Source organism: Ictalurus furcatus, chromosome 9 (genome assembly GCF_023375685.1).
Source record: "Ictalurus furcatus strain D&B chromosome 9, Billie_1.0, whole genome shotgun sequence".
Lineage (NCBI taxonomy): Eukaryota > Metazoa > Chordata > Actinopteri > Siluriformes > Ictaluridae > Ictalurus > Ictalurus furcatus.
The window spans coordinates 9,640,007-9,707,395 of record NC_071263.1 but is presented as its reverse complement, the minus strand read 5'-3'; the positions used below and the strand labels follow the sequence as shown (position 1 = coordinate 9,707,395).

General features: G+C 37.3%; 2 protein-coding genes across 2 annotated transcripts; one reads left to right on the top strand and one right to left on the bottom strand.

Annotated features, from left to right (window-relative positions):
- Positions 1-9,096: 9,096 nt before the first annotated feature.
- On the bottom strand, positions 9,097-10,620 carry LOC128612775 (putative transmembrane protein INAFM2). Its single transcript, XM_053633176.1, has one exon. It carries the CDS (start codon positions 10,443-10,445, stop codon positions 9,870-9,872), a length of 576 nt encoding a protein of 191 aa, XP_053489151.1. The 5' UTR covers positions 10,446-10,620; the 3' UTR covers positions 9,097-9,869.
- A 2,327-nt stretch (positions 10,621-12,947) lies between these two features.
- plcb2 (phospholipase C, beta 2) lies at positions 12,948-47,790 on the top strand. The gene is made up of 32 exons (XM_053632841.1): positions 12,948-15,352; positions 16,051-16,128; positions 16,997-17,065; positions 18,598-18,738; positions 20,469-20,548; positions 20,865-20,918; positions 21,009-21,084; positions 21,698-21,798; positions 21,996-22,156; positions 22,313-22,459; positions 23,083-23,240; positions 23,483-23,565; positions 23,654-23,738; positions 23,898-24,033; positions 24,117-24,295; positions 25,225-25,321; positions 25,483-25,567; positions 27,228-27,352; positions 30,173-30,324; positions 31,208-31,372; positions 32,989-33,088; positions 33,270-33,374; positions 33,492-33,547; positions 33,803-33,860; positions 34,019-34,441; positions 34,953-35,136; positions 35,870-35,999; positions 41,185-41,249; positions 41,799-41,855; positions 43,259-43,310; positions 44,874-44,966; positions 47,037-47,790. Exons 1-32 carry the CDS (start codon positions 15,269-15,271, stop codon positions 47,205-47,207), a joined length of 3,750 nt encoding a protein of 1,249 aa, XP_053488816.1. The 5' UTR covers positions 12,948-15,268; the 3' UTR covers positions 47,208-47,790.
- The last annotated feature ends 19,599 nt before the right edge of the window (positions 47,791-67,389 follow it).

The following is a 67,389-nucleotide window of genomic DNA, read 5'->3' as shown; positions in this document are numbered from 1 at the left end:
GCACAGAAAATAAGCATACAGTACATACTCACAGGGAATCAGCCACATGATCCAAATGGTGTACAACGTATACACCGGATACATCAATCACATGCTACTGGTTTTTTTGGGGGTTTTTTTGGTATTTTTGTATGCACATATTTTGGGACGTGATAATTTGGGAAAAGACAGTTCAAGCAATGTTTACTGCTTTTAAAGTATGTTTATAAGCACTTTATTTTGTATAGCTACTCTCTATGTTCAGAAATGTTACTGTTAAATCTGATAAACACTGTACGTTAAAATAGTTTAAGACCCTTTAAGACTGAACACTTCTGTCACATAACAAAAAAATTTCAAGTCCAGAATTTATTTTCTTGCTTGTGCAGAATCTTGTTCAGTTGTGAAGAATGACAAAATGCATTTTATATTTGCACATATTATAAAATAGGCCTGAAGCGATATGCTTAGAATAAATCTAATAATGCAATACTTGTTTTGTCTTACGTTTGTAATGCTGGTTAGGTATGAAGAAGGAAAACGCAACCTGATTCAAAAGTCAAGTTGAAAATATACGTACCTCTTTATAGTATTAAATATTGCCTAATAACATAAAAATGTTAATATTTTCATACTGTAGGGAAAATGATTACCATTTTTGAATGTCAATGACAATATATTGTTCCAGGCCTTTTCTCAACATTTCATTATGACTGAATATACAGTGGTGCTTGAAAGTTTGTGAACACTTTAGAAATTTCTATATTTCTGCATATATATGAACTAAAACATCATCACAAAGGCCTTAAAGTAGATAACGAGAACCCAATTAAACGAATGAGACAAAAATATTACACTTAGTCATTTATTTATTGAGGAAAATGATCCAATATTACATATCTGTGAGTTGCAAAGGTATGTGAACATTTGCTTTCAGTATCTGGTGTGAGCCCGTTGTGTAGCAGTAACTGCAACTAAAAGTTTCCGGTAACTATTGATCAGTCCTACACATCAGCTTGGAGGAATTTTAGCCCATTCCTCACTACAGAACAGCTTCAACTCTCGGATGTTGGTGGGTTTCCTCAAAAATTCCTCAAAATACAAACCTCAAAATTTGTATACTTAAGGTCGTCGTCTCGCTGCATGACCCACTTTCTCTTGCGATACAGTTCATGGACAGATGTCCTGATATTTTCCCTTAGAATTGGCTGGTATAATTCAGAATTCATTGTTACATCAATGATAGCCCTGGCCAAGATGCAGCAAAACAGGCCCAAACCATAATACGATCACCACCATGTTTCACAGATGGAATAAGGCTCTTATGCTGGAATGCAGTGTTTTCCTTTTCCAAACATAGCACTTCTCATTTAAACCAAAAATTCTATTTTGGTCTCATCCATACACTAAATAGTGTTCCATTAGCCTTCTGGCTTGTCCACGTGAGCTTTAACAAACTGCAGATGGGCAGCAGTGTTCTTTTTGGAGAGCAGTGTCTTTCTCCTTGCAACCCTGCCATGCACACCATTGTTGTTCAGTGTTCTCCTGATGGTGGACTCATGAACATTAACATGAGCCAATGTGAGAGAGGCGTTTAGATGCTTAGAAGTCACCCTGGGTTCCTTTGTGACTTCGTGGACTATTACACATCTTGGTCTTGGGGTGATCTTTATTGGTTGACCACTCCTATGAAGGGTAACAATGATCTTGAATTTCCTCCATTTGTACACAGTATGTCTGACTGTGGATTGGTGGAGTCCAAACCCTTTAGAGATGGTTTTGTAACCTTTTCCATCCTGATGAGCATCAACAACTCTTTTTTATGAGGTCCTCAGAAATCTCCTTTGTTCGTGCCATGACACACTTCCACAGACATGTGTTGTGAAGATCAGACTTTGATAGATGCCTGTTCTTTAAATAAAACAGGGCACTCACTCCCACTTGATTGTCTTCCCATTGATTGAAAACACCTGACACTAATTTCACCTTCAAATTAATCTGCTAATCCTAGAGGTTCACATACTTTTGCCACTCATAGATATGTGTGAAAATATGATGTTGTTTTAGGTCATTTTATCACAAACTTTTAATCACAATATTTTTGTTCAGTTTAATGTTGCAATTTTCTGCTTTATTCAAGCATGAATTAAGTGACTAATTTAATATTTTATTTTGTATATCATGCTGTAATTGATATATTGCCACTGTCACTTTGTGTCCAGCAGAATTTGAAATGAGTTTTGTGTACCGTACCGTATTAAACAGATTTTGGCTCACATTTCTGTACATGATTGTATTTATTAGCTCGCATATTATATTTTCATGTCTTTGTTTTTGTCAGTGTTGTTGTGTAACATACTCTGAGTAGTTCAACACTACTCAGAGTATGTTGGTAAGTGGGAAATAAAGAATCAGATTTCAGTGTGTGGTTCATGCAGTCGGAACTGTCCTAAAAACAATCTTGAATAAAGTAGTTGGACTTAACTTACTTAGATTTTCTTGTAGAATCATCACTCAGATCGAGTTGGATTAGAAAAAAAACTGTTCAATTAGACTATAGTGGTTTAAGAGGTCTTAAAACTACTGGTGGTTCTGTGCTGGTGACTGAAAGATTGTGAGTTCAAGTCAGTGGACTGTCAGAGTCACTGTTTAGCATTTAAGCAAGATCCTTAACTATCAAGTACTCAACTTTACACTTGGATTGGATTTTGCTTCAGATGTAAGTACACTATATGACCAAACGTTTGTGTGCACCTGAACATCACATGCATATGTGCTTGTTGAACATCCCCCCTTTGTTGTTATAATAACCTCCACTCTTCTGGGAAGGCTATCCACTAGATTTTTGAATGTGGCTGTTCCATCCATCCAGCCATCCATCCATTTTCTATCGCTTATCCTTACAGGGTAGCGGCGAACCTGGAGCCTATCCCGGGGGCATGGGGCACAAGGCGGGGGACACCCTGGGCATGGTGCCAATACATCGCAGGGCACAATCACACACACATTCACACACCCATTCATACACTACGGACACTTTTTGGACATGCCAATCAGCCTACAGTGCATGTCTTTGGACTGGTGGAGGAAACCAGAGTACCTGGAGGAAACCCCAGAAGCACGGGGGGGATCATGCAAACTCCGCACACATAGGACTGCGGCGGGAAGCAAACCTTCAACCCTGGAGGTGTGAGGCGAACGTGCTAACTACTAAGCCACCGTGCCTCCCCATGACTGTTCCAGTGAAGGGAAATTGTCATGCTACAGCATACAAAGACATCCTTTACAATTAATTGTGTGCTTCCAACTTTGTGGCAACAGTTTAAGGAAGGCCCACTTATGGATTTATGGTTGTGATGTTCAGGTGTCCACAGACATTTGGCCATACAGTGTAGTTTTGTAGAAAGGGCTTATGTAAGCTCAATAAATGTAAATAAGATCAAGAGTGAAGAGACCTCACCTTTACCTCTCCTGAATGGGAATCTACAGATTAAGAAGTGAAACATGAAATAAAAATGGAAACAATTATGATGTCTTTTTAATATTTGTTACATTTTATATATTATTTTATCCGATGTGAAGCATAATAGTTAAGCACCATTTATTACACAAGGAGTGTTTGCTATGAATTGGGAATATTTCCTATTCTCTTTCTCTCCTTTCCAACTTTATTTCCTTTGATACTGCAGTAAATAATGAAGTTTAATAATCTGCCTGTTCTTTGATAGCAGATGTTATGCTTCATTTGTAAGTTTGTTCAGTTCATAGTGTTCGCTTTTAAACAGGAAAGCAACAGTGCGATCAAATGGCAGCTAATATTCATGAAGAAAATGAATAAATTGCACATGAGCTCTCTTTTTCACTTCTCTCCTATTGCATCACAATATGTTATTTTTTCAAACTTGTATATCTAGAAGTATTTAATAATAAATAGAGTATTTTTTTTGCTATTTACTTCATTGCCCTTCTTATTTTTGCTGTACAGGAAATAATCCAATACATCAGATATACAATATTTTTGCACCATTTTCCCACCATCTTTGCCATATAATATGCCATAAAATACATGATTAATGATAAATAATTGGGCATAGCTACTACAATCAGCTCTAAAATTATTGGCACCCTTTATAAATATGGATTGAAGAAAACTATATTAACTACTATATATTTCTGGTTAATTAGATTAAGCTCACATGGAACTATGAGAGAAATCTTGAACTGAAATTGAAGTAAATTTGAAGTAAAGTTATTGTAAGCACAATTACTGGCATTCTTATGACCAAAATGTAACTGGGAACCTTTTTTTAGGACACATGGATCATGGATACCTTTAAGTACCAGGAGATTTTTAATAATAATTTAAAAAAAAAAAAAAAAAACTAGCTGCCTCTAATAAGAAGCTATAACTGGGTAATGTTTTGATCTTCCAGCAGGATAATAAAAGTTCTGTGATCACAGATGTTCACAGAATCAAGCTTTTAACATGGCCACCGCAGTTCCCTGACATAAACCCTATTATAAACCTGGGTGGTGAGCTTAAGAGTCCAAAGGAGAGGTCATAGGATCCTGGAGGATGTGGAGAAATTCTATACTGAGGAGTGTCTCAGATTCCTCGCTTTGTATTCTCCAATCTGATTAATCATAGAGAGGACTGTGCTGTTACGTTGGTTTTGGTGGTTGCACTAAGTATTAAATGCAGGGGTGCCAATAATAGTGACACATTTAGTGTTGATAAGGAATTTCACAGAATGAGTTAATTTCAATGGTTAGGTTTACAGTATCTTATCATTTCAGAGTGAGATTAAGGCTAATTATCTACATTAGTAAGCAGCATTTTCTTTTCTTTTTTTTGTCCATCATTACTCAGTAGGTGTCAGTGATTCTGGAGCTTGACTGTATGTCACAGGAACGTACCAGTGAAAAGATCACGGTGTAACAGCTGAATATTCCTGAAGAAAAAAATGAAACAAATACTTGTTTTGAAAACTGCTAGCTGGTGCTGGATGTGTTCACGAGCCTGCATTTGGGAATAGACTCTTATTAATGTTGAATGATTCATCCCCAAGGCCTGTTGCTCTGGAAATGGCTCCCCGTGCTTCCCAAAAGGCGCTTTCCCTTCTGTTACTCTTTTAATTACATTTTCCAGCAGGCCCTCTCTGGGACAGTCTCATCCTCCGGGATTCAGTGTTCCACACAAGGCCTGTGCTCACGTGGCTGCATATGCTGATTTCAAAGGGGATGAAAAATTGTTCCTGTCTCTGTAAGGATGCAAGGGCACAAGGGTTGTTTTGCTAGACTGTATCATATTGGGTTATTTCCATAACGTCAGTGTGTGTGTGTGTGTGTGCAGCATTTAGGGGTTAGTGATATCATCAGTTTGATATCTCAGCATTCTTCAGAAGGAAATAAAAATAGGACTATGGTAACAAAGCTTCTATATATGGACCAGGACTCTTTTCATTAACACTGCAAGAGAATACTGAATTTTTACCAGTACTTAAATGTACAAGAGGTGAAATGTCTGTTTCATCTCATACCAAACTTCCTGCTGTATTCCAAAGCCACTTTATTAAGCTGGCTTTGCTAAAGTTTTTTGGGGTTTTTTATTTGTCAGTGTCTCATTTTTTAAGTCTGTTTCGGTGTTTGTTTCATATGGATGCCTTTATACTGGCACATACCGTACCGTATATCGTGTGTGTGCATGTGTGTAAGGAATAGCACAATTTGGGACGTGCTGTTAATGGGAAATATTCACCGATGTGGCAGGGTGATGCAACCGTTATCACCATGAAGTGATAATAGTTCCAATAACCGCATGTGCTGATGAGTATCAATGCTCTTATACTACAGAAATTTGCCAATGGTTGCAATTTTTATTCATTAAAGAATGACACGTCAGACCTCTTTATAGTTACACTTAATGTTTTACATATACTCTAATGAGTCAAGTTATTTCCTGTTATCGCTTACTTACATTTACATCATCAGCCTCTATGCTTTTCTCTCTTTTAAAAACTGTTCACGTAGAAAGCACAAAGACTTTCCCCATGACTCAACAATAAATTACAGCTTTACCTCTGACTGTTACAAAGCACTAACCCTGGAGACTCATTCCAAAAATACTAAATAGTGTGTTCTTACTAATGATTATGTAAGCATCCGCTACATACATTATCATAAACCTTACCGTTATAGAAATTTAATCAACACCTTCTGACCAATCAGAATCTGAATCAATAATTCAACAGTGCTGTAGTATAAATGTATGTATTTGATTGTAGCAAATAAAGATCGCATATAAATGATCACAAATCTTTTACCATTATTCAAATCCACCAAATGAGCAAACCTTAGAATGGACCATCAGTCTGTACAGCAGCGGTTGATGGAGGGACAGCTTCTGGAATAAAAGCTGCGCCTCGATTGACACTTCACTGTGATCAATACTAAGCTGCTACAATGTCCTGTTCCCTAGTCTTAGATGAAGTAAACATGAGCTTCCCTGCTTGGCAGCGTACTGAAAATTTAGCACTGCGTTACAGTATGTTTCTCCTGCTTTCTTTGCTACACGCAGTACGCATTTTTGCCAACACATTGTCTTTTCACTCTTTTTTTCTACAGTAGTCTTTAACAGTCATCTCGTAGCTGTTTTGATAAAGCTATATGGTTATGATTCCTATGCATGAATGAGAAGAGAACTGCAAGAGGTTCACATGGAGTCATGGAGAGTCAGATATATCTACCATTTTTCAAGGTGCTGATCCAGGCTCAGGTTGTTGCCCCTTTCATACAGTAGAACTGCTGTCATTGTAACCTTTCGATCAGTGGCTCGATCATTTTATGCTTTACATTGTACGTTATGCCTTGAAACCTCACTTTTCAGGCATATAAAAAGAAGAGAACAGGTTACGGTATTGTCTCAACTATCGAAAGACATCTTACAGCTTCATTCCTCCAGTAGTGCCAAAAATCACTTCATAAATCTGATTATGTGAGTAATGAAGCTAAAGAAATGCACCGGGTCATTTCTTCAACGGTGCTCCCTGCACTTTAAATGTGCCATGGAGGCGCAGCTTGCTGTTTGTTGTAAAATGGCTGCTAAGTCTCTTGACGCACATTGCATTATATCAGCTGCACCTGGGTCCCACTCTCATATCATAAACTCAAGCACGCACATAAACACATCAATCTCAGGGCTACTCTGGTACTCGAGAGGATGTCTCAAGCTGTCGTTTGTGGTGTTACTCGAGATCAGAAAGTGTAGGAACACAAAGTTACAGTATGTGTATGCATGTATGCGTGTGTATTCCTGTCTAGGATTGGACCATCAGCACTGGTCCCAATGTCTCATTCAGATCAGTAATGGACCTCGGGCGCCTCCCTAAAGCCTACCTATTACGTAACTCCCATAAACCACATTTGCAATTTCCCTTTCAAAAGACGCTTTTACTTTATGAGCTGTGGTTTGTACAGTTGCTAATGCTTCTAACATTTATAGATGTAATTCTTCTTTGAACCCCATTTACTACACAGGCCTAGCTGAGACTTCGGTGGATCGTTAGGCTTGATGGGAATATAGGGGTAATGAGAGTGCAGGATGCTTCAGAGTCGTTTCTTCATTAGTGATGACAATGTCCGCTGGGAATTCTCTACATCCAGCTGTATTTTCTGTCAAAAATGAAATCATCAGCGCCAGTACACTGGAAACAACCAGGGTTTAGTCTCATGAAGACATTTGATTGCATTGAATCAGTGTATCATAACAGCAGTTTCAGTCCTTCACCATTGTTTTAATCCTCAATGCACAACACATTCAAGCTAAAGAGAGCATGCCACAAGGAAATTAGACAGTGGATTTGATAGATTTGCTGCCCCTCAGTGCTTACTATTGATTTGCTTCTATGCTACGACTTAATCACTTTTTTTTCTTTGCTAAAAGGCAGGCTGAATCAAAGAAGCCTACTGGGACACCTTATTTACAAGAACAGCTGTCAGTGTAGCTACTATATACAATGCAGACTTGCATTAAGCTGTGTGTGTGTGTGTGTGTGTAAATGTTGATCACATCCTAGATGGCTAGAAATGACTCAGAAGATGAACGAGCTCTCAATGTCTCCTGATAGAGGCTCATAAACACCATGGTCTATTACTGTACTCTCTCTCTCTCTCTCTCTCTCTCTCTCTCTCTCTCTCTCTCTCTCTCTCTCTATCTGTGTCTTACACACACAGACTATAAATCGTGTAATGTATAAATCATATCTGTTGATCAAACACTTACTATTGCGCCTGCCATTATTTACAGTGAATGCTTTAAAACAAATGTTCTGTATTTCTCTTGTAGTATTGATTTGTGATTTAAGGGAAATCATTTATGTTCAAACTTTGTTACCTTTAGTGTAGGCGTCCAACAACGTTGATTTTATAACATTGCGAGTTACATAACAGAAGTGGTTTCGCCTTTGCTCGTCTGCCTACTGCCCTGTTTCCCTCCATCAAGTGTTTCAATAATCCAGAGCTTCTGTTACATTCCATACAAGCATACTGAACAGTATGTCAAACTCTATGGGAACTATATAGTAATCGATGGTGGAGTTCTATTCTGGTGTACTATTTAATAAGGTAGCATGTAGCGTAGCTGAAGATGAAGTTAAACACTTTTGGTTACACAAAACACCCAACCAGAGGACAGAATATAAACACTTTAGAGATTATAATAAAACTCTAGGATAAATTTACAGCCAAGGGTTCTTCAGTTTTGTTGTGTTTTGAAAGTAGGTTCCATGAAGCCTGTAACAGATTGTTGTTTTAAATGAAGGGCTTGAAGTAAAACCTTTTTAGGAAAAAAAACCCTTAAATGTCCAAAGAGCTTCTGAATGGAGGAATATGAATAAGATGCTTATCATTATTATGCACCATCAATAGCTAGTCATTTCTACAAAAATATGGAAGCCATGCATGCTTTTGCAAGGACATTTATTTGCCTTTGGGGTGGTGTGCGTGTGTGTGTGTGTGTGTGTGTGTGTATATATATATATATATATATATATATATATATATATATATATATATATACACACACATACATGATTTTTGTAAAAAGTAGCATATGCTGAAAGCTCAATCAACGCCTGAGCATGTGCATTATGTACATTTTCCAAATAGACTACATGTGACCTATATACATTTATATATATGTACTGTATATATATGTACCAAATACACAATACATTTACATTAATATTTGCACATACCTGAGCGGAACTCGACACAGGTTCCTCTGAATTAGGAATCCTGGTTAATTGGGAGGCTATATGGACATTGTTCCAATGAAATGCAATGTAAAATATTTTCCTCTTACAATTTTTAATAGCTGGTCCAAAAAAACAAACAAACAAACAAACAAAAAAATCAGTGTTTTAAAGAAACTGAGATGCTGTGTTAATTAGTTTCGTGCTGCAGTTATAAATAAATACGTCTGGCAGGCTATACAGTTTAGAAACTATGCAAGCACATAAAGGTGACTTGGGAAGCTGGGTGGTTATGCCAATGGGTCTTGAATTAGACAGGTGCCATGTGCCGTCAAATGAAAGATTACACTTTGGACAGTTTATGTTACATGGAGAAAAAAAAAAGTTTTAAGAATATAACCAAGTCTTTGCTGTGCATTAGTATAATCAAGCTGGCGTCCATGCACCAAGCGTAGAATACTTCCCATCTTTCCGTGAATCCTTTTGAGCTTCGGCCGCGCGCGCGCACCGCTATGCACCAAACTGAGTTTAGGCTACGTCCTAAACCGCACATTACCGCACTGAATAGTATGCCGAAATTGTAACGCTTTTGCACACCATTTATGCGGAAGCATGCGGTTTGTACGTGTACGTGTGAGCTTAAACCAGTCCTTCTTCTCTTGTCTTTTCAGGATCATTGGGCTCATTTCGAGAGCGCGCGGACGCGGATTTCTCCGGTACCGCCTCGCGCTTTTTCCTTTTTGCGTCAGTCGGACCGGTAACGCTGCCCGAGTTTTGATCATATCTGTACTGTCCAAACGCGTTTTGTTTCATCTGATCACTGGCAGGCGTGTATTCAATGGCGGTTGAGTAGGAGTGCGCTGTTATCGCAGTCTCTGTGGCCGCGCTGTCGTTTCCGGCGCCGGTCGCGTTAAACCCCAAGTCTAATTGCGTACCATTTGCGCTCGTGCTGTTGTCGCTGGTCGAGACGTTCTTGTTTCCCGTGGACCCATCAGGCACTCCGGGTCCAGTCCCAGTGCTCGTCGGCTTCCATATTAGGCTGTAGTAAATAGCCAGGATGATCGCGGCTAGGGACACGGAGAGCACGTAGGCGAACACGGTGGCCAGCCGTACCCACTTTTTGTTGGTCTTCGCGGCCATCTTGGCTTTCTTGTCCCCCGTGTAGGTGGCCGGCTTGCCCCTCTCCGTGTTGGGCATGAAGTCCCTCTCCCGCATGTTGGCCCGGTTTTTGCCTCGGTGCTCCACCACTCCGTCCGTCTTGAAGGCTTTTTGAAGGGTCTGGGAAAAGAAAAAAAGGGGGACGTTTTAGATCCAAAACGTAAGAAAGGTGCACCGGACGCTTTGGGGCCTGCTCGATGCTTTGTCGCTCAGAGCAATTTATTTCCGTCCATTTTCGCTCCTCGAGCCTTCTCAGAATCCATGATGGCTCATCATCTCCTCATATGCTCCAGCGGGTTTCTTTTGTCGTTGTAGCATCCAGCCTAGTTTCCCGCAGGCGAAATCAAGTCTCCAAAATCAAGAGATCAAGCGCGCGGATGCATCATTTAACAGAAGTGCGGATTTAAGCCTGATCATTTATGGCACACGCACCACTGCTCGTCCTGTTCAACATCTGTAGAGCATTGCTCAGCTAAAAATACAGCCGAGGGGGCGGGCGAGGGCTCTTAAAGAGACGGCTATGACAAAGCGAATGGATATTAACTGCATGGGGGAGATGATGCTCAGGTGCTCAAGAGCATGTGAGCTCGAGCTTGTCTGATGTCATTAGATTCCCACGGAACCAGAACGAGCATCAGATTATTGCATGCAGGACATCACTTATTGCGCATTGCATAATTCATCTCGTGAATATGATCAAATAGTGAAATATTTCTGCACACTATAGTGTACAAACTACAGTCCTGCATATGGCTGTAATTGATTGAAGTCTGTTAATTTGCTGTGCTGTAGCCTTAGCATGCCCCCTGGAGCAGTCTGTTTACTGTAGATAAACAATAGGTGTTACTGTATGTCCACAAGGTGTCAGATTGTAGGCGAGGTGAGACGCTAGTGAGCAAGAGCAAAGGCGTGAAGGTGAGGAGAGGCTTGGACGCATAAATTCAGCACCTTGGATAGCAATATAAATCCGCAGCTATTTATGCAGTTACTTTATATGTTCTGAAGAATATTAGTCAGTAACTACTGTAAAACTTATAGGTACAGTCCCCTCCAAAGTATTGGAACGGCAAGGCCAATACGTTTGTTTTTGAGTACACTGAAGACATTTGGGTTTGAGATCAAAAGATGAATATGAGTTAATAGATCAACATTTCAGCTTTCATTTGCTGATATTTACATCTAGGTGTGTTAAACAACTTATAACATGGCACCTTTTGTTTCAGACTGTCCAATTTTTAGCCAAGCAAAAGTATTAATAATTCCTTAGATTTATTTATTTATGTAGCAGTTTTCTAGACACTCAAAGTGCTTTACATTGCATGGGGGGGGGGGGGGGGGTGTCTCTCCTCAACTGGTGTGTAGCGTCCACCTGGATGATGCGATGGCAGCCATAGTGCGCCAGAACGCCCACCACACACCAGCTATTGGTGGAGAGGAGAGAGTGATGTAGCCAATTCAGAGATGGAGATTATTAGGGGGCCATGATAGATAAGGGCCAATGGGGGAATTTCACCTGGACACCAGGGTTATACCCCTACTCTTTTATGAAAAGTAATGGAACAGATAGTCTTAGAGTAAATAACATTTAATATTAGGTTGCATATCCCTTGGTTGCAATATCTGCATCAAGCCAGTGACCGACTGACATCACCAAACTGTTGTATTATTTGTGTTGGTTTTCCAGGTATGTAGTGCAGTTTCTTTCAGCTGTTGTCATTTCATTGTCATTGGTGATGTCACTGACTGTTGTTTTTGTTTTTTTCTTCACAGCTCTCAATGTTTCATGACATCAACTGCTGTTGTTTTCCTTGGCCGACCCATTCAGTGTCCACCAGTGGTTTCTTTCTTTTTCAGGACATTTCAAATTGTTGTATTGGCTATGCTCACTGTTTATGCAATGCCTCTGATTGATTTTCCCTCTTTTCTCAGTTTCAAAAGGACTTGCTTTTCTCCCATAGACAGCTCTGGACAGCCTAGAGGTGGTGGGGGAGAGGAGGATGTTAGCTAAGCTGGCGTCTATCATGGGCAATTCCTCTCACCCCCTGTGTGAGACATTGGGGTCCCTGAGCAGCTCCTTCAGCAACAGACTGCTGCACCTTCAGTGCAAGAAGGAGTGCTACCGCAGGTACTACTGCAGTCAGACTATTTAATGCAAAAAACAACATAATGTAGCACTGCTAGCTGTTTTTGCATCACCAGCCAACACATTCACAATAATTCTGCATCATGAACATTTATTAATTGATTACTATTTGGTGCTCACCTTCTTATGTTAACTGTGCAATAATTTATCACTTATCTGTACATAAACAAGGTGTTACTCATCTGTATATATTCATATTTGTATTCATCTGTACATACATTGACATATTAATAGTGTACATATTACCATTATTATTATTTTTTACTACCATTATTCATATTTTTCTATTACTATTGTGTGTGTATATATATATATATATATATATATATATATATATATATATATACATTTTTTTCCCAATTCTATTCTTATTTAATGTGTATTCTTTCTTACCTTTTTTTTTTTTTTTTTTTTTTGTGTAATTGAGCTTCTGTAACAAGGGAATTTCCCCAGGGTGGGATCAATAACATTTTTTATTTTATCATATCTTATCCCTTTGATCTTCATTTTGGCTTATCCTTTTTAACAAAAAATGAGAAACTGAAGTCTAAAACCAAGAAACACCTGTCAGTCACATGTTACAATATATTTGCTCACCTACAAATGGTGTGGTCTGATACAAAATGTGTTATGCTCTATGTCATATAACACATCTACAAATAAATACCAGGAAATAAAAGCTGGAATTCTACACCATCTTCTCATATTCATCTTTTTGATCTCAAACCCAAATATCTTCAGTCTACAGCAAAAAGAAATATATTGGCTTTGCTGTTCCAGTACTTTTCAAGGGGACTCTATGCAAATTGGATTGCAGTTATTTAAGTTTCCTTATGTATATATTTCTGGTGATTCTGTTTTTACTCCATGGTTTTATCACAGTACCATCTTTATTTATTTATTTTTTTATTTTTGTCCCACCCACTAGCTAGCCCCTCTCACATAAAAGAACAGAACATAACAAAACTCTCTCTGTGACTCCCTGCCACGTATGTTTTTGTTGTTGTTGTTGTTGTTGTTGTTTTTGTTGTTTTGTTTTGTTTTTTTTTTTTTTTTTTTTTTTTTTGCCTTTGACCATTTCCTGTTTCTCTGGGATATAAATATGGAAAAAACAAACAAACAAAACAAAAACAACTGCACATGTAATGGATTTAAACGTACAAAACTATCTTTTTTTTTTTTTTTTAGATATAATGGAATGGAATTCAATTTATTTTCTCTTTTGTTGTACAAGCACAACAAAACATTCTTTTGTGACCAAATATGATGTTTAGCTTTATCTTAGCTCAGCTTAAGCCACACTAATAATCCTAGAGGGCATTTTGCAAAAGCAGCAGTATTGATTAGCTCCCACAGCCACAATAACAACAGAATGCTTTAACCCAAGACCTTGGTCTGTTGTGTTTGAGTGGAAAATTGGAATAATTCTGAATAACATTGGCTTTTTGCCCATTCTCTGCATGGAAATACTTGTGAAGTTGACTATGCTAAAACCTCATGTAAGGTAAAGAAAGTCTCTTAGAAATTAACCTCCTTGAAAACATACATATTATATACTGCAAATATAAAAAAATACAAAAAGTGAACAAATGCATGTTTAATGTTAAATACAAAGTTTGTAATATCACACTTGCGCTTTCCAGAAGTATATATATCATATTAAATATTACTTATCATACTTAACCTTCAGACCAGAGTTTAACCATCTTTTTTTAAATATATATAGTTCAGTAAATATAAAAATGTTATATAAACAGTGTGAAATTAAGCATCACTGAGCACTGTAAAAAGATTGGAAAGAATAATAGACTATAATTTAAATAGAAAGTTTGCTAACTTTCTATTTAAAGTGATTTAAAATAATAGTTTCGAGTTAGGAATGGCATAGCTTAGTGTGTCTGACTGTTTTGGAGAGGTCGTCTCCATGCTAACACCTGCCTCCATGATTTACATGTTATTGTTGGGCTTTCAGACATTTGACTATTACCCAAACTACTCTGTAGAAAGATGATTGAACCTTTTTCCCCCCTCCTTTTTCTTCCTAATTCATAATTATTCACCAACAACCTTACTTTTTAACTTATATTGTTGCATTTTATGCCTACAAAAGACTTGGATTTAATCGGAAGCAAAAAAAAGTAGAGAAACATTATCAAGTCCTATAGGATTCTCTCAACGCCATGCATAGAGACTCTCTACTAGCAGAATTATAATTATAATCGCAGTATTATGTACACAGATTTTAAAGTATGAATCTTTTAACTGCTGTTGAACATATTTACAAAATAGGGCTGTGTGTTACAGTCAGGGTTTTTAAAATCTCTACAATCAGAAGTGTGTTTAAGACCAAAATGAAATGCGCTCAATAAAAACTCCACAACCAGAAAAAAATGAAAGGTTCAGTTGAAAAGACAAGAAATGAATGTTTTTAAACAACACCATCCATCACAGTACAATACAACACATCTTTTATACAGTGCATATGATTATGATATACTGTTCAGGCCTGTATGTTATCCATATTAGACTCTAAAACCATTTATTATTCAATCATAGTGAAACTCGTACGATTCATCTGGTGTGTTTTGGTAGTCACGTTCTCCACCCTCGAAATGCTCATTTGCAAGTCATATTAAAGGAAAGGTGGTTTTAGGAGTGTTGCTTCAGACCTACAGCTGTCAGTGTGCATGTCAGTCCTGATGCTCCATCACCAAAGAGCGAGTAGGACTAGGACACCATGATCAGGAAGCGTCATATTCTCAAAGAGCCTGAGGTCAAAGACTATTTGGTCAAAGGAGAGAGATTCACAAAATGGAAAGAAGTGAGTATTCAAAGTATTTTAGTATTATTATTTTTTAAACCACATGTCATGTAATACTTGTAAGTTTAATATACAGTTCACACTTTTATAAAAAATAATGCTGCCATTCTGTATGAGAAACTGTTAGAAAGGTATCTTAGAGTTTATCCGGTCATGTTTTAGTTGTATGCGGCTGTTTTTAAGATGCAGTATGTGAGACAGTGTCTGGTTTTGCCTTTACAAATAGAGGAGATACCAGATGTTTAAATCCTAGCACTATTACATGAGTAAAATTACCTGCAAGTGTCCTATTGTGCTTGTTTACTTAGAGAAAACTACATTCTTAACTACAAAAATAAACAAAAAAGTAAATAAGCAATTCTCAGCTTTATGTTTTGTTAATGAATTAATTGATTGATCTGCTGATCGATGTATTTACTGATTAAGTGATGTATAAGTGCACATTGATCACTGAGCCCATTTTGGTTCTATCGTTTCTTTGACACAGTAAATGTTTTTTTTAATGTCGGAAGGATTCTGGTATGGAAATGTCAACTGAGCACTGATTTGTACAATGCACACTAACGATGTGGAGTCTTCATCTGTATTTCTATTTAAAGTCACGTAGAACTATAAATTCACTTCTAAAACTCATGGTTGTATTTGTCCTTAACTCTATACAGTGCGCATTGTTTTGACACATTGCGTTCGAATTTCAGGACTCGTCACGCACTGTGCCGGTCACTATGAAGGTGGATCCAAAAGGATTCTTCCTTTACTGGCTAAACTCGAGCAAGGTAAGCTGTGAATCCATAACAAGCTCCAGTCCTGAATCCCCTGAGTCCAGCAGAGCTTGTAGATTTCCTTCCTTAAACCTACACGATTCAACTCACTTTCTATTTACCATAGTGTGTTAGAGCAGGTCAATTACTATCTATAATGTTATGTCCTTGTCACTCTGACAATGTTTAAATACCTGCAGTAGACATCTGCTGTTTTTCAGCTCCTTGTTTCTGTATTTAAGTTCATGTTTTTGATATTTAGATTAAATAAGGTAAAATTTGATAGTGACATGAATAAGAGATGAACGCAACTACTGTCACAGTCTTTTTTCTTTCTTTCTTACTCATTCTCTCTATGCTACTGATGCGAATAAGGTTTGGAAATCAGCTTGCAGTGCTGTGCTTGTTCTCGCTGCCTCTGCAGATTGTAAAAGCGCTGACTGGATCATTTCCACAAGTCGCAATTACATTAAGCTACATTTTTATCACTGACATGCATGTTATCTGGAACCATACCTAGAATACAGATATTCAAATAAACACTGGAGTCTGGGGTCAAAGCATTGTGACAATACTGAAACACAGCAGGAGTGCTGTTTCTAATGCGCTGCATGTCATGTTTAGCTAATTCAGAAACATCATTATATTATTACATGTATTACACGAATACATTAGTGGAATGTTCATATTTGTTCAGGTCTTTTCAAAATCTTTTCCAAGTCAGATTCTTTGCATGGTACCATGGATATTACTTGTGCTATGTTCTTTAATGTTAATGCTACATTCTTGTCTTTACCATTGTTGAAATGTTTTATTTGAATTAAGACTTATCTGTGGCAATAATACTGCATTCTTAGTCTGTGTGTGGTTTCTTTTATCATAGGAAGTAGAAATTGTGGATGTGGCGACCATACGGGACACACGGACAGGCAAATATGCAAAACTGCCCAAAGTAAATGCCGTTTTATTTCATTGCATAAAAAAAGTTCTATCATATGCTTGCTGTGTTCTGTGATTACAAAACCCAAGAGCTTGTGATTGAGCAATTTGTATAAATTTGCACAGACGCACACAGAGGGAGAGACGAAAATGAGAGAGAGAGAGAGAGAGAGACATAGTGAGACAGAGACTATTTGACTTTGACGTTTCAATATTTTGACTACATTTTTGGCTGATTTCCTGAGTCATGTGAATTGCTGTATGAAAAAAAAGGGTTTATGTGAAGCAGACAAGATAGAGATAGCACAGAGGAGCTCCTATATGAAAGCAGTTTATATTTTGTTCAATCTGAATTGAATGCTCTTTACTGTGATATGATTTAGTGAAAGGGATGTGAAAGAGCAACATGTGTGTTGTATAAGAGAACACACACACACACACACACACACACACAAAATCAGAGACACATACGCAAACAGCTGGGCTTGTCGTGTTGAAGATTTGCATTAAGCCAGATTTGCTTGGCTCGGCTTGGCTTGTATTCACAAATGTCCTTTGTATGAAAAGCAGATGCAAGGGTGTTTAGAGTTTAAAAGTTCTCAGCCATTGCACTAGTGATTTCAGGTCCTAGAGTTAAAAAATAAACAGGAGTATATGGTAGAGAATTATGCACATTCTGGTTGTGTTGGCCAATCAGATAAGTGTCCAATGAAATATATAGACCAGGGAGGAAGCACACTTTTGAAAACTCATAATGATCAGTTGGCCAGCTCTGTTTACACTCTTAAAAATAAAGGTTCTAATTAGAACCAGAAAGAGGTTTTCAGCCCGATGCCATAGGAGAACTATTTTAAGTTAAACAAAGAACCTTTTACTTTTGAAGTTCTTTAGAGAATCATCTATTTACTGGTGCGTTAAAGAACCCAGAAATGGTTCTTCACAGCAGTGCCACAATGAACATTAATTTTCTAAAAAAAAAACCTTACTTAGTTTACTCTTAAGGTTCTTAAGAGTGATGCCAGGAGAACCTTTTCCAGTCCCACAAGAACCTTATAGAATTCACTTTAAACTGTTAAGGGATGATACCTTCAAGAACCAATACCCTACTCTGAAGAACGCATAATGAACCATAAATAACCTTTATTTTTAATATCCAAAGAACCATAGAGCTCAACTCAAGAAGCCTAAACAATGAAAACTGAAAGTTCTTGACAAAAAGAAGGCTCTTTGCAGAACCTATGGTGCTGTAAAGAACCATTAAAAAACCTATATTTTTAAGAGTGTACTGCAATTTTGAAATGAGCTTTTTTTTTAATTGGCCATGGGCAGGTCCTTTAATTATTAATGGTCTTAATCTCTTAACTTTAAAACTGTAATAGTGGTGTAATGCGTTTATATTCAAGAAAAATAGCTCACCTCAAGCCTTGGTCTGGACCGTTTTAAGAATGAATCAAACACTCTGTAAATACACAAATGAACAAGGCTTGCATTTTAATGTTCTTACTTTATTTATAAAGCTTTGACATAACTTTTCTCTATCATCAGCATCAAAAGGTTCGAAACACTTTCAACATGGACTTCCCTGACAGTAATTACTTAAGCAAGACCTTGACCATCGTAACTGGTCCTGACATGGTCAATCTCACCTACTACAACTTCTTTGCAGGCAAAGAGAAAATAGTGCAGGTAAGAATTTCCCTCATTACTGACTTCACCATCGTAAACTTCTAGACCATTCTAATCTAAATTCACATAAATGTGCAAATAAATGAATTCAAAACGGTTCATTGTGAGATTGTTTAGTCAATTTTTATAGACTCGGACTTATAAATAAAACATATATACTGTTTTCAAAACAACAATAACAAAATCCAGGTAGTTTATCTAGCATGGATATTAAATAACAACTAAAATAAGCAATAATCATAATAAAAATGATGATAATAATACAAGGCCATAAAATGCTAAATCGATTAAATTATAATCATTTTATTATTTTGGCATGCTAAACATTCTACCGTAGTATGCATCTTTTTCTGAAATATAAAATCATACTCTAATATAACCATACTGTTCAAACTATTGCCGTTTTATTAGCGTGTACCAGAGCCTTACTGACTTTCTTAATTCATATTCATCTCCACTTGACAGTCATAAGCTGTGCCTGAAGGCTGCCACAAATTTATGAGCTCTAATGCACTACACAAACCAGCTGTGGTTTCTGCGGCTAGGCTAGGCAAATGCACTTTATGAGTTTTATGACTCTAATATCCTGCTCGTTGGTGTAGATCCTGTCTGCAGTTCTGTCAATATGTGACCGTGTATCGTTGAAGGCACAGTTCAGTCTAAGGTACTTAAATGGCCAACAGTGGATGCAAGCTGGCTGTGCAGGTTAATGAAGCGATAAACTCCTGCTACTCATGTAAAGCTCAGGTATCTTGTGCCCTCTGCTGGAAGAGACACTGAATGGACAGAAAGGATAGTGCCATAAAATAGCTAATGATCAGATCCAAATTAAACAACATTTTTGTATCTCAGCCTGGGAAAACCTTTTCACATGGTGACATCTGTACATTTTCTATTATACAGTATCTATTTCTTATACTGTACATATAAAGTAGAAATTGTTGTTCCCCTTTTTGATTTTTTTTTCTTTTAGAAAATGTTTTTTTTTTGTGCACTTCCCATTACAAATTAAAGTATTTTAAAATCAGTAATAGTGAAAAGAGAAACTCTATTTCTCTTATACTGCAAGGAACAAACCCAGCGATGGTCTAAAAGCGACTGCTATAAATGTTTATATATGTTTCATTTGCAGTTAATATAACATACAGTAAATACAATATAAAAATGAGTAATATGAAACAATGTATCATTATGCCCACCTTTATTAATAGCTTTCATTAATTTCATTAATTAATAACAACAACAACAAGAACAACAACAACAACAACAACAACAATAATAATAATAATAATAATAATAATAATAATAATTATTATTATTATTAGAATTATCGTTGTTCTTCTTCTTCTTATTATTATATTATTATTATTATAAATATTTCTACATTGTATTGAGTACAAACAGTATATAAATGTTTTTCTTAAAGTTGAGGTGTTAAAGACTGAAAACTCGCCCGTTTTTTGATAATTTTTGGCCAGAATTCAGCAACACTGACCTTTTTCCCACTGACTGTTTGTTTGTTTGGTTGTTTGTTTGTTTGTTTGATCAACTTTTCCTCTCTTTTGGGAACACTACTCCTGGATGTCTGTGTCTTGATTTTAAAACTAAAAGTCATCATTATAATGATTATTTTCTCTTATCAGAGTCAGAGTGGCCTTGCAAAAGTGAGGCAATTTATCTGTGGCCACACCACGAATATGTAACAGTAACTCTTTTTTCCCCTCCATCAGAACTGGGCCGATGACATCTTGGCCATTGCCTACAACCCCCAAAGGGCCAACGCCTGCAGACAAGTCTACCTGCAAAAACTGTAAGAAACCAAGTCTCAGTAGAAACATATGGCTTATTTGTTAAATTTTTGCTGCTGCATTTTAGATAAGTGGGACACATGCTCCATATGTGCAGTTCCAGGATCACTGGCTATAAGTTCAGCATTTAATCTATGATAAACACAAATTTTTCAAAATAAATAAATATCTGGATTATTTGTCAGGGACAGTCATCTTGACTGATGGCATCTACACACATGAAAGCAGCAAAGAAGAATTATTTTGGAGTTCAATAACAGGTGTGTTTACTGTTCATGTTTTTCATTTCTTCTACATCTCTATTCTATTCTGTTATAGGTATGTTCGCCTCACACTGCAAACCAACAAGGATGGCAAGATTCCTGTTAAATAGTAAGCTTTTATTTTTTTTTAATGATAAATGATAATGGTTGGTTGTGTTATGACTGTTGTGTGTATCTAAACCTTACCGTTATGCCATAGTATCTATAAGATGTTTCCAGCTGACAAGAAAAGGGTTGATAGTGCACTATCAGCAGCAAAGCTTCCTAAAGGAAAGGTGAGAGAGCTTATCAATTTAATTGTGTATGTTTTTTTTTTATTTTGTTTTTTTTTTTAAATTATTTCATAGACTAGGTTATGCCATTACATGTAATAATGACATTATTTATTTTGTGACCTTTATTATGTCATGCACGGTTTAGAATTTTATAAAAGTTTTTGTTGTTTAGTTTTTTATTTTGTGACTGACATTAGCTCATAAAAATGGGATTTTTATGAATACAGTACATCTGCACTTGTAAAAGTAAGGAATGACTGGGATTATTGTTTAAAACAGTTGTATTCATCTTATACTACTGTGATTTACCAACAACTGCAATTTTTAATGTATTAAAATGTGTTAAACAACACTTCATGACAGTTAACCATTTATAGTTACAGTTCATGTGAATAATCGGTTACTATAGAAACGACACTGTGTTGAAATGAGTGCATTAATGTAAACCTATCATTTGAATTCGAGCCGGCTCTGTTGTCAGAGCTGCTTTCATCGAAAATGAATCAACACCTTCAAATTCGAAAGTTCAACAGCTCTGTGGTGTAATATTTCATATTTCACATGTACGTTTGTGTATTATAGACCTTGCACATTTTTTTGTGTGTTTTCTTAGTTTGACTCCATAAAGCCTGAGGTGTTCACTGAAGCTGCATTCAAGACCTTCCTGCTGAACCTTTGTCCTAGGCCAGAGATCTATGAAATCTTCAGCACATAGTAAGTCTCTCTCTGCTACAAATTTTACTCACGGCAGTACTCATTATGTTATTCTTTTCTAAGAAAAAAAGCATTTCTAAAGCATACCCTGTGAAATCTGCATTAACGATATAATGAGAAATCTCCTGAATGAAAATGAATCGATTCACTTTCGCACAGCTCTTGAATAGACTGCTAATCATTATCATTATGCTCAGTTCTAGCAAGCCCTACATGACCAAGGAGATCTTTAGCAAGTTCCTGTATGAGAAGCAGAGAGACTCGAGGCTTAATGAAGAGCTTTACCCCCCACTGAGACCTGATCAGGTGAAGGCCCTCATCGACAAGTACGAGCCCTCCTCTACTAATGCTAACCGCGGTGAGTCAACTAACACAATCAGAGTCCATAGTAAGACTGAATGAAGATATATGGAGCGTTTATATACAGTATATATACTGTATTTGAATCTGCGTCAGATATATGTTTATTTCTTCTAAAAAGCTTAAAGAGTGGATATATATTGGCCTTTTTCAGGTCAGATAACTCCAGAGGGTCTACTCTTCTTCCTAATGGGGCCTGAGACAACACCTGTGATATTAGACAAAATGGCCCTGTGTCATGAAATGAACCATCCCATCCCTCACTACTACATCAAATCCTCCCACAACACCTATCTCACTGGTAACACAACTTAAATGACTCATATATCCAATGACTCATATGCATCTAGCAGACTACCATGAATTTATCTTGGAATTGGAAAACAACTATAGTACGTTGTTTTCGCTTGCTTATTTATTTGTTTGTTTATTTATTATTATTACTTTTAAGGCATCCAATCAAATTCACAGCTTGCTTTATTAATCATGGCAAGCATGACAGAGCTAGTTTTATTTTGCTGCTAATGCCTTAACATCCATTTCATCAGGGTAATCAAACATTACTCTTGAATACTTGAATATGCTTAAGTGTACATACTTCCGCTCAAGTAGACTTGACTCTGTACTTCTATTTTTAATTGAGTAATATTTTGACACAATACCCATACTTTTATTTAAGTACAGCTTCTCTGTACATTTTTTCCCACCCTTGGTAACCATTCACTAAATAGACTGCATTTATTATTTTCGACAGGTTTTATCCTTTCCCTTTGTAGGCTTCAGTACAATGTATTAAATGTTGAACTCCTGAAATTTGTAAACTTTAGAAATATTTGTTTGGCTTTTGTGATATTCCTTTATATTATTCCATTTTATATTACAATCGCTCTCTCTCTGTCTCTGTGTGTGTGTGTGTGTCCAAAGCCGGTCAGTTCTCAGGTACCTCCTCTCCAGAGATGTACCGCCAGTGTCTGCTTGCTGGATGCCGTTGTTTGGAGCTGGACTGCTGGAAGGGCAAACCTCCAGATGAAGACCCAATCATTACTCACGGCTTCACCATGACAACTGAGATCCTTTTTAGGGTCAGGTTTCCTCTAATCAGAGCTGGTGCAATCATCGAAATATATAAATTATGAAATGTTTCCATCTCTATACTTAACTGATTAAGACAGTAGGTTTATAAAAGTAAAGCCACGGAGAATGAATAAATGTCTTAGCTATAGGTTTAACACAAATGCAAGCTTGGCCTAACAACCAAACATAGTTTTCAGCATATCATTTAATTAACACAACGAATAACCATTTAATCCTTTTTTGGTGGTAGGATGTGATCGAGGCTATTGCAGAAAGTGCTTTCAAAACATCGAAATATCCAATCATTCTCTCCTTTGAGAACCATGTGGATACGTAAGCCACTGTTTATATCCCACGTCTTCATTCTCTAGATTTCACATTTTGCTAGAACATTTCTCTGAATTCGTGTTTGTTTATTTAGAGTCAAACAGCAGGAGAAGATGGCTAACTACTGTAGGACCATATTTGGAGAGGCTCTACTCACTGAACCCCTGGAGAAGTATCCGGTATGTGACTTCCACCATGTTTAGGTCAAAGTTTTAAAACTATGTATTGTTTTATGATGGATTTATGATACATAACATAAACACTACTAGATACCACTATATATGCCATGTATTTGAGTTTATTACACACAAATGGTTTGTATTGGGTGTTGCATACAGCTGAAGCCAGGCCAGCAGATCCCCAGTCCTTCTGAGCTGATGGGAAAAATTCTGATCAAAAACAAGAAGGGCGCCACAGCTCCGGCTAAACCTCCACCAAAGAAAGCACAAGAGGAGACTCCTGCTGAGAACGCAGGTGAGAATAATCACAGACTGTTTCATATAAGCAATCATGTTGACTTAACCCTTAACAGTCAAGTGTGTTGTGTCTTAAAAAAGGAGAGCAGCCTGAGAAACCTGAGAACCCTGAGAACCCTGAGAACCCTCAGAACCCTGAGAACCCTGAGAACCAGAACACTGAACAAGACGAACACCATGATGACCACCACGATGACCATCACGATGAACACCATGAGGAAGAGGAACAAGATGAGGAAAAGATGAAGAACTCGGATGAAGTAATGAAATTATACGATTATGATTAACACTTACTTTCAGATTATAAGATTATGTATGATTTGTAGGGTAAAAATGCATTCTGAATATCCAATCATTTTCAAAGTTTCAGTTACACTTTATGTAAGTGTAACATTCATAACACTACATGAGAACATCAATTGACATCATTTTTATTTATTTCTTTATTTATTTTTTACAATTTTAGTGTCATGTTAACATAATACCTGAGTCAGTTGCCAGATTTTTGTTGGCATAAGGTTGGCGTTATGACACTTACTAGGGTGACCTGAAACATCATCACATCACTTTGCAGCTTGGTGTATTTGGTGTATCTTGGTCACATAATAGAACATCAAAACCAAATTCACTCAAATTTAAGGTCAGGATAAATATATATAACTGTCATGGTATTGTAATGTAATGAGGTGGAGGCAAGCGCAGGCTTTTATTAAAAATTTTTTTTTTTAAAAAGAAGAAACAAATCTAGCCAAGTCAAAACAAGATACACCAAACAGGTGAACGAGAATGATCAAGAGGGCATGTAGCAGGGTCATGTGATGTGTTGTACTCTGTGAGGGCTGATGGGAGTCCAAGGCTGATGTGACTGTTATTGCCATAAGTGTTCATAAAAAATATTATAAATATTCAAATGAAACTCACACAAGGCCAGAGTATACATAGTTTTTATTTCAACCTGAAAATAAGAAATGTAATTTAAAAAAGAGTCAGAGAACATATACATAACTCTGTCCCTATAAGGTGATAGCATAATATGTCATAAGTACATGACAACCTACATGTAAAATTATGACCCCTTATTGAGATTGCACTGCAATTTATTTGCAACATTCTGCCTGTGTTCAGTTATTAATTGAAATGAAAGGGATTTGACTATGTTTACTCTTTGGATCCTTTTTGCATTTGTTAGGGTACAGCTGGACAGGAAGTAACAGCTTTTGAGGCGATGTCTTCAATAGTCAACTATATTCAGCCACACAAGTTCATCTCCTTTGAAAATTCTAAGAGTGAGTCATGTCTAGCCTTTTTTTTTTAAATTTATAAATTCAAAATCAGTTACACTATAATAATGCTATAACTACTGTGTTTGGTTAAGTTTCCTTTCATAGTTGTAATGACAGATATCCAAACTTGTCATTAATGATGATGTATAATTTTCCAAGCGCAGAAAAGAACAAGAGCTATGCCATCTCTTCTTTTGTGGAAACCAAAGGAGAGCAAATGATCGCCAAGAGTGCTGTGGAGTTTGTCGAGTATCCTTTACATTTCATTGCCCAATACTTTAAGAATTTCATAGCAATTATTTTTTTAAAAACTGCGCATATATCATGGTTCCATACATTTCTTTTGGCAAATCAATTAGGGCACCTACTTTGTTCACATAAGAGGTCATTTAAAATAATCGATTAGAGACAGATTTATTTAAACTTTAATTGACTATATCAGAATTTCGGTGGGTAAAATGTTTACCTACACCAATAGTTTGAAAGATTCTAGAAATTGATGTAATGACTCTTAGAAGCTTCTGTTTGGCTGATTCCTGTGGCTCTAAAAGCACCTATCGTTAGGGACAGTGCTGTGGACCTCCACAAGTCCAGTTATTCCTGAGGAACAATTTTTAAGCAAGTGAAGCTATCACAAGCATCTGTGCAAACAATTGTATGCAAATATAAAAATCTTGACACCCCACAGACAGGAAAGAGGTAGAAATGAGCTCGTAGGGATGAACAAACTTTGGTCCGAAAGTTTCAACTGAACCCCAACACAACAAAGGAACTTGGGAAGGAGTTGGGGGCATGAGATACCTAAAATGTACCTAATATGTACATTCACCAGACTGTTGTGCAAGAAAGAAGCCTGTGTTAAAACAGTGTGATAAACTGTTAGACTGTAATGATCAGTGCTATATATAGAGGAAATGGGTGAGGCTTTTAATCCAAAGAACACCATCCCAACTGTGAAGCATGGGGATGGCAGCAACATGTGGGGTTTTTACTGGAAAAAGGACCGATGCACTTCAAAAAATAGACGTCAGGCATCATGCCCCAGTAGGCATCAAGGAAAATTATCTCGATACACTAACGGACCTCATCAAAACACCAGCCAGAACGTTAAACCTTGGTTGGAACTGGGACTCCTAACAGGACAATGATCTTAAGCATACCTATAAAACTGTAACAAAATGACTTAAAGATATCAAAATAAAAGTATTGTAGTGGCCATCACAAAGTCCTGACCTGAATCTTAGGATCTTAGAACATTTGTAGACTGAAGTGAAAAAGCGTGTCTGAGTAAGGAACCCTACAAACTTGACTAAGTTACACCAGTTCGGTCAGGAGGAATGAGCAAAAATTCCAGGAAGTATTGTGAGAAGCTTGTGGAACGCTATTCGATTCAAGTTCAAGCAATTAAAAGGCAATGCCACTAAATACTAACAAAGTGTATGTAAACTTTTGACCCACTGCAAATCTGAAATAGTGATTAAAAGCTGAAGTAAATTTGTATTTTAGCTATTATATTGAAATGACCTCTTATATAAATAAAGTACAGTAGATACCCTAATTAATCTAACACACAAAATGCATGGAAACATGAAATGTATGAAGTTGTGAAAAAATTGAGTTTGAATGTGTTAAATAGCCTAGGTGTATGTAAACCTTTGGCCTCAACTATACATGAGCCAGTCCTGCTATGTGTGTATTGCTTTAGTTAGAATCCGAATTGCTCTGACAGTTTAAAATGTATGATAGTTGATACACATATACACATTTGGATGCAGCCTGAAACCTATCATGTTGTTATAACAGCACAATTACATACAAATTCTCCACAATGTCCAGCCAGAAAATGTCTGTGATTTTGCCATACTCCTCACACAATCATGTGAGTGAATTCCTTTACTGCATCCTTCAGATATAACAAGAGACAGATGAGTCGAATCTACCCCAAAGGAACACGTATGGACTCTTCTAACTATAACCCTCAGCCTTTCTGGAATGTAGGCTGTCAGATGGTGGCACTGAACTACCAGACCATGGGTAATAGCCTCTTGATTTGAATACATTACATAGTACATTAATGTAAAGCATACTCAATAGGTCATAACTCAGAAGGACAGTTTACAATTAAACTGTGACTATTCAAGAGCTAAATGTGCATTCTGTACTTTCTGTAAAGAGATGTTTATTTAACATTTATGGAATGAGCCTTGGATGGCAGCACTTTGTAACGGTCAGGAAGTTTTTTTTGTTACGGTGCTCAAGATGAGTTTGAGCTTTCCAGTAAAATAAGAAGCTTGGAGGCATAATCAAGAAGAACCTTTGAAGGTGTCTAGGAATCCCTCATCAAGTTTCTCATCAGTGAGACTCCACATAAGGATAGCCAGCTACATTTCCCACCTTTATCAGTGGTGGAAGAGGTCATTAACAGTGACAGTCTGTGTCATCATCAGAAATTGGACCTACACATTTCCAACAATAGGGAAAAAAAGACTCAAAAGAGAGGAGAGTGCTCTGACACAGGCTGAAGTTCGAAATCTGGAGGAAGATGGACGAAGATCAAGAGAAGTGGAGCTTCACATCACAAAGAGACTAGACAAAATGGGACTTCCCAAAGCAGAAAGTCATATGGGCAGAATTATGGCAGCTGGAACTATTATGCATCTCTTTTCTGATGTGTTCAGTTTATGACACACTTCCTACTCCAACAAATACTACAAATGTACAAATGGGGCACATGGAAAGACCAATGGAGCAAGCTTTGCAGGGAGATCGACACCATGGCAGACATCCTGGCAGGGTGAAAAGTTGCATCACCCAAGGGAGATACTGGTGTAGGCATGATGAAGTGTTCATGTCACTCACTAACACCCTGGAGCACAAAAGATACAAGAAACATCCATGTGAGACAAACAGCAACTGTCAAATTTGTGAGAGAGGAAGAAAAGCCACCAACCACAAAAAAGTGCAAAGAACAACATACTGCAAAACAGGCATGACAGTGGACCTGGGCAAAATGTTTTCCAAACAACTCTCTCAGTTGTTACTAGCCATTCCGAAGTCACAACTAAAAACCAAAGGCGATAGAGCCTTTTCTGTAATGTCACCGAAGCTTTGGAATAGCTTGCCCCTCTATATCAGATCTTCCCCTTTGCAATAAATTCATTTAAATCGTCCCTGAAAACTTATTTCTTCTCTCGGGCTTATCTATAACCTGCCCTGTATAGCTGCTTATTCTCTGGTCTTAGTTATATCTGGCTTGTTTTCTTATAGTAATTATTTGTTTATATATTTATTTTAATTATATTTTATGCTCTATTTTAATGCATTTCTTATTATGCATGATGTGCAGCACGTTGGTCAACACTCGTGTTGTTTTAAATGTGCTATATAAATCAATTTGAATTTGACGTGGACTTTGTTGTATGCCTCGTACCACGATACACCTTGTATCATGGTTTAGTGTATTGTCTCATGCCTAGATGGCAAGCATGGCTATTCCCAGTCAGGGTTGGCTGCAGGGGATGCCCTGCACAGTCGCTGTGTAGAATGGTAACAACCACTGGAATAACAGGGAGGGTGAGGAAGGCAGTGTTTTTCAAGGAGCAGGAGGCAGCAGAAAGATACTCTTGGAAAAGGAATGGAATAGGAGGGAGGAGCTAATCTGGGAGCCAGGAGGTGATGGGCACTGACTTGGCCAACACTGCTGACCCACCAATGAGAGGGTGTTGTGGTTCAGGGTTGAAACACCTGAGGAACATTAGACATCACCAGAAAACAACACATTATGGTGAAGGCATCAGTCAGTGAAATATGTGCCTGAAATAGAAGCATTCCCAGATGTACTTACTTATACAAGCTACAGATTTTTTTTGTCCTATTAAGAAAAAGAGAGGCTGAGGGTATGAATGTTTATAGCTGCTACAGTATAATGTCAGTGATAACAAGAATGAACTTGTCTTGCTTTCATTTTATTAAAAATAATAATTGGAGTAAATGACTCAAATGTGTGGCAAGTCATAAGAATCCACAGTTAGACTTTGGGCATATGAAGTATGGGTTGCTAAATTGGATAAGTATTTGGATTTGTTATTCAGTTGTGTATGATATAATGTCATACTGTCAGGAAATGTCCACAAGATGACAGTGTCTTACAGTAACTACCACAAAATCAATTTTATTCTCATAATGGACCTCATTTATCAATCTTTATAAAGTGGTGTATAAATGTTTTCATAGACCAAGCACATCTAAAAATGACTGTCACATTCGTAGGTTAATGAACACTAATCGCCGTTAGCGCATTCACGTAAGAGACAAAATGTCGACTTTATGGTGAGCCAGTGCCTCCTAATCTCGGCATGTGCTAAATCTTTTAGTAATGCAACTTATCCATTTCAACTGCACACACAAATTTCATTTAAAAAAAAAAACTGTGAAGGAAATCAATCCAAAACAAATTAATAAATTAAGAAACAATGCCTCAGTTATGACAGGCACAAGCTAATCCGTCCTCCTTTTATAGGGTGCCATTTCTTTTTTCTTTTTTTTTAAATTAAAAGCTAGTCTTATTTTTGCTTAATTTATGCATTTGTTTTGGGTTGCTTTCTTTCACAGTTTAAAAAAAAATGTAATTCATGTGTGCAGTTTGACAGCGTAATCTGTATATTAAATTGTAATAATTCACACCAATTATAAATTTGAAGCCTATTCATTCCTTTCTGGATTATTAACTGTATTTGCATGGATAAGACATTTCATGTGTTAATTCTCCTGCAAAATATAACCAGTTTAATAAATGAGGCCCATTGTCACTGTGAAATGGATTATCAGCTTAATTGGCTGTGCTTTGACATGTAGATTTTCCCATGCAACTGAACATGGCGCTATTTGAGTACAACGGGAGGACTGGGTACCTCTTAAAACATGATGTGATGAGGAGGAATGACAAGACGTTTGACCCTTTCACCGACAAGATTGACACCAATGTGCCCAACACGCTCTCAATCAAGGCAAGTCAGCTCAATTTAAAGGTTGAATCCAGAGCTTACAGCTGGCAGTGAGCATCTAGTAAAACTGTACTGCGATGGTTCCTGGCTCTATGGTCTGATGTAAATGTCTGAGCGTAATGAACTGAGGACAATAATGAACAGTGTTCATTAGTTAAGTGTGTGCTTGAGTGTTCTACACTGACTTGCTACATTACTGGATAATGTATAATAGATTTTCTGGTCTATTTATTTAAGTCAATTCAATGTATATAGAAGGTGTTTCTTTTCTTTTTTTCTTTTTCTAATCAGACCGTACAGGATTTTGCAGAGTTTTTTTTGTGATTGATGTGGCCAAAAATGCTTGCGCTTGCTGCAGCTCTTAAAAAAAAATTTGTGATGCAATTTGCTGAGTTTTTTGTGCTTTTTTTTGCGGAAAACTACTTGAATTGGCAAAATTGCAATTGCACGAAAATGCTTTGCACGGTCTTTCACAGTAATGTTTGTTGGTAAATGAGACCTATTAGCTGTACTCATGTTCGACGCATGTGAATCGAAGAGGGCTTTGGCTGAATGCGCGCTGTGATGATGTCACATGACGCGTCTTGGCCCAAATCTGAGGTAATTTTGAAAAATTGCAAGCCCTTTCCGAATATTGCGGAGTTTGCTTGACTTTGCGTTAATTTCTCTGATCACAAATTCGCGAAATCCTGGAAGGACTGTCTAATAAACATAAAAAAACGTCCTTGGTTTGTGATTGATTAAAAGTAAAGATTGATTATCCCTTATTACAGTGTCTTCACATTTAAAAATATTTAAATTCTGTAAGGCATCTCGATGTATTTTTATGTTTGATATAGGTTTTTTTGTACATCTCCAATAATTCCCATTATCTATGTTCTTACAGATCTACTCAGGCCAGTTCCTATCTGATAAAAGCGTGAAAACAGCAGTGGAGGTGGAGATCATTGGTCTGCCTGGAGACCCCAAACGCAAATTCCGTACCAAAAACACTGCCACACCAAATGCCATCAACCCTGTGTGGAATGAGGAGCCCTTTGTGTTTGAGAAGGTAAATATACCGTGCCCTCCACTAATACTGGCACATAATTTTGAGCAAAGAAGAAAATTGTCTATTGTTTGATCTTTTGATCTTTTGTTAAAAAAATTCACAAAAATGTTCTCTGCTCTCATGGATATCAAACAATTGCAAACATAACACAGTTTCATAAAAATATTTTTGTTAAATATATGTGTGCCACAATTATTGGCACCCTTTTAGTGAATACTTTGTGCTACGTCGCTTGGCCAAGATAACAGCTCTGAGTCTTCTCCTATAATGCCTGGTGAGGTTGGAGAATACATGGCAAGGGATCTGAGACCATTCCTCCATAAAGTATCTCTCCAGATCCTTCACATATCAAGGTCCACACTGGTGGACTCTCCTCTTTAGTTCATCCCACAGATTTTCTATGGGTTTCAAATCAGGGGACTGGGATGGCCATGGCAGGACCATGATTTGTATGGTCAGTAAACCATTTTTGTGTTGATTTTGATGTATGTTTTGGATCATTGTCCTGCTGGAAGATCCAACCACGGCCAATTTTAAGCTTTCTGGCAGAGGCAGTCAGGTTTTCATTTAATATCTGCTGATGAGGTACTTTTCCATATGGCTACCTCTCCGTGTGCACCAAAACCACCTCTGGTGTTTATTGCCAAAAAGCTCTATTTTGGTTTCATCTGACCACAGAACCAGATCCCATTTGAAGTTCCAGTAGTGTCTGGCAAACTGAAGATGCTTGAGTTTGTTTTTGGATGAGAGTAGAGGCTTTTGTCTTGAAACCCTTCCAAACAACTTGTGGTGAAGTAGGGGACTTCGGATTGTAGTTTTGGAGACTTTCTGACCCCAAGACAACTAACTTCTGCAATTCTCCAGCTGTGATCCTTGGAGATTTTTTGGCCACTCGAACCGTCCTCTTCACAGTGCGTTGAGACAATATAGACACATGTCCTCTTCCAGGTTGATTCATAACATTTCCAGTTGACTGCAACTTCTTAATTATTGCCCTGATGGTGAAATATATTGGTATTTTCAATGCTTGTGCTATTTTCTAATAGCCACGTCCAATTTTGTGAAGGTCAACATCCTTTTGCCGCACATCACAGCTATATTCCTTGGTCTGACCCATTGTTATGAATGACTAAGGGAATTTGGCCTATGTGTTACCTCATATTTATAACCCTATGAAACAGGAAGTCATGGTTGAACAATTTCCTGTTCCTAGTCACCCAGGTGTACTAAAAAATTTAAACTATCAATGGGAATATTCTTCAAATATATTTTTCTCAAATTAATTCATAGAGGTGCCAATAATTGTTGCACACCTATATATAATTTTTTAAAATTAAACCTGTGTTTTGTTTGCAATTGTTTGATATCCATGAGAGCGGAGTATTTTGGGGATTTTTTTAACAAAAGATCAAAAACTTAAACAATAAAGACATATTCACAGCCTTCTTCGCTCATATTTAGCAAGGGTGCTAATATAAGCAGAGGGCACTGTATTTTAAATGCTATATTTTTAATCATTTAATCATATCTGATAGTTAAAACGCCCAGAACATTTTTCTTATATTATTTTGCACATTTGAGTTTTGTAAGCATGTCTGATGTCTGTTTGCAAACAGATTCTGTTAACAGAATTGGCTTCACTCAGGATAGTGGCCTATGAGGAAGGCGGGAAATTCATTGGGCATAGAATTATTCCCATAGATGCCATCCAGTCAGGTATGTGAAAGACGTTTAGAGTCCCACACCTGTGGATTTACAAATTACAAAACATAGACATAAAAAAGCCTTCTGCATATGATATATGTATGTATGTATATATATATATATATATATATATATATATATATATATATAGGATTGGAGTGCATTCTGTGTGTGTGTGTGTGTGCGCATCCAGGATTCCATCATCTTTGTCTGCGTAGTGAGAGTAACATGCCTCTGATGCTCCCTACTCTGTTTGTCTACATTGAGGTGAAGGACTACATCCCTGCTGCTTTTGCTGGTATGCACAACCACAAAAACTAAAATAAGTTCTCTAAAATATTTCTCTAAAAAATTCTTTAAAAAATATTTTTTTTTTTTCAGTGTTGTAATTCTTTCTGCATGTTTGGGTTCTCAGATTTCACAGATGCTCTCTTCAATCCAGTGAAGACTACAAAGCCTGCAAAACAGGAGGCAAGTTTTAAACTCAGCACACAGTTACACACAAATTGCCATATAGCTTTGAGAACACATAAAAAGTTATTTAATGTTTCCACTCAACTAAAAAATGTGCATGATTTCACACAAAAAAACTTTTACTTATGCTACAGAATAATAATATCTATTAGGAAACAGCTGATACCTCTCACTAGCAATGAAAGCAGACTGAAAGTCCTTCACATATTGTTGTAGAAGTCATTTATCTAAATAGTCTTAATCTGTTTCCAGAGTGCTAACTATGTAAGCAAATATGAGATGCCTGCTGCTGCAGCTGTTCCAGCCCCAGGTAAGATATATGCACAAGTATGTTGTATGATTCAGAGATCAGTATCATATTAAATAGAAAAATTTGTAAACTATATATAAACTTCAGTGTCATAATGCATCTATAGTCTTTGGCTTTTTGTATTTATAGATTCTTTTCTTGTAACCATATATTTACAGTGCCTGAGGGTGATGAGGCCCCAGCAGAGGGCAATGCTAACCCTTCAGAAACACCTGCCTCAGATGCAGAGCCTAAAGCAGACGCCCCAGAGTCCACTGACAGAGACAATCCCAAGTCAGATGACCAGCCAGAGACCTCAGAAGAGGCTCCTCCGACTGAAGCACCTCCACCTGCCGAAGAGACTCCACCCACTGAGCCACCTCCACCTTCGGAAGAGGCTCCGCCCACTGAGCCACCTTCGGAAGAGGCTCCGCCCACCGAGCCACCTTCGGAAGAGGCTCCGCCCACTGAGGCGCCTGCACCCGCAGAAGAGGCTCCTTCCACCGAAGCACCACCACCTTCCGAAGAGGCTCCTCCACCTTCAGAAGAGGCTCCCCAAGAAACTCCTGCACCATCTGAAACCTCTGAGGCAGATCCAAATGGTGAGCCCGCTGCACAAGTGGAGCCAGAACCACAAGTTAATGCATCTCCAGACTCTAACCCAGCTCCCAGTGAGGAGCAGGACGCTCCTGTAGTTGACTCTGCAGCACCTGCGGAGGTTGCTGCTACTGGTCAAAGTGCAGAAACCTCCACGGCAGCCGATGCTGCTGGTGCAGCACCTGAGGGTTCAGGGCTTTGTGGAGCTCTGGGTAGGCTGTGTAAGATGTGAACCAGAGCACAATGAGTTATAGTCCAATGGTAATGGCTTAACAGTGCACACACTAGTAGATGTCTAAAGCAAAACAGCCTATACATGTAGATTTCCTGTTAAATATATGTATGAAAAAATTATTTTAAAAAACTTGTACTTGCATCCTTGAACTTGTAATTCTTGAAATGACCTAAAAACTATTAAAAATCACACTGTCTCACTCACCGTCTTTGTCTCTCTGCTGTCTCTCACACAAATACCTTCACACACACAACCTCACTCACAAACATGCACACACACAGAGCTGGCCTCTGTGACCTGTGATGAACTGCAGCAGCACAAGAACTACCTGAAGGTCACCAAGAAGCAGGAGAAAGAGCTGAAAGAGCTGGAAAAGAAGTTCCAGAAGAAGGGCGAGGAGCTAACTCAGAAATACAGTGACCTCTTCAAAGCCCTCAAGAAGAAGACCTCGCCGAAGAAGAATGAGTAAACAGAGACCTACCACTGCTTTTATTTACTCAGTCCTGTTGAGAATATCAATTTCTTTGAATTGGCAATCTTGGGGGAATAGATATTTTTCTGTGTCTTTGTGAATGTCATGCTGTTGTGTTGTGATGGGCTGTGCTGTGATTTTGGTTTCTCTGTGACAATGGTCTTAATCTGAACCTTTATTTAACCCCTTAAAGCCAATGATGACTCAGTAGATCCAGACATACATTTCTCATGCTCAGAATTACACGCCTATTAGTTTCAGTGTAATTAGTGAACAAGTCATAGTACTAAATAATATATTTTAAGGTGAATAACTAAGTAAAATCTGTGGCTTTAAGGGGTTAAAACAGCTGCTTGACTAAAATTACTTAACAATCATGCCTAGAGTAAACCTAATATATAATACATGTATATATTATCATTTCACAAAGAATTGTACAATCCATGGATGGGCTACATTGCATATAGAGTAGCCGACACTGTATTAAACTGATTACTCTGACTTATCCATAAAGCAGGCATCTACTACTAGGCATGGTTAAATCCATTTAGTCACTATTTTTTTGAACCATTTACTATTATTTAAGCATTGGTGTTAAAGCAGTTCAATGCACCTGTGTTTGCCTGTAAGTCTTCTGTTTTTCTTCCGTTATTATCTTTATTGAAAAACCAAATTGACTGGTTCCAGTGGAATCTGTTGTGATTGATTCATTTCTTTGCTGTTCAGGGCAGGGGCTGAGGGGCCAAAAGCAGAGGAAATCAATGATCTGAAAACGAAGCTGCAGACGGAGCTTCGATCGTTGTGGGTGGAGAAATACGATCAGCTGAAGAAGAAGAAAGAGCAGCATGCCTCCGAGGTACCAATCAGCTCTTAATTCCACACCAAGACTCGATATTAATGGTGTAGAGTCAGCATTCTGTTGCTTTTTCAGAAGTTATATAAGCAAATACTGAATGCTAATATTGATTAATAATAAATGAAAGGTCACAGGGCTTTAGTTAGCATTATGCAAAGTATATGCTATTGTGCACGTTCTAGATAGTTCATCTTAGTTTTCAGCAGTATTAACCGTTTGGCTTATTTGAAGTGCAAATGAGGTCAAGGATAAATATTCATAAAGCCACTTAAAACACTTCACTAGAGTCCAACACTAGAGTGCAAAACATATCATCATCAACTTATCTGAGTGCTCTGATCATCAGCATGAATGCATGCCTGATTCATGAGTACATTGAGGGCAATTGTGTCTACAGAACAGTGAACCAATCCTTACTATAGAGAGCCACAGTTTTCCCTGCCTTATGTCACCTGATTCAGCTTATGTACGTTGAATCACAAGTTTCAGAGAAGGAAAAGTTTGAAGAATTCCTTATCTAGAGTTAATTCCTCTAATCATACAGTATAATACTACAGTTGGGTTTATATCTTAGGAGGCCTCTTTCGTAAAACTAGCCAGTGATATGCCACTACTCTAATCAACCTACTGGCTAATTATCAAATCAGAATGTTAACTCAGGTGTGTTGGAGACAGAAAAACACAAAACTGTATAGTGTGTTGGAGATGTGGGAAATTACTAGTAATAATTGAAATTTTGGAAATTGCTATCAGTTTAAAATAATAATTCCATTAAACAATGGACAAAATAATCTGGTTACATCAACAAGAAAAGAAATAGCAATACTATGTGCCTAATATCTGAAGGAAATTCGATGATCTGTGAATTCCCCTAACTCAATTGATTAACCTCGTCAGTGGCGTTCATAATTAGAACTTAAATAGAGATGTTTGTGGGACTGTTTTTAAACTGGATTTTATATTATTATTTTTATTTGTATTATGTCCACACTATTTTCTAACATATTTCCCAATATATGAACATATTAGTAGCCTCATTTAAGTCAGACAGTTACTAAGGATCACCACACGTTCATGTTATTGAATGTGGTCTTTATTTGAGCTTCATATCTGACAGCTTGCTCGTGCCCACATGAAAGTAAAACCTCACGTTTGTGTGACATTTTTTTGTTTTTCATTGATTTCATGATTTTTGTTGTCACAGGTGAACAAAACTGTGAACCTTTCTGGAAAACTTACTAAAAAAATGTTCTTCCTATACGTCTGTATTTGTGTGCGTTAAGAACACATTATCTGTTCATTCTGAATAATGCATCCGTATTTGGTTACATCCCTAGTGTAGTGTGTAGAACTCATTCATACCAAGGGACAAATGCACATGACTAAAACACACAAAGTTTAATATGAAGATGAAATGTAAGCAATGATATATATACAGTACATCGATGGAAAAAAAAACCCCAAAATGAAATGAATTTGATAAATGGAACAATTGGATAACTAGCAGAATGAAGCTTGATGGCAAACATACACTGAGAATTTGAATGTAGGCAAATACGTATCCTGAATACTGGCCTGTAATTATTACGATGAGGATACCTTTGAGCAACAGTGGATTAAATTACTTTCTTGTTTTTTCCCGCCAAGCCTTGTAATTGTGTGTCTGCCTTTGTGGTGTGGTTTATAGCAGAAGTGTCAAAGGCATATCTGACAGGCTGTAACTCTAGCAATGTTCCTACCAGTGATTGGACAGATATGGCTCTCCACTGCAAGTTTGACACTTTTGCTGTAGTCACGAACATGGATGTAATCACATAGTTCTCTAACACATGTAGATCATTGTGCTTCTGCCAGTACAATTTGTGAGGATGGATTTCTCAGGTACCACAGGGATCTATTAGAATCCCACTTGGTTTATTGGTCTACAATACCTTTCACTCGAAGTGGCAATCGGGACAGAATCACTTGGTAAATCTTTTTTTAAAATTCTAAATAGAGCAACTTCCTTTGTGTGTGTGTGTGTGTGTGTGTGTGTATATATATATATATATATATATATATATATATATATATATATATATATATATATATATATATATATACTCTCAGCGTCAGTCCCAGGAAGGGCATCCTGTGTAAAACTTGCTCCAGAATCAATATGTGGATGGGTGATCTGCTGTGGCGAGCAGCCAAAAAAAGGAAAGTTTACATACCCCTGTTAGAATGGTAGGTTTTTGTGATGTAAAATATTTTTTTTACCAAGATATAAAAATGAAGTGAAAAACACTCAGAAATGTTTTAGGGAAAAATGGAAAAATAAAATACTCACAATAAACTAGTTGCATAAGTGTGCACACCCTTAAACTAATATTTTGTTGAAGCACCTTTTGATTTTATTACACCACTCAGTCTTTTTTGGAAATAGTCTATCAGCTGGCACATCTTGACTTGGCAATATTTTGCCACTTTTTCTTGTAAAAACATTCCAGATCCCTCAAATTGTGAGGGTATCTCCTGTGCACAGTCCGTTTCAGGTCACCCCACAGATTTTTTGTTGGATTCCAGTCTGGGCTCTGGCTAGGTTATTTAAAAACACTGATCTTCTTTTGGTTAAGCCATTCCTTTGTTGATTTGGATGTATGCTTTGGGTCAATGTCCTGCGTAAAGGTGAAATTCCTTTTCATCTTCAGCTTACTAGCAGACACACTAAAATCGACTGGTATTTGTAGCTATTCGTGATTCCCTCCACCTTGATAAAAGCCCCAGTTCTGGTTAAAGAAAAGCCGCCCTAAAGCATGATGCTGCCACCACCATGCTTCACCTTGGTATTGTTGTTCTTTTGGTGATGCGCTTTTTTTTTCACCAAACATACCTTATTGAACTCTGGAATTATTATACCTTTTGGAATTGCTCTCATCAGACCATAGCACATTTAACCACATGGTTTGGGGTGATTTAGTTGAGCTTGGATGTTTTTTGTAAGAAAGAGCTTCTGTCTAGCCACCCTACCCCATGACATGGGGTATAATAATTGTCTCGTGCACTAATCAGTACTTGTCAGATACTCCTGCAGCTCCTATGTTGCCGTAGGTCTTTTGGCAAACTGGTCAGTTTTGCCTTTTTTTGTCCATTTTTGTCCTTCTGTAAATTTTGGTGGGATGTCCTGTTCTTGGTGATGTCACTGTGGCGCTCCATTTTCTCTATTTGATGATGATGTTCCATGGTAATGGAATCTAATGTTGGTCCTTTACCGTGTTCCATGGTACATCTAATGTTTTTCAAATTCTTTTATACCCCTCTCGTGGTCAATACTATTCAACAAGTGAGATACATGCATTGTAAGCTCTTTGCGAACCATGGTTTCAACAGTCAGATGAAATCAAGAAGATGTGAAGAAAATCCTACAGAAACAGCTGGTCTTTATTTGGAGTTAATCAGAATAATTGCATTGATGACAGCTGTATGATAATTACATGATGAGATTGCATCTGAAAATAACTTCCTTACCATTTGCCATACAAAGATGTTCCTTATTGTCACTATTTCCCCTTGAGCAAGCGCTGTAGCATGCAGCGTGCTCGGAAACCCGAAGCGCGAGCTCTTAGAGAACGCATGCTTTTGGGTCTTCAGTGACATTGACTTTGTTTACTTTTGACACGTGCTTTTGTTATGGTTTATATCCTGTCTCCACCCCTGTATTGTCATTGGTTGTTTCCCATCGGTGTGTCATCATTGTTCTCAGCTGGCTTGTGTTTCACCTCTGATTACGTTTGTCATTTAAAAACCCTTCTGTCCCTTTGCACTTCTCAAAGTATTAATTGTTATCACCATACAAAGAATTTGTACCTTGTTCCTCATTTTGATTCATGTTCATTGATCTAGTTTCTTGTTACTCGTTCTCGTTTCTTGCCTTGCCTTGTTTATGCCTGTTTGTAGATCACCTCACCCATTGCCTGTTTTTCCGACTACGCTATTGTCTCATGATGTGGATTTGTCTACCTGTCTCTCTTTATTAAAAGCTCTTTTCTGCACTTGCATTCGTCCTAACCTTCATTACGTGGAATACGTGACACTTATGCATCCATGTTCATGAACTCAAGGCCGGTTTCTGGCTAGCTACAATTTTTTACCATCGGTCCTATCCTGTGTCCATCCATGTGTCTGTCTGAGATTCGAGATTCTCACTAGCATGATATCTCAAAAACGAGTGGTTGAATATTTGTAGGATTAATACATAATTACCATTGTAAAATTCCATTGGCATCGAGTTTGATTTGTTTATTTTGTTTTGTAACTGGTTTAGTAACGTTATATTGGTGGTGGAGTGCAAGAAGGGAAGTATTGTTTCTGCTCAGACCAAACCTTTTGATATTTTATTCCATGATAAACAGTAAACTCATGTCACCAACCTGCCTTAACTCCTGCATCATAACATTATAATACACATATTCTTTGAGCTTTCTCCTGTGAAAAGTAATCAATAATTCCTACATCACAATCCTGCCCAGTATACTGGCATTTGTGCAGAAGTCTTGAATTCAATTCAACTCAATGGGGACAATCTGGAAAGTTGCCACCATGTGGATGACACATCAATATTAGCCCAAAGTGGCTTCCTGGTTTATTATATCTGTTCTCTCGTCTCAGTTCATTGGCAGTGCACCAAGATCATGTGTCCTCATTAATGCCCCCTTAGTGGAGCTCTTTCTGGGGTTGCCTCCTCTAATCAGATGATCTGCATGGATCAGGGATGTGAACAGGACTTCACTTCTGGTTGCACACCAGCACTGCCACATAAGCACCCACTGAACCGCATATCAACCTGCCTCCACTTCTGCATAACAGCTGCAAAGCATTTCTCCGTGCTGTATTGTTGAATTTCAAAACTGTGTGATGTCATCTTAACATCAAGCAGACGATCTATGTGCACTAGCTGGCTATAATTCTTGTTTACATTTGAGACAATGGTGGGATAGTGAGCAATTTCAATTACACACTTTGACATGAACACAATCTGAGTACATATTCGAGAATGGTAGAAACACACATTTAACATCAATGCTGTAAGGAAATAAAAGTCATAATTAATATATGGCGGAGTGATATTGGCCAGACGGGACAGCTGGTGGGTGTCCTGTGGGTGTAAGTGCAACTTCCTGTGTTCTTTCTGTGTTCTGTGTTATAGTGTTTGACCAAGCTGCTGGAGATGGCTACAGACAGACACGCCAATGAACTGAAGGCACTGAACAGGTTTGTGTGTGTGTGTGTGTGTGTGTGTGTGTGTGTGTGTGTGTATACCCTTGACCTTTAACAAGAGAGAAAAACACACAAATGAGTGATGAGTCACCTTGTGTTGCAATCTATCTAGCTTTCTCATTCTACTAATGGATTGGAGTGCATTTTGTGTGTGTGTGTGTGTGTGTGTGATGTGTGATGTGTGTGTTTATGATCTTTTTTGCTGTATATGTTTTGATGATGAGGCTATTCTCTGTGATTTTATATAGCCATACAATCCATATTGTCTCTTCAGTGCCTTTCAGAATTGTTATTGTAAGTTCTGTTGTGATCAAAGAGAGAATCGAAGTGTCTGGGTGTTGTAAAGTGAATATTCTATGGGCTCTGCATTCTTTTTGTTTTGTAAGAGTACATGTTTACAAATGCTGACTAGTTTTACCAGCCAAATCTAAGTGTGTGTGCCTTTGTGTACATGAGAGAGAGAGAGAGAGAGAGATAATTAATTACATTAGATTCCAGTGGACAGAACTCTGTATCAGTGTCATGCTGTTTTCCTCTTTTCAGTGACAATAAAGGGGGGAAGAAGAAAGAATCAAAGAGCTCAGGTTCCCAGAAGAGCAGGTGAGGTGACACATTGTATAACACACACACACACACACACACACACACACACACACACACACACACACACACTATTATCATCCTAGCGTCTAATAGCAACCTGATTTTAAATGCCATGCCAATATTTGCCATGAGTAATATAGTATTCAATGAGTGTAACATCATAAATGTGTTTTAACAAAGCAATATTTAAAACATTTAAAACAGTTTCCTTAAATATTTCTTTCTCCAATGTCTTAATGAATGCTGATATTTCCATTAATAAAAAAAAAAAAAGCTCTGAGAATTCACTGACACACAACAAAATGCATTTATACAATAAAATTTGCCTATTGTTTTACTTAATATGAATTGAATATGGGAATATGGGAATATGGGTTTGAATATATAGACAATGGGCCACAGGGTAACTGTGAAAACACGAGACTGAGCACCATGTATGCGACATAAATGCCAAGACTACACTATATGACCAAAAGTTTGTGGACACCCATTTAACCTATAACAAAGAGGCCTAGTCCAAACATGTTCCAGAATGACAAAGAGCCAGTGAACAAAGTGAGCTCCATGAAGACATGGTTTACCAAAGTGGAAGTGGAAGTACTCGAGCAGCCTGTATGAAGCCCTGACCTCAACACCAGAGATGAACTGAAATGCCAACTGCACCCCGGGCCTCCTCACCCAACATCCTCACGAATGCCCTCTTGTCAACAGTCACGTTCCAAAATCTAGTGGAAAGACTTCCCTGAGGAGTGGAGGCTATTAGAACAGAAAAGGAGGGACTAAATCTGGAATGGGGTGTTCAAAAATGCACTTACGGGTGTCATGGTCAGGTGTCCATAACCTTTTTGCCATATAGTGGTCCAGACTAAAACTTTAACAGCCAGGTTTTGAAATTCCAAAGGACCCGTTAATCTGTTATTATTTATTTTTTGTCATGAAGACACAATGCCAAAACCAACACAGCAGGTAATACTCAGCAAATTAGTCAGGTGATCAGAAGCTTTGATCATCACAGATACAATGATAATCACACATACAATGCTCAAAGTACAAAGTAATATTTAGAGTCTGGGTTATTTAGAAGGAGTAGTGTGATTGGATTAAATACAAATGAAAGCTTTACATACAAATTCTAAGGAAAACATAGAATTCTTTTTTTCTCTTGATAAATTATGCACTAGCCAAAAAGTTATTTGTCTTTCACAATTCACTGCCAAACTTTTGTTCTGTACAAAAATCAGTCATATGGCTTCAGAAGTTGCAAAAAGATGATGCATAACAGCTCAGATTCAGACCTTTGTTATCTCCTGCTCGTATCAGTCACTTCAATCTGAGTCACTCAATGTTTTGTTTATATAGTTTGACTGTACAGCATGTAACACCCTGCTAATGTGTTACAGCTTGAAGAAGAGCAAGAGTACGGAACAGCTTGACGATAATGACGACGCACAGGTAATTAATATTGTCAGTGCAGTGTGACAAAAAAAGAGAGCGATTGATGGGGGACAAATGGGACGAATGAGAGGTCACCCATAAAAGAAAAAAACAGCGAGGAGAGAAAGCATTCGAGCAAACGTGTCCAAACCAGTAACCATGGCTACAGTAGCGAGCTTGTAGAGAAAAAGAGAGGTTTGCTCTTAAACGCACACACAAACACACACACACACACACCCACCCACCCACACACACACACACACTCACACACAAATCAGGGCACCCTGACTAAAGAGCAGTTTGTTGTGAGCATGTGGGATCTGACTAATTCTCTTTCACATACTTGCTCATCAAAATTCATTCAGTGGTTTTGTACCACCGAATCATTGTGGAAATCTGGAGAGTCAAGGCAAAGCTGAAAGAACTTTATCCATTCATTAATCTGCAGTTGCGTAGGTTCTGTGTTTAGTTTTGTGTCATTTCTGTAACATCGGCTACAGTGAGTTTATCTCATTTATTCTCTTTTCAAATTCATAACATTTACAAAGAATTGGCTCTTTTAACATTTCTGGAAAATGCACAAGCAAAATAGTCACCTAGTTGTATGTGCTCTCTCTTTCTCTCTCTCTCTCTCTCTCTCTCTCTCTCTCTCTCTCCCTCTCTCGCTCTTTCTCTTTCTCTCTCTTGCTCTCTCTCTCTCTCTCTCTCTCATATCCTGATTAATAGGTCTTGATTAATTTTATGTAACAACATTGCTTTGACAGTAGTGACAGCTGTAATTCAAACCCCAGGTTTATATGAATGCATTAAGGAGTCTCCAGTATCAGTGTTTTGTAACAGCAAGAGGTAAAGATATAACTTTAAAGTGTTCGGCACAGAGGTCCTTGTTTCTCGGTGACATTTCAAGCTGTATTTTTATGGCTCTGCCACTTGATGTGGTGGAAGCGTTGTGTTTTTGGGTTGTCCATCCGCGTAGCCGTGCGTGCATTTGTTCGAGAGCATGATATCACAAGAACGAGTGGTGGGATGTTCGTAGGATTTATATGGAATTATCGTTGTAACCAGCAGATGAACTGATTAGATTTTGGCGTTGAGTTCTGCTTGTTGTCTTATTAATTTCAAAAAAGAGAAGAAAAGATCATCTTGTCAGAGAACAATTACTTATAGGTGTTATTATTTAAGTGATAAATGGAATGAACTTTTTTCATGGACGTTCCAGAAAATTAAATGTTATTACAAACTGATAAAAAAAAAAGAAAAAGAAATGCCATTCATTACATTAAAAAAATGGAGGCAATAGAGGAATAAAATACTTCCAAGCATACTGTTATTAGAAAATAATCAACTTTGGGCCACATTGCTCCATGTTGTTGTTGATTATTTTCCTGTAATAACATACCCCGTCATTTATATTCTTTGCATAATGTTCAGGCACTACTAAAATATTCAATGAAGTGTACTCAGTAGGAACACATGGATCATGACAGATGTGTGTGCATGCATTCACTTACATAAATGTAAGTGTGAGAAATATGTGCACAGTGTGAATCTTGTAAACATGACTGAACCTTCTGCCTTCAGACTGCATCTAACGATCCATCACAGGAGCAGGAGCAGAAACTGAAGAAGAAACAGGCTGAAACTCTGGCTGACATCAGAGGCGTGAACAGTCAGGTAACCTCCATCTCCATGTCCACCATCCTCCATTAACAGAAACATTCGAAAACTGTCGAAACAAAATTATATGGTGTGTAGGTGTAAGTGAATGCATTTAAAAGTTGTTTACCGCTTTACAAAGCTCTTTTGCTGAAATTGAGGCTGTGGTGGAATGGGCATCCCACAGAGTCATTGAATGCTGTCAGGATAGTTAGAATAAGAATTCAGTTGCTACCAATCACCAGTTTGGACACACGTGATCATATTTTTCTTTCTCTTAAACACATTTTGATAAAGGCTTATGGTTGAGGTTTGCTTCTAAGACAAATGTAAATAGTACAGTCCAATGTCCATATCTCTGTACTGAAATGTATTTTTAATAAGTTGTTTTTATTTCAAACAATTAGATGACATTTATAACAAAGGAGATGCAGACAAACTAATTTCTAACAACTCAAGTATTAACTGTAATTTTTTAAAAATATACACTGCTACTAAAAAGCTTGACCTTTAAACTTAAAATAGGAAGAAGTGTTGAGTAATAGGAAGTTACTCAGCATCCAGTGACAAATTCCTCAATTTAATTAATCTGGTGGCTTTGCTTAAACATACAGCTGTGTGTGTCATCAGCGTAACAATGGAGGCTAATACAATAGCAGTAGCGGTGGATATATGGAAGTATACTGTATATAAGTTACACGAAGCATATATATATATATATATATATATATATATATATATATATATATATATATATATATATATAAAACAATGGCCCTAAATCTAAGCCTAGGAAAGAACTGTTCCCTGAACCCCAACAAGTCTACAAGAATATTGTGATTTATGCTATCAAAACTATACAGAGAGCAAGAAAAAAAAAACCCCAAAGAGACTTAACCCTTATCCAAGGCCAGTATTCGGTCATTTACAACTCTAACCAGTGCTGCATTAGTACTGTGATGTGGCCTACAACCTGATTGGTCTAGAAAGTGCTCAGTGTATTTAGAAAATTTAAGGAAAGCCTACTGGGTGAGACTCTCTCATGAAGCTGTCTGAGAAGATGCCAAGAATGTACGAGGCTTCATCTGGAATACTATTTAAGTTAATTTAGTCATATGAAATATATAAGATCTGAGCCAGGAATAGTTTTGATTTGTTTAACACTTTTCTTCACTGCACTATTCCATTTCATAGTTTTGAAGTTTTTGTTATTATTTTAGTAGAAAAAAAAGCAGGCATGTTCAGACATTTGCCGGGTAGTAAATTTTGCATATACTTTTATAAGAGGAATAAAACAGGAATGTTATAGTTATATTAGTACTTGTTGCTGCTATGGTTCGTCTGCTGTTTAATTATCTTCTGCATAATCATCATCATCCAACAGAATACAACTCATATGTTGAGGAGATTTGTAAAAAATAGCACCAAGCAATCATTTCTCTCGGTTTAAGTTTCTCTTTCCTCAACAAAATCTACACATTTATTCAAAGAGCATACTTTTTCATATGACTCCACCTCACCTTGATTTTTATCTACTCCATTACATGATGCAAGTGTGCTGGAGTACACTGATAAATCTGCATCTTAAATCAGTCAGTATCAGACATCTCTAAACACAAGTGAAAATAGCTTGAATATAGTCATATTTGTCTAGTATATAAGATTACAATAAACCAAATATATGATTATTAAACCTATTTCTAGACACGAAATAGTCTTGATATAATGGAGTATGTTTTTTTTCTTTCTAATTTTAAACATTTGTGTCTAGAAAGAGCAAAATTATCTGCAAACAGAAGATTGAAATTTGTAAACGCATCTAAAACAGGCTGAATATTCTCATTTATATCTATGTTTATATTTCGATTTAGAGTTATAATAATCACAAAATAAGAAATATTAGATACATTTGCCCATATTCAAGATATAGTGACTTGCTAAGATATAATTTTTGCAGTGAAGAAGGCTCTGTCTCTAATTCAAGACCTGAATATATACAGTTCATATATGTATTTTAAAAGTGTAATAAAGCCAAAAACCAATGAACAATCTTGAATTGCTTACTTTTTCGATTCTGTACACCTTCAGATGAACCAGCAAGCTGTATCAGAGCATGCAAAGAAGATGTGGTCTCTACCAGTTGATCTTAAGGAAGCAGTGAATGGCTGTGTATGCTCTCACTTCCCCGAGCATGTAGAAAAGGCTGAAGACTCCAAGACAGAGCAGGATGGCAATTATGGCCAAGTTTACCGGGGCTGATGGCCATTCAGATTCCTCTCTTTAGCTCTCCTTAGCACTTCTGCAGGTGTAGTCGAAAGATGAAAAAAATTGGAAAATCATTCATCAATCCACATGTTGATACAGTTTTAGAGTGAAACGGGTGCAAAGTGCCAGAATTTCTCCCATGAGATTTGTAGTAAAGCCACTGACACTATGGTTTAAAGATGTGTGAGGGTAAACTTCAATTATGTAAAAGAGTCAATCACCTGTAGAACTGTGCTGTTACATAAATGTGTCAGTTGTGATTTTTAGGACATATCGAATCATTATTACAAAGGACATTGGTCTCAATGGTCTTCATTTAGCACTTCCAGTTATTTATGGCAGCATTTTGGTATGTGTACATACCAAAATGTGTATGTGTGTCTGTGTACACACCTTCATTTAGTACATATAGAATACAATGTAATGTTACTTTTTAAGGAGATGCAAGTGATGTCTCACTGATAGCAAAAATAAACTTAATTAAAGGTCCCTTAGGCATAAATAATAATGCATTATCTTTATTGAATAATATTTCTCTTCGATATTATCTAAAATGTAATAAATGTCAAGTTTACAACTAGGTTACTGTGTATGCCATTTATTTTAATATGATATAATGACAGTGATGTGATGAAATATGAGATATCATTATTAATGTTATTAAAGTTATGAGAGATTATGAAAAAAATGGCTAAATCTGATGGTGGAAAACATTCTCCAAAGCCACAGTTTATCAGTGTGATCCTTATACCTTCACACATTTCACTCAACAAATGGTACCAACCCATATGAGTAACAGACAGTGAGGGAAAGGTCTGTGTTTCTGCATTGCATTTACTGAGTGCAGTCACTGTGTTAGTTCATCACAGTTCAGTCTGAACGTGCTTTTTGAAAACACTTCACACCTACACACTCATCTTTCTGTCTCTGACATTCAACCTCATAATTATCGAGCCATTTTAATGAAACTGTTTTCTACATGATATACACTTGGTTCAATAATATAACCTATAAGGCTGACCAGTTTTCAGAAAAAAAGATTAATAAAGGTTAGTTATTAAGCATAAGGCTTGGACATGCTGGTCTATTTTAGGTATTAAAATATATATATACTGAAATAAACTTTTAAAATATCTATCTATCTATCTATCTATCTATCTATCTATCTATCTATCTATTTGTCTGTCTGTCTGTCTGTCTGTCTCAGCAGGAGGTCAGTAATCATGCTACATATATGTATGAAATATATTAACAAATATCAATGTAATTAGCTGCCACAAGTGACCAGGGAACGTTTGTAGGTATGTTTGTGGTAGAATTCTAAAAACTTTTGTAAATACATATTACAGGCAACGCTTTACCTTAAGGCCTTTATTCACCCGCAAAAGCGTTTATTCACCCAGGCGAACAGTAGCTGGCAAGTGTTTCTTTCTTGATTTTTAGTTGAAACTGGTTTTAGCATCGGTTGACAGATAGAAGCTGTAACTGCGCACTATCTTCAAAAAACAGCTAAAGACCCACCTCTTCCGTGAACACCTAACTAACCCCTAAAATGCCAACCCGACATTATCCTTAAAAAAAAAAAAACACCTACCCACTTACTACTCTGCTTTTTGCTTTTCTAGAACTCAATTATAAATCTTGTATGGTAGCACTACTTGTATTGTTCTCTGCTTGATATATTGCTTTGCTTGTATATCCTCATATTGTAAGTTGCTTTGGATAAAAGCGTCTGCTAAATGAATAAATGTAAATGTAACTAATATTATTTACTGCATTTAGTTAACATTAACAAACCATCAACTCTAAAACATTACTAAACTAAATAACGCTTCTTAAATCTTAACAAAATACACCTGTATTGATTAACGTTTATTCAATACAGGACTAAATATAAATCCACATAAATCACCTAAATTAAAAATGTTAAACTAGAACATGGGTAGCACAGTGGCGCAGTAGCATTTCTGCCTCACTGCTCCAGGGTTCAAGCTCAAGTTACTGTCTGTGTGGAGATTTGCATGATCTCCCCATGTTCATGTGGGTTTCATACAGGTTCTGTGGGTTCCTTCCACTGTCCACAAACATGCAGGTATGTGGATTGGCTATGCTATATTGCCCCTATGTGTGAATGAGTTGAAGATTGTGCGTGTAAATTGCAATGGACTGGCATCCCACTTGAGGTGAATTCTACTGCCTTGCGGGATTGGCTCCACTTTAACCAGGATAAAGCAGTTACTGAAGATGAATGAATATAACAAGATCAAATATGAAATAACAACATGCTCCTAAATGCTGATAACTTACTGTCTGGTCTCCAGGTGTAAATATTGGAAGTTGCTTCAGAATAAGTTTTGAATTTTTACCAGTTAAGAACAATATGTTATTAAGGTGTTCATGTTGGTCATATGGGCTTGATTTTACTCATTGATGGTATGAGCATTGCTTAATACAGGGGTTGATTGTTTGGTTTATTTGGTTCATCATTAAAAAAAAAAAAAAAACATCAATTAATAAGAAAAATGTTAGTTACTTTGTTAATTTAACTTTTGGTGTATTAATAATGCTAAAGGACATGGTTCATTAATCATGTTAAGTAACAAATAATGATAAAATATTAAATAATGACCATTAAGGGAACCTTAATATAAAGCATTACCACATTGTATATGGTCTGCACTTATATAGTATTTTGTATTGTATATAATATCAATTGTGCACATTTTGTAATATGGAATATGTAACATCATGTCTTTATGTAAAAGAATATCTATATATAAACTAAAAATATATATTTATAAATGTATATATAAACTAACCTCTTATAAAATGTATAACATGTAATATTTTACCTTCATTCCTCTTTTAGAAAGACAAAAAGCAATTAGCTTATGTCTAGACAGAAGCAGCTTTTATTAACTAGGCAGAAACACAGCCTGGCTTTTGTTTTGAGGCTTCAGAAATATGTGGCATGTGGCTGGGCTGCTGGTCTCTGTCACATGGCCTGCAACCGTGCAGTTTGAATGCAGTCTCCTCCGCCTGTTTTGAAAGGAAGCATGGCAGAGCGTTGTACTTGCAGCCTTATTGAACACACAAACACACTCTGTGGCACTGCTGTGTGAAGCAATTTTAGTCAAAAGTACAGTTTCAGCTACAATTTTCCTTAATTACACTGTTGTGATTTCACAATCCTAAAATGGCTCACTCTCTTTAAATAGCCCAAGTGAGTGAAGAGCTTTGACATGTGTATGGCACATACACATAGTTCTGAATGTCTGAAGTGAATATCTGAAGTTATTCACTTAAATGTTAAAAACGTAATCAATATCAACCTTCACTCTTCTGGGAAGGCTTTCCACTAGATTTTTCAGCATGGCTGTGGGGATTTATGTTCATTCAGCCACAAGAGCATTAGTGAGGTCACGCACTAATGTTGGGTGGGAAGACCTTGGGCACAGTTGGCATTTACAGAATATATTGATAAAGTGTAATCAATAAGTATAACTAACATTTAGAATCAATACTTAGAAGCATAATCTAAAAGCATAATCTATATGTATATTTAATATTTAGAAGCATAATCTAAACCCATTGAACACTTTCTAATCAAGTTATATTCTAATTGTGTCCGAAATTAGAGGTATTCTGAACAGTAGTTGTTTTTCTGTATCATCTTGTACTTTTCTGCACCGCAATAAATTAGCATTTAGACATTCGCTGAAACAGCTTTCCAATTAAGACCACTTTGAAGCTTGAAGACCAGTATCGGGCTGAGGTAAGGCCTCATGTATCGGGCTGGAACGAAAGCCAGAAAATCATTAAGGTAGCGGAAGTGAATTGGGTGAGAGACAAAAATTCATTAAGGTGTAGAGGTGAATTTGGGTCAGAGTAAAAAAAAACCTTGACCTTATAAAACCTTTCTAAAAAGCAATTAACTACGTATGTGCCATAAATGTAAGATATATAGACATGAATAATTAATTGTGGTGAAGAAGATTGGTCTGTTTTTAATGAGAAAAGATAAAACCCCACCTAAGATGAGCTCGCTGTTACAGAAAGGTATAAAAGGACTTGTGGGTGATTTCATCATTTAGATGGGTTTTTGTAGACTGTCCCACTTTATTGTTTTAAATAAAATTTCATTTCTTTTGACACACATATCCTCTGGTCTCTGGAAGTTTTTTGACGTTGCTTGGAGGGATTTTTCCATGACACGTTCCAGTTCATCCCATAGGTGTTAAATGGGGTTGAGGTCAGGGCTCTGTGCAGGCCAATCAAGTTCTTCCACACTGACCTTGGCAAGCCATGTCTTCATGGAGCTCATTTTGTGTATAGGGGCATTGTCATGCTGGAACATGCTTGGGCCCCTTCCAGCAAAGTTCCGGTGAAGGGAAATTATAATCTTACAGCATGCAAATACATTCTATAGATCTTTGTGGCAATGGTTTGGGGAAGGCGCACATATGGGTGTGATGGTCAGGTGTCTACTAACGTTTGGCCAAATAGTGTATAATGATGCATAATATATCAAGTGATTTAAAAGTTGGTTCATATTCTCAAGAGCAATAACAAAAATATATCTATAAGAATATTAAACAAAATAGTCAGTATTTTGCTGTGTAAGTGGCATGTAATAGTTAATATTTTGCTATTTGATTTTACCATAATTACAATGTACATAAAACTATTTATTAGTGGAAACAGTAGAATACAAGGTTATTTACTACATTTACTATTGGATAAATCCATAGCAATTTCCGATTAGGAATACATTAAAACAGAAACATCAAAGAAAATTATCGTCATTAATTTGATGATGGTTTAAAATAGGCAAAATCACCAAAGCAAGCATTTTAAGCCTAGGATAAACAATAAAGGACTCACTGAAAATCTTTATGTGGTATATGTTTGTGTGTAGCCATATTAGAGGTTTGCTATATTCATTACAAATATACTATCAAATAACCGAGATATTCAGACAATGAAGAGAAATGCTTTATTTTTATTTTCTACAAAAAATTTTGATTAAAGCAATTAGGTTCTATTTCAACAATGAGAACTTTGCCCACTTGATGTAGTATTTGATATTTAAAAAAAAAATATAAACATTGCTGTCATACATCCATTGTTTATTTTCTTCACTTTATCTCATGCATGTTAGACCTCAGAGCTATCTCCATAACAGCTTTTGACTTCAGTCAGAGCTTTAGGTAACCTGTCCTCCAAAGCTGGAGGTTGACCTTTTTCCATGTGTTTATGGCTACAGTGAGTGTATTTTATAATTTTTTGGAGCCATTTTGAACTCTGCCTAACTTGAGTCAGGTTCCCTTATTAGCATGCTACTCATAATATCTATCAATCATCCAAGGTGATGTCCATGAGTTAGCTATGAACCATTCTGTTGCTCAGTATGGCACTCACCTTTAGCATGCCTCTCTTCCCATACCTGTTCTCCACCACTGAGCTTGCAGAGCTAAGACTCCACTCATGTGCATCAAGGGGCCATAATTTCAGTTTCCCTCTACCCTTCCTTTTGTCCACTAAGTGGTGCATCCATCAGCACTTCGACTCAGTCCTAGAGCCTCTGATTTGCGAACCTGTGGCTAATCATGACTAACACAGTCGAGTGGCTCTTCCTCCAAATGCCCCCTGCTGTTGAACTTGCTACACTGAGACTCGAGTGGGGTCTCCCTCCACATGCTCTCACTGCATACAGTTGATTGTACAGAGGCTTGCAGTACCTTTGTGGCATGTTTGGTTTGTTTGGAAATTGCTCCTATGGCAGAACCGGACTTATAGTGGGCCACAATTTTGGCTGTGTTGCCAGGATTTTCCAATAAAGTCACAGTGCACTTCCAATTAACTCCTCCTTGCAAAAGTCATTACATCAAATTCTGGAATCTTCTGGACTGTTTTTAGAGACAGACAATTTGCTGTGTGTAAATTTTAATTGACAGTATTTCTTATATAGTGAATTAAAGCTGAAATAACTCTGTGTCTAATCGATTGACCAAAGCATGTTGGTTTCCATCCAATTCTAGATTTGAGAGGACTACCTATCCTATTCCACAACTCTCTAGCACCTCTGTCCAGGTTGTTCTTGAGATTTATGCAGGTGGCCTTGTCAAGAATGCTAGGATTACTAACCACAGCTGCACAAGTAATTCCCTTGAGCATGTTGGAATTAAGAAACTTTTAGAAATGGGTTATCAGCCTGTGGCTAAACCCCAAATACCACAGACAGAGATTTGTCCATGTCCTTGAGACCTACTAGTCATCTGAACACCTTGACAGATTCCTCCCCAAATAGATCTGTTGCCCTAAATAAATGGGAAAATGTGGCCTTTGCACCTGCACCTTTGGGTTTGGCCCCTCACTGTTCAAATTCTACAAGGTTAACATCAGCCTTCCTAATGGCATGAGTTTGGTGGTCCTCTCCAAACACTTTTCCAGTCAGTCCTTATGTATGTAACTGTGATTCTGTTCCCTGTCATTCGGAACTGGTGCATCCAGCAGGAACTCAGTTAGAAAGTTCCAGGGAATGATGGCTGTATGGCAATGGTATTTGTATTAATGGTATTTCTTTGACAATGTAATGCAGTCACTTTTGGACTTGTTGATGGCCCTGACTTGCACATGCCCCTGCACAGGTGACAGTATCCAGGTGACATTCGCTGCCCTTGGCACATATCAGGCATTCACAGAAACAAATGTTACAAATGTAGCCTTGTGATATATGAAGTATAAGAACACTGTATGCTTTAAAATGCATTTGTGGTTCATTTGCTTAGAATAATGCCACATTCACTGTTCATTCCCTTAGCTTTTGGTGAGTATTACTATTGAGACAAACTAAAGTAAGCAGTATAGTTCAGCAGCAGTGAAGACCACCTTACTGCATTCTTTCTTTGACTGAAGCCATTCTTTGAAGCCATTCTTTCTTTGACTGAAGACTGAAGCCATTTTGTGTTAAATGCTTGTATTATAGGGTTTCTGGTTTCCTTTTCAGCAAGTGAGATACATGTATGATTGATTGGATATTGTGCTGAAATACTGATTATTTATTCATAAAGCACTGCTCAAGAATACCTCAAAAACTCATATGTATTTTCTCAACTATAATCAAAAAGTTCCTTGACTTTTGCATTGCACTGAACCTGACGCTAAGTGCCTACCTTAATGTTATTGGGAAGCTCTTTCAATCCACCATACTTTTCTTACCTTCCCCTTTAGTCCTTGGTGCCCATTTTCTTCAGGCTGGCCAATGTGTGATTGCACCATGATGAGTGCAAGGGCATGAGTCAGTCACTGTGAGTCATTTCAGTCTCACAGAGTATTCATCTTCCAGAAACCCATGGACAGCTCACTATCTCACCAAGGGTATGTGAGTGTGACAAAGTGAAAGTAGTGAGGGAGAAAATGTTAATCAGCAGATTTGCACACTTTCTGGTGTTTGTTTGGTGATGCCAAACTGATTGACTGTAATTTAGGGGGGACACTTATGCAACCAGGTTATTGTAAATTTTTTATTTTTCATTTTTCCACCTAGAATGATTCTTATTGTTTTCACTTTCATTTATAGGCTGTAATTTCACAATAAAGGTAAAATAAATAAATTAATTAATTAAGTTCTGTCAGGATTTAACTTGGTTTCATTTTTTACATCACAAAAGCCTGCCATTTAAACAGGGGTGTGTAGACTTTATATATCCACTGCAAGAACCATCTCTGCTAATACTTTATTAACTTTATTTTGCTTCATAATGTCTTTAATCATGTAGATAAATCCACAGTTATAAGTTGTTCCTTCATTTTTGGATATCAAACAGTAAATAGGAACTAATTACAGGTTGCAGCTAAAGTTTGTGAGTGGACCACACACACACACACACACACACACACACACACACACACACACACACACACCATAAGATTGATCCAAGGAGTCTTTTGAGACAATCTTTGCTCTAAAGCCTCATACCTAATTTCCAAAGAACTGAGTTTAAATGTTGCTTGTCGTGCTATCACTTTGTTGCTGATTGCTGTCACTAACATTTATGGCTCTGTGTAATGCATATACAAAGAAAGTTAATGGTCTGTCAATTTGTAGCTTGCTTGTGCTAATGTAGGCTAACTGCTACTTCATAGTTTTTCTGGACAGGTAGCAGTATGGCTTATAGCGTAGCTGTAATCTGAGATATGGTTGAAACTGGGGAAGACTGGCCAGTAATCTTTAGACTGGAATAATTCCGACTGAATATTGATCAATGATTGTTTCAAAATGTAACAATCATGCCCACAGTAAGTGTAAAAACAGGCTTTACCCATGTTGGAGCTGATTCGAATGCCATGTTCACAGCTGTTCTTTGTATAATGCCTTCTATTTTGGTCAGTGAAGCAAGGTACTGACTCAACAGCCCCCCAAGTTTCTCTGGTAAACATGTGCAATCTGGTCTTCCTGATGGTACAAGAGCTTTCCAGGCTTGGTTCTATGCTATATCTCCAACCCCCACATTCTTGCTCCCTTCCATCCTGCACCTCAGAATTCCCTGCTTTTCTGTGTGGGGTGTTTATTCGCATACTGTTTGCCAGGCTGAGCAGTCATCATAGCGTAGGCTGTCAGGACTGCCCAGTCCATTAGAGTTATCCTCTCTCACCGCCCCTGCGCCATCTGGATAACGGGTTGCGTAGTGATTAACAGAATAATTAATAATTAGAATCAGTCATGGCATGACAGGAGGATAGTTTTACTCTTATGGAAGTTGGGCTTGAATGTTTCTGCAGGACATTCACATTCTCTGTGAAATTCCTTCCTGTCAGATGAAGAGATACATCTATGTTTTCTTGGGAAACTTGACACTAAGTTATGTTGTTTTCACTTTATTCGGTCACCAATTTAATACTTGAGTGAAGCAATTAGTAAAAGTCTTGTAGGATGTCATGAATACATTATAACAGAAGAAATAATGTAGGATATTCACAGGAGACATGGCACATATTTTAGTGTGTTCTCTGTGGAAAAAAACAGTTTGCACTGCACACATCTTGGATAGTCAAGTGGGTGTTATATGTTTATATTAAGTTTAAGAAACCCTTATTCTTTCTGGTGAAACTTTGTCCAAATACTTAATATATATATATATATATATATATATATATATATATATATATATATATATATATATATATATATATATATATATATAGCCATAGTGTGTTTCACACATGCCAGCAATATTGGGAATGGTTTTTTTTTTTTTTTCATATATTTTTTATTTATTTATTTAAATACAAGGTTTGGAGTAACTATAGTAACACTATTTCAAACATTATTAATTTTCCATGAGATTATATTTAATAAATGTGTATAATCTTTCATTCAAGATAAAGTGTATGGCAGTACTATACCACAAAACTACAAACAGGCTTTTCCCACTGTTCCCACCGTGCTTCAGCTTGAATAACTTAAGTACAATAGACATATAAATAATAAAAAAAATGTATATGTATGTATGTATATGCACCACAAACACAATTCATTATTCAACTAGCAACACTGTGTTATTTATGATGGATTTATAGCATTGTGTTTAGCAAAAGTCTTCATCATTTGGTTTGTGTTAAGGAACACTTGAGTGACTTTCTCAAGAAGTTGCCATGGAATTGAGCAATGTCCAAAAATATCTAAGTAAAAATATTCCCAATAGGAAGTATCTCACGTCATGACAACACCATTGCCAAATGGTCTGACTGCCATGTGCTACTTTGTAGAACCAGTTGAGCTAACAAGACTGATTAGATTATGAATCTTAATCATTTTTTAAGCGAGCACAATAACGTGGTCTATTGTATGTGGTAACATCGCAGCCAAACATTGGGTTTATTAAAGCTAATCCTTATAGGAGTTATGACCAGTTAAAATTGCTAATGAATAATAATGGCCACTATATAATCTACATTGCAAATGTAACGTACATATAAGCTGTACTATAATATGCTCCACTTTAATGTTCTGTACTATATTACTCTACAAATATTTAAATCCACCTGATGATCGTTCTCTTGCTTGTTCCCTAAGTGCTACTTTCCAGTTACATCACGCCCTGCATTTTCCTTAAAAACAACCTAGTGTTCCCACGGGTAATAAGAACAAAACAAGCTGAGATGCACAACAACAATTGGATAGCTTAATGTGTAATGATATCCCACACCTGCACCTATACTCTACGTGGCCTATTCACAAGTTCCACAACAGTTGGAGCCATGTGTGAAAATGTAAGGAGTGCTGAGGAAGCTTTGAGGAGATGTCAATCAACACAATGCCATGTGAGTCTTTTCAGTGTTTCAAGGCTGACCTCTAATATTTTTTATTATAACTCTTCAGCTTCAGGACTAAATAGAAAACCTTGGAGGTTCAACATAGGCACAGAAAGGAAAACTAGCAAGTTTTAAAGCCAAAAAAGGGTCCTTTAGTGTCCCCACAATGTGAAGCTTTATAACCATGAATACTGGATTCAAGTTGTGCACAGCTTTTCAAGGTTTTCAAAACTATCTTATGGATTTGATTAGTCCTCATGTCTATTTCTCTAATCTGTATCAGCTTATCCAAGCCAAAGTCTTTTGATCTAAAACCCAAATGTCTTCAATGTATAGCGAAAACAGTAGAATTGGCCTTGCTGTTCCAATACTTTCAGAGTGGACTATATATCAATGAGTATTTGGCCATTGGCAGACCTGCTTTGAAAAAAGTAAGTGGGCCTCAGTCCAAAGTAGGCATGCTAGAAATGCATCTGTTATGTGTTTGTCCAATTTACTGAGCTGTCAGTTGGCTCAATTGTGTGCACAGTCATGGGCAGAGATTTTCAATCAGGTCGTTTACCTGGTGCAATGGCTCAGTGACATGGCCCTGTTCACAATCACGTTCATCCAATTTCACATATTCAAGAGATTCTCAACCTTTTTTGGCCAGTGGCCCCATTTTAATGGCCAAAAAATTCTCTCACACACATGCCTTATTTTTTTTCAGTAGGCCTAGAATTATAGACCTACTATTTTGAAAGGAGGCTTCACTGGTATTATATTATTGTATTGCTATTAAACATTTGCAAGAAACCCAACACTACTCATCACCCTGAGAACACCACCCCCACAGTGAAGCATGATGGTGGTAGTATAATGTTGTGGGGAAGCTTTTCATCAGCATGGACTGGGATGGAGACAAATGCAGGACAGTCCTAGAAGAAAACCTGTGACTTATGACTGCGCCACCATCCAATAGGACAATGGCCCTTATGCTACTGTCAAATTATTACATGAGAGTGGTTCAAAACAAAAAACCTAAATGAGTTAGAATGATCCAATCAAAGCTGATATATCTCAGAATATTTGCAGATGTAATTGCAGCAAGTTGATTCTACTAAGTATTGACCCAGGTGTGTGAATACTTATGCAACCAATAAATATCTGCTTGTTTAATTAACCTTTATGTCAGACACGTTAGACATATTGTGTAAATAAAGTAGTATCTGTCCCAATTATGTCAATTTTAATTCCAGGTTGTAACACTACAGAATGTGTTCAAGTTCAAGGTGGTGAATACTTATGAAAAAGCACTGCATTTAATTGCCATACATCAGTGTAGGACAGACTCCACATGCATTCTTTTTCTACAAATTAGTCTATGCAACAGCATCCAACTACAGGCACTATACACTCAGTGCATCTAATGGGAGGTTTGTGCGACCCATTGACTTATCGAAGTCAGATAACATAGTTGAAAGTAAACATTTTAGCATACAGTCCCCTCTGAAACTTTTGGAACGACAAGGCCAATTCATTTTTTCTTGCTGTAGACTGAAGACATTTGGGTTTGAGATCAATAAATAAATATGAGAAGATAGTTTAAAATTTCAGATTTTATTTCCTGGTATTTATATGCAGATGTGTTAAAGGACATAGAATGTAGCACATTTTGTATCAGACCACCCAATTTGTAGGTGAGCAAAAATATTGGAACAATCTTTGATTTAACTTTCAGTTTCACCCAACATGAAGATCAGAGAGCAAGCCATTTTGATTCTGAGAAAAGAGGAATTGCACAACCATTGGACATAGCCAATACAACATTTGAACAGCAGCAGCTGATGACAGAAACATTGTCAGAGCTGTGAAGCAAAACACAAAAACAACAGTCAGTGACATCACCAACAACTTCCACGGGGCAGGTGTGAATGTATCACAATCCAGTCTTCGAAGAAGACTTCAAGAGCAGAAATAAAGAGCCCATACCACAAGATGTAAACCACTCATCAGCAGTAATGACAGGAAAACCTGATTGGAATATGCAAAGAAATACAGAGATGAGCCACAAAAGTTCTGACACCAAAATGAACCTCTACCAGAGCGATGGAAAGGCCAAAGTGTGGAGGAAGTTTCATGGCTTGGGTTTGCATGGCTTCTTCTAGAACAGGTTCACTAATCTTTAATGATGATGTAACTCATGATGGTAGCAGTAGAATTAATTCAGTAGTTTACAGGAACAGAGAAATGCATCCAAATGAAGCCTGGAGAAACCAACAATTTGGTGATGTCAGTGAGACATAGGCTTGATGCAGGTATTGCAAGAAAGGCATATGCACCCAAATATTAAGTGTGATTTACTTTAATTTACTTCAAGACTTATCTGTTCCTATACTGTTGCTCGTCTAAAAATGGTGTGATCTGATATAAAATGTTCTATGTTTTATGTTGTTTAACACATATAGATGTAAACACCAGGAAATAAGAGCTGAATTCCTAAACTCTTGTTTCATATCCAACTTTTGATAAAAACAAACAAACAAAAAAAATACACAAATGTCTTTGGTGTATAGCATAAACAAATGAATTTGCCTCGTCGTTCCAATAGTTTCAGAAGGGACTGTTGCTGATCCACCTACAGCCTGAAATATAACTGTGTAGATTATGGGAATATACTGCAAAATATAACATGAATTGTGTAATTTGTGCAGCTGCAGCTGTATCTTTACCAGATAGATGGGCTGAGAGGAAAAACTGCACAAGTGGTGAACAGTGAAAAACCGTGAAAGGGAAAATGGTTTTGTTTTGCTTGTTTCAATCAAGGGAAACATCTTTGTAGCTTTTTTTGCATGACATCTTTGTTACCAAGTCATGTAAACAGCTTTTACAAAAATATTTCCTTATTTCTAATAAAGGAAAAGTTTCAGGCTGATGTTTGCATGTAAACAGTCACTAAAGATGTGGCTTGTTGGATGATCGGTTGTTCCCTGAACACAAATTTTCCATGCAAGGAATTCTAAATAAGGAATTAATATTAACATACAATCACACACACGGTTGTCTTACTATCCTTGTGCGGACCTTCCATGGTTATTAATGCAGCCAACTAATATTATGCCTACACCTGAATCTAACTCTAACCTTAACTTCAGTAGCCAAAAATGAAACTATTTTAGTGCCTTTTTTTAAAGGATTTTCTTTAAAACACAGTTTTCTTCATTGAACCAAATGTCCCCACAGGGTCAAAACTACCCTGAAATAACTATTTCAATAATAGTGAAATAACAGCATGACACACGCGCACACACACACACACACACACACACACAAACACACAGACGTTTGCTTGATTGCTGGTAGTCCACCGTGTCTGATGATGACCTAACACTGCTTGTTGTGAGTTCTCTGTTGGCTGTAGAGTACAATACAGGATGCCCTCTGCATGCCACAGACAGTGCACACAAAAGCTTGATGTGCTGTGACAGGTGTAGTCATGGCACGAAGTCTCCTCTGTTTCATAACCAGGTTTGTTTTAGTTTTTTGTTTTTTCTCAGACAACAGCACCCCTTCATGGTACAATCTGCACCATTTGATTCAATCAGAGGCTGCAGCTTCCAGCAGTGTTCTGGGGTCTAGTTCAGACTCCTTGAAGTAATTCTTCAATTAATCATTAAAGCATACTTTGTGTGCCCACAGAGCAACACCCCATTCTCAGCTGGGTCAGTGCATCTCAAGTGGTCCAATAAATGACCGTTTTTCATTGTTCTATTTTTTTTGAGTGATTACCTCTATGTATTGGTATTGCAAAACAACCTTTTTTTTTTCTTTTCTTTTTTTTTTTTTTAATTTTACTTAGATTAACCAAGACAGCCATCTTTGTATCATGGCACACAACAAATTTTGGTTATTCAATTAAATTAAATTAAATTAAATTTGTATAGCACTTTTAACAATGGACATTGTCTCAAAGCAGCTTTACAGAAACAAAACCTTGTTCTCTCAAAAAACCTTGTTCTCTCAAAAACCTTGGTTATACACCAGATGTTTACGGAAACCTCAGTATCTCGGCTCAGGATGGTCCTAGCTCCTTGGAACAATATGCTTCAGACTAGGTGTGTACATCAGGACTGGGATCCCTCAAGAGGTTTTTATTTTAATTTAATGATTTTAATAATATTTTGTGGACGCTTGCTGGAGGGTTGCCAGGTTTCAGCAAATACACCTCAATAACCACACAAAAGATTTTAAAACCGAGAGGTATTTTCTTTCTTTTTCTCATTCTTTGTGTGGGAAACAAATTAACATGGATATTTGTTCCTACTTACTATTTAACTCTGATGTATTTTAAGTAAGTCCTAATGTTTATCTTTGTAAGCTTTTAGACAACATCCTGTCCCAGTTTCAGTGGTTGCTGACTGACATTAGAGTCTCTGCTCTCACTTTTCAGAGCAACAAGCACAGCCAAGTTACCCTGGATTAGAGCAGCCTCCCCCAGGTCCTACTGTACAGTAGCTCCCTGCTCTATGCATATTCGGAGATGTGATGGCACAGTTGAATAATGAATTTGGAAAACTACTGATGATTTTACATTGTCTGTAAATGCAGATCCAACCATTTTTGTCAGAAGTGGGGAAAAACGATATTTGTTGAAAGTTATTTAATTAGAATTGTATAACTTAAACTAATCACAATAATCACACACATAAATGTGAAATTTTCTTTGTTGTTCTAATTGTCTGCTTGTGCTAAACTCCCAGAACCTTTGAGCTTAGTGTGAGGACACACTGACTGGCACTGCAGTGACGTCCTGCTGTCTCTTCCTGATTCAAATGACACAGTGCAAAACTTCTGCTGAACCCCTGCTGGCAACTATCCTCATCTCAAATCAGAGTGCATGAATGCATGTGGATAAACAGAGCAAGCGAGAGAGAGAGAGAGAGAGAGAGAGAGAGAGCATTTATTTTACATTATCATGTGTGAGTAGACAGTTTAATAAATGCTTTAGGGGATACACCATAATAGCAGAGCATATACAGACTGGATTATAATGGCAAAAACAGCCCAAATTTAGCATTACTATTCAATTCAATGACGAAATAAAAGTTTATTCTTAAATCAGCCGATAAAAATCTACATTATCTATACCATGTGGTCTTTCAGGCTCACCTGATTCAAGTGTAAACATGTGCTTAATTAAAACTCACAAGACTTTAATTAATTATTCAGATCTCCTCTGGGGGTTTTCCCCATATTATTGTTCCAGGTAGAGTGCCGAGGGAATCACACATCACAAGTATAGCGTGAAGCCTGAGAACCGTATTTCTTTTCCACTTCGCTAACTAACAAAAAGGCACTTGAAATTGACCTTGTTTCAATCAATATAATTGTGTGTGTGTGTGTGCCTGTGTGTGTGTGTGTGTGTGTGTGTCAGTGAATGTTGCATCTCTTCACTGATTAACTGTGTGCATTTGTAAAGTTTCAAACAATCGAAAACATATGGAGAATTAAAATCTAGTAAAATGGTAAATGGTCTGCACTTATATAACACTTTTTTAACCTTAGTGGCTCTACAAAGTGCTTGCAGAGCTGTCATGCAAAGTGCTAACGTGCCGTTGGGAGCAACTTGGGGTTCAGCGTCTTGCCCAAGGACACTTTTGCATGTGGAGTCATGTGGGCCAGGAATCAAACCGCCAACCCTACGATGAGTGGACAACCCGCTCTACCACCTGAGCCACAGCCACCCCATAGGTGGCTTTATATATTATATGGAGTATACATATGGAAGTTGGCTTGGAGGCTCAGTGGCTTAGTGGTTAGCACGTTTGCCTCAATTGTGCCCTGCGATGCGTTGGCACCCCGTCCAGGGTGTCCCCTGCCTTGTGCCCTGACTTCCCTTGGATTGTTCCAGGTTCCCCGGCAACCCCGTGGAGTCCCATCCAGGATGAACTCCCACGTCACGCCCAGTGTTCCCAGGATAGGCTCTGGAGCCACCATGACCATCAGGATAAAACGGTCACTGAAAATGAGTGAGTGAAATCATTTGTGTCTTTGGACTCACATTAAACATGAAACATATTAAATCTACTATATTAAGTACAACCCCAATTCCAAAAAGTTTGGACAGTATGGAAAATGCAAAAAATTTAATTGACCCTGTATTATATTGAAAACACATTGTTAACACATTATTTGACGTTTTACTCTGTGAATTTAATTATTATTATTATTTTTTAAAATATACACTCATTTCAAATCTAATAACTGCAACATACTCCAAAAAAGTTGGGGCAGGCAACTGTTTACCACCATGTAACATCATCTTTTCTTTTAATAACACTTAATAAGCATTTGGGCGCTGAGTGAAGATGCCAGTTGGTTAAGTTTAGCAAGAGGAATTTTCCCCCATTCATCCATTATGCATTTCTTTAGCTGCACAACTGTACGGGGCCTTCATTGCCTTATTTTGCTCTTCATAATGCGCCACACATTCTCAATCGGAGACAGGTCAGGACTGCAGGCAGGTCATGCTAGCACTCGCACTCTCTGCTTACACAACCATGCGCTTGTAATCCGGGCAGAATGGGGTTTGGCGTTGTCCTGCTCTGGATGGCAGCATATGTTGCTCCAAAATGCATACATATCTTTCTGCATTAATGGTGTCCTCACAGATGTGCAGGTTACCCATGCCATGGGCACTGACACGCCCCCATACCATGACATTTTTTTTGGACCTGATGCTGATAACAGCTTGTATGGTCCTTTTCCTCTTTGGCCCGGAGAACATGACGGCAGTTTTGTCCAAAAACTATTTGAAATGTTGACTCGGCGGACCACAAAACATGATTCCACTGTGTTACTGTTCATCTCAGATGAAACCGAGCCCAGAGAAGTCGGTGGCACTTCTGGACAGTGTTGATGTATGGCTTCTGCTTAACCTACATCTGTGAATGCAGCGGCGAATGGTGTTGATGACAAAGATTTACCAAAGTATTCCCGTATTATATTGTGCATTGTAGAAGGTGAAATGCCCAAAATCCTACTGATTTGTCTTTGGAGAATGTTGTTCTCAAAGTGTTGGATTATTCACTGACGCATCTTTTGGCAGATTGGCGAGCCTCGACCCATCCTTGCTCTTGAAGGACTAGGCCTTATTTGAAGGCTCCTTATATACTATGATTAGATGATTGCTTCACCTGTTTCACATCACCTTCTTATTTCAACTTGTCACATCTCTATTAGTCCTAAATTGCCCCTGTCCCAACTTTTTTGGAATGTGTTGCATGCATCAATTTCAAAATAAACATTTATCTTCAAAAAACTATGCAGTTGATTAGGTAAAACATCAAATACCTTGTCTTTATTAATTTTTTTTTCAAATACAAGTCAAAGTACATTTACAAATCACTCCTCTTTGTTTTTATTTACATTTTATAATTACATTTTACATAATGTCCCAACTTTTTCGGAATTGGGGTTGTCCATCCATCCATCCATCCACCCATCTTCTATACTGCTTATCCTTTTCAGATTCACGGGGAACCTGGAGCCTATCCCAGGAAGCATCGAGCACAAAGCAGGGTACACCCTGGACAGGGTGCCAGTCCATCGCAGGGCACACAATCACATACACACTCACACATCCATTCATACACTACGGACACTTTAGACATGCCAATCAGCCTACCATGCATGTCTTTGGACTGGGGGAGGATACCGGAGTACCCGGAGGAAAAATTGGGGTTGTATTTAAGTATATTTATTAAGTATATATGGACTGTGTTAAATAAGAAGTAAGAACAGAGACAGGCTGTACAGATTGAGTCCTTGACCAGATTAGTCTGGTAAAGTGTCCTTGCAGAATTCTGTTTATTCAGGTGACTTTATTGTATGCATGTGTAGTTTATGGAGTATATTTCTCGGATTGGTTATCTTAACACAAGGGTTTTTTCCCTACAATAAATGGTACCACATTAATGTAGTTACAGTAGGAGGTGTGGCTTGGTGTATGTCACATTTATGTGTTACTGTATTACAGAGAAAAACTTTTTAATGCAAGGTAAAAGTAAATAAATAAATAAATAAATAAACTGTTTTAGTCTAACCTTGAGTTACTTCAATTTTAATAAGATTAATAAAGTATTATCTTAATCATTAATGAGATTAATAAAGTATTATCTTATCTTATCTTAATTAGTTTATTGTATACATACACAATATTTTAAGGCACCAAGGCTATTATCATTTAATAGTTTTCTAGAAGGCTTTTTAAAATTCGTTTTCTAACATCCTCAGAGACACAGCCGTCCAATTTGGTAAGCAGAATTTTCCCGCATGACCAACACACACACACACACACACACACACAGAAGAGGATCACACATTAGCTTGAAATGAGCTTTAATTTCTAATTAGCTATTCTACAAGGCTTGCTTTAGATGCAGGCTGACGAGCAAATGGGAGATTTGTTATTTATGTTGACATCTCTCATTTCGACATACGTCTGCCCAATTTCCCCAGCCCTGATTTCCCCTTTGGCCGCTCATGCAGCGAGTTTGCATAATGTGGACGATATTTTTAAAACCTGATTATCACACTCCCGCTCTGACATAAATTGCAGAAATGGCAGATAAATAAGAGGCATGTCAGCATCATGTACTAAATCAGGCCTTACTTTGTATCCTGTCCTGTATGGATGGCAGGTGAATATTAATGACTCAGTTATATGTTTCAATCAAATGTGTGTTGAGCATATTATTGCTTCAAGAGCTATGTACGATTCTGCTAGACTCCCATGCCCCAAAATAGAAGCAGACTCATCTTGAAAGGACTATTCTCACTGAAAGCAATTGACCTAGCATAATAACTCACTGCAAGCTCAAAGGCTGACTGAATCAGGAATCTATTTATTGACCAGCAGAGAGCAAAAATAGCTTCCCAGCACTAAGACGCAAGAAATTCGATTCAGAAATAACTCAAAAACAGAATCTTACATCTATTATGTCTTACAATTAAACTGCATAGTGCACTGTGTGCTCATTTAATGTCATAGACAGTAGTACATAGACAGACTTGTACATAGGAGCAGTCCAGATTATGGAATTGTTTACCATTAGAAATTAGAATGGTGCCCTCACTACCAATTTTAAAATCTCTTCTTAATACTTAACTTTTTTCTTTGGCTAACTGATTTATTTATTTATTTATTTCCTTGTATTCTAGCATTGTTTTATTGTGTCTACTGTACAGCACTTTGGTCAGTCTAGGGCTGGTTTTAAATGTGCTTTATAAATAAAATGAACTTGAACTTGAACAGTCCTCATTCACAACCCCATACATTTTACGTTACAGTGAAATACTAATGATCTCTTATGAGTGACTAAAGATTTTTTTTTTTTTTTTACTGTTGCTGACAGATACTCTACAACTCTACTGAGTGCCTAATCACAATGTAGAGTATAGCAATATATAGTATACATAATAGGAGATTAGGATGTGTATGTATTAATATATCAATCAAATATATAACACTAACATCTGATATTGTTCTAAAACTGCAATGTAAAACAGGATAGCCCCATTACATTATACGAACTTATTTCTTCTCTTTACCTCAATTGTCATGGCACATTTTGGATATTGAACTCAAGTTTATAAATTTTCAAAAATTAAACTTAAGGTAATCCATTTTCTTGACTTGTAAAACATTTTGTGTAACTTTTTGAGTGGTTGACTCTCAAATGATATCTTAGTGGCCACAGTGAACTATGTGGGTTCTACAACAGCAATAAAACATACTCTAACATAAATAGAAGCACTAGTAAAGAGGAAGTTATTTGAAATTCAGTGTAAAAAAATAAATTAAATAAAATACATGTTG

Excerpts from the sequence above, each read along its gene's own strand:
- LOC128612775 (XM_053633176.1), bottom strand. The coding sequence starts at position 10,445 with ATGCGGGAGAGGGACTTCATGCCCAACACGGAGAGGGGCAAGCCGGCC.
- plcb2 (XM_053632841.1), top strand. The coding sequence starts at position 15,269 with ATGATCAGGAAGCGTCATATTCTCAAAGAGCCTGAGGTCAAAGACTAT. Across the intron at positions 20,549-20,864 it reads CAAGTCTACCTGCAAAAACT|GTATGTTCGCCTCACACTGC; the intron begins GTAAGAAACCAA and ends ATTCTGTTATAG. Across the intron at positions 33,548-33,802 it reads CAAAGCCTGCAAAACAGGAG|AGTGCTAACTATGTAAGCAA; the intron begins GCAAGTTTTAAA and ends ATCTGTTTCCAG.